The sequence below is a fragment of the Rhipicephalus microplus genome, chromosome 6, assembly GCF_043290135.1.
Source record: "Rhipicephalus microplus isolate Deutch F79 chromosome 6, USDA_Rmic, whole genome shotgun sequence".
In the NCBI taxonomy this organism is placed as follows: Eukaryota; Metazoa; Arthropoda; class Arachnida; order Ixodida; family Ixodidae; genus Rhipicephalus; species Rhipicephalus microplus.
The window spans coordinates 83275098-83345842 of NC_134705.1; the positions used below are offsets into that span (position 1 = coordinate 83275098).

General features: G+C 52.8%; 2 protein-coding genes, 4 non-coding genes and 1 pseudogene across 6 annotated transcripts; 1 reads left to right on the top strand and 6 right to left on the bottom strand.

Moving 5' to 3' along the window:
• Positions 1–8514: 8514 nt before the first annotated feature.
• Positions 8515–8705, bottom strand: LOC142766387 (U2 spliceosomal RNA). The gene has a single exon (XR_012884513.1). It is a non-coding gene; the product is annotated as a U2 spliceosomal RNA (small nuclear RNA).
• A 13652-nt stretch (positions 8706–22357) lies between these two features.
• On the bottom strand, positions 22358–22543 carry LOC142766521 (U2 spliceosomal RNA). Its single transcript, XR_012884565.1, has one exon. It is a non-coding gene; the product is annotated as a U2 spliceosomal RNA (small nuclear RNA).
• A 178-nt stretch (positions 22544–22721) lies between these two features.
• On the bottom strand, positions 22722–23933 carry LOC142765921 (uncharacterized). Its single transcript, XM_075867724.1, has one exon. The coding sequence runs from the start codon at positions 23931–23933 to the stop codon at positions 22722–22724; it is 1212 nt and encodes a 403-aa protein (XP_075723839.1).
• A 3577-nt stretch (positions 23934–27510) lies between these two features.
• Positions 27511–27684, bottom strand: LOC142766514 (U2 spliceosomal RNA; annotated as a pseudogene).
• An 8401-nt stretch (positions 27685–36085) lies between these two features.
• LOC142766391 (U2 spliceosomal RNA) lies at positions 36086–36268 on the bottom strand. Its single transcript, XR_012884516.1, has one exon. It is a non-coding gene; the product is annotated as a U2 spliceosomal RNA (small nuclear RNA).
• Positions 36269–36533: 265 nt separating this feature from the next.
• Positions 36534–38076, bottom strand: LOC142765922 (uncharacterized). The gene is made up of 2 exons (XM_075867726.1): positions 38022–38076; positions 36534–37753 (listed from the first exon to the last, which is right to left on the bottom strand). The coding sequence occupies exons 1-2, from the start codon at positions 38074–38076 to the stop codon at positions 36534–36536; spliced, it is 1275 nt and encodes a 424-aa protein (XP_075723841.1).
• Positions 38077–42557: 4481 nt separating this feature from the next.
• Positions 42558–42740, top strand: LOC119168815 (U2 spliceosomal RNA). The gene has a single exon (XR_005109497.2). It is a non-coding gene; the product is annotated as a U2 spliceosomal RNA (small nuclear RNA).
• Positions 42741–70745: the final 28005 nt, after the last annotated feature.

Below are 70745 nucleotides of genomic sequence, written 5' to 3' on the forward strand. Positions count from 1 at the left end.
CTGATGCTGGCGTTCAACACAATACTCAGCCGACAATTGGGCTGGTTACAGGGGTGACGTAAGGGGAACATAAATGAGCGGCGTTATAATCACAAAAGAAGGAAACGTACAACACTGAAGGACGTCATCAAAACAAGGGAGTGCTCAATTGCTTTTGTTAACAATTTGAAATTAAAGAAACAAAGACGGATATGAGCAGCTATATACATATGTACAATACATAGGGACTTCGAATATACATTGCTATATATATACAAACAACTATATACAAATATGTACAAGTCAAATTTGACCGCGCGGTCGCATTGGGTAAGACCGCGGTTAAGAACACGCCGTTAGGCACTGCGTATCGCGTAACATTACGACACGCCCGGAGTTACGTGTGATGCGCCTCTGCGGCGCCCCTACGCGCCGCGAAAGTTGTGCCTGTAGGCGCTAAACAACGGGTGCGAGAAGCGGCTTCATAATGCCGGGACGCAGAAAGGGGGGCGGGGGGGGGGGAGGGGCGAGTCGCGGCGCAAAAACACTAAAGAGGCACGGAGGGGCCCGTTAGTAAGCAATTATTGGGGCGACCAGTTTGCCATCCCTCAAGAAAAAAAACCGGGTGTGCCAACGGCGGAGGAACGTTTCTTCGCCGCTGGCTTCAAGTTCCTCGGAGAGGTGCGCCCACAGCAGCCTCCTGATTTTACTCATGGCGGGATACGCCGCCCTCACAGGCCTCTTCTTGGCTTCGGCCAATGATCGCCGTTGCCAGATCACGAAAAGGGTGATGGCGAAGACGAGTTTCGCGAAGCGGCCTTTATTGCGCCTGTGATGAGGAGGGGGGCGAATGCCGAAGGAGCGCGCGGTCATGCGCCACAAGGGCCGCGCGGCCACGCAGTCGAGCAGAGCATGGTTAAGGGTCTCTGGTTGCTGGCAGTTCGGGCAACGGGCGTCGGGGACGATGCCGAGGCGGTCTAGCCTCTGCCATGTGCGGAGGACGTCCCATGCCCGTTTCCAGGTGAAATCTTGCACTCCACGGGGCATAGCGGCCGAGTGCGTCAATTTCCCGTTTCGCTCGATTCGCGTGGCGCCTGTCTTCATCGTGCAGCTGGTTGGCGGTGAGGGTCTCGATCAGTCTGGCAGGCGGGTCTGAGTCTATCTCACAGCCTGGGGCTTCGCAGGTAAGCATACGCATTGTCGCCGCTGCCGCCCTGTAGAAGGGGGAGGGAGACTCAGCGAACTGACCGCGGTAACTGCCTGCGTACAGCCAGCTGTTACGCACGCTTGCCCAATAAAGGAGCAGGTTCCTGCCGGCATACGTGCTTGCCTTCACCAGGGTTTGGGCGGTCTTAAAAGCCAGGATTTTGCCCGTGGTCTGTGCGTGGGGAAGCCCGAGACCACCATCGCTGGGAGAGAGCTGCAGAAGGCGACGCTTGACGGGTGGGGGCTTGCCTTCCCACATGAACGCGGTGATGCCCTTGTTAAGGGCGCTGGCGATTCTTGAAGGCATGACAGCGATACGGGAAATGTGGGAGGCGAGGGCGCACACGCTCGTTTTAACCGCAATTGCCTTATCTCGCAAGGTGAGCTCGTGGAGTTTGGCTTGTTCGATGAGGAGCTGTGCCCTGCTCAACACTCTCGACCATGTGGATGCCGCCACTCCCTCGCAGGTGAATAAGAGCCCCAGCACCTTCACCGTCGAGATTGCCTCAATCGGCTCGACGACCTCGGCAGGAAAGGGGCCGAAGAGTAAGGCCTTGCTCAGTAAGGCCTTGCTCGTTCAGTGCTGCTCCAGATGCCGCGGCGTAGGCGCTAAACACCTGGTGGAATCGCGCGAGGCTGCGTGCGTCTCTCAGAAAGAGAGAGATATCGTATGCGAAGGCAAGGACTTTAAGCTCCTCCTGGCTTGTTAGAGGCAGGCCCTTAATGAGGCCGTCATGGGCGACCGAGGTGATCAGTGGCTCGATTGAGCAGCCGAATAGGGTTGGGCATAGGGGGCATCCTTGCCTAATCCCTCTAATGTAAGCAAAGGGGGTCGTCGTGGTGCCGTTAACCACTACGCAGCACTGCAGGTCGTTGTATATCAGCGCTATGACCGCGACGAAGTCCGGCGGGAGACCAAACTCGCGTAGCACTTCCAGCAGGTACGAGTGTCTCACCCTGTCAAAAGCCTTCGCCTGATCGAGGGACAGGAAGGCCCCCGCGATGCGTTTGCAGGAGGCGAACTCGAATACATCTCTTGTCAGGGTGAGATTGGCGTACATTGAGCACCCTGGGACGGCGCAGGACTGGTGCGGGGCGATCATGTCAGGCAGGAAGATCTTCAGCCTTGAGTTCAAGATGGACGCCACGATCTTGTAGTCCACGTTTAGCAGAGCGATCGGGCGCCATGATGACGGGTCGTTTGAGGGCGCGCCGTCTTTCAGGATCAGGACGATGCGCCCCGCACCGAAGGAGGCTGGCTTGGCACGCTTCCCAATTACCATGTTGACGACGTTGAGAAGAGGGTTGCCCAGGACATCAAAAAACGTCATATAGAACCCCGCCGTCAGGCCGTCTGTGCCCGGTGCCGCGTTTGGGGGCATCGAAGCGATTGCCCGGCGGACTTCGTCGAGCGAGGCCGGGGCGCACAGGGTCACACACTCGTCAGCTTCCAAACGTTGCAGGTTCCGGCATAGGTCTCTAATAAGGGCCGGGTCTGGGTGCAATTCCGCCGGTTCAGGTTCGCTGAAAGCTAGCCTGAAGTGGTCGAGAAACGCGGCCTCTATTTAAGCTGGGTCTGACGTAGTTGTGCCATCAGTGCGGAGCACTTCCGTGATGCGCAGGGACCCATTCCCGTTGATCTCGCGTAGGTCAACCTCCAGTAAGTCTCCCGAGGCGGCGCGTGTTGTACGGGCTTCCCGGGCGGTCGTTCAGAGAATTCGGTCGTGCTGGACCTGAAGCGAGTGAAGGTAGTCTCGGGTGCAAGCAGTAAGGGCGTCGGCGCTTTGAACGATGCGCATTCTTCGTAGAATTTCGTTCAAGCGGGCTGTGTTGCGTTTTTTCCTTGCGCTACTTTCCTGCTGCAGAAGGTCCCTCCACGTCGACTTCAGGTCGTCCCATGCCTCCGGGGGCTCGCAGGGGGAAGCTAAGATTGACGCCTCCAGACGGGCCTTCAAGTTGGTAACGCTTTCGTTATCTTCTAAGATCGCCGGGTCGAGGCGCCAAGCGGTGTCCCGCCGTCGAGGTCCCGGCTGCGCCCTCACTGTTATAACCACCGGGGCGTGGTCCGACAATTTTTCCAGGCTGGCCGGTAAAGCAATTACCTCGCACGAGGCAAGCGAAGGGAGCAATGCGTCGGGAAGGTAGATACGGTCCAGCCGGCTACCCGTGACTCTCGAGGTCCTCGTCGGAACGAAGGCGTCCCTGTGAAGGTGAACCCAGGCGTCCGACAGCTTGAGGTGGCGGAGGATCTTTAATATAAGCTCCCTAGCATGGTAAACTGAACCGCCGCGCCCCGGGCCCCTGATGTCCCTTGTAGTGTCGATGACGCAGTTGAAGTCACCGAGGACTACGTGGGGAAGGGGTTCGAGCAGGTATTCGTGCAATTCCCGGAAGAAGCGGTTTGTATCATTACGCATCACGGGTGCGTAGAGGTTGACAACGCGGAGCTTCCGTCCATCGATGAAAATGTCAACAAGGAGGATGCGTCCGTCCGCTCCGAAGGTGCAATGCGCCTTTTCCCGGCAACGGTCCGAAACGAAAACGACGCCGACGCCACACGCCTTTGCATTCGTTAAGGAAAATAACCCCTCCACCTGGCAAGTGCGGCGGAATCAGGTGACGTCAAGCGGGGTCCGAAAATTCGCTTCTTGGATAAACAGCAGGTCGATGCCATGAAATTTCGCGTACGTAATCGCCATGCTCTGCTTGACGCGGTCCCGAAAGCCGCGCACACCACGTGGCTATGCGGATGAGGGGCATCGGTTATCGCGGCAGGGCGCGAATGCAACTGCAATGGAGCGGGCGAGGGAGCGAGCGCCAGCAGCTGCTCTGGAGAGGGGAGCAATATCGAGGAGAGCCAAGAGGAGGAGGAGAGGCGCGCCGAAAGGGGAGGTGCAGGGAGGGCCAGACGGCTGGCGAGGGTGCGGCGCGGCGCAGCGCGTACTCAGAACTTGAAAGCGGTGGCTTAGGAGGCCGAAGCCCCTTTGCCCCCGCTGCTCGAGTCGAGTTTCTTTGTTTTTGCATGGGGCGGGGCGTCGCTGTCGCTGCTCCGTCCACCAGCCCCCCGGTCGGCGCTGCTTTAGCTCCTTGTTGGCCGTTCTCTCTCGCATAACCTCCTTATCATCTTCGCCATGCCGTCGGCGTGAACGTGAGCGAGCTCGTTGCTCGTGGCCCGCGGGCTGGCTTGCTGTCGCATCTCTCTCCCGCGCAGGGCGTGACGCTGTCAGCGCGGAGGAAAGTGCGTTGGAGTAGCTGGTGTCACGCTCGTCGGGAAGGAGGTAGAAGCCCCGGCTCACAATGGGCGCTTCTCCGCGGGCAGGGACTTGGGTTCCGTCCTCCAAGTCTTGGGTGGTTACGGGGGCGAGCACGTTGGCGGGAGTTGAGCGAGAGGAGGAGGAGTCCTCTCCTGTCTCAGTAGAAAGCTCCACCGCTGTCTGCTCGGGCATCGCAGGTTGGCTCTGGTCCCGCGCCGTCGGGGGGGGGGGGGGAGGCGAGGAAGGGGGGGGGGCGCAAGCACCGAATCTGTGGCGGAGTCACTCGACTCTGTTCCCGAAGACGCGGTGGAGACGTCTTCTGTCCTCCCAGTTTGCTCTCCCTCATTGGTGGATGAGGTCGGGGTGCTGCTACTCCCAGTGGGCGGGTCGGTGTCAGTGTCACGGTCGCTGGGGAGGGACTCCCTTGCCGCCGTGCTGGGCGTAGGCTTGGGTGACAACATTTGTAATCGCGACTTCAGTTCTCCGGGCCTGGGGGATGACGGGCCACTGCCCCGAGTCGGGTGTGACGCGAGGTCCGAGACCGCGGAGAGCCCCCGGGCAGCTGACGCGTATGAGCGCCTCCTAAAGCACTCCTTGGTCCCGTGGTTGCCGCCGCATCTCTGGCATTTGGCTTCGCACCCCTCTGTCTCGTGGCCAAAAGTGCCACAGCGCTTACAAAATGGGGTTTGGCACGCAGAGGCCATGTGTCCCGTCTCGCTACATCTCGCGCAAACCCGCCGCATGCCCCTGTACTCAAACATTACGTGGTGTCCGGCGACGGTCGCAAAGTTGGGGACTGGTTTTACCATTTCTATGCGTACAACTCGCACGCCATTCAGTTTGTTTTGGCGGTTTGCGACCGTCGCGAACGCCACGCTCTTCACCTTCCCGTACTGGGCTAGCGTATTAACCAAGGGGTCCTCGGGTAGATAGGCAGGGTAGCGGAACACATTGACAAACGTAATCGGGGGCCCCACTGCCTCCACTGCTTCTTTTCATTACGAACAATGAAACCTTCCTCTACCATTAATTTGGTGGCTTGAGCAGCAGTGCGCGTGCACACAAGAAATATCGCCCCTCCCATATGCTGGAGGACATGCACACTTTCTTCCCCCGCAGTACGCTCAACAGCATCAATTAGATCATCAATACAAAAATCGCCGTCAGGCACATAAAAGAAGAAACAATTCTCCCTCACCGGGAGGTTTGTTTGAGCAGCCTTGATGGGCACTGGTGGGCGCGCAAGGACGCGTGACTCGTGGGAACGCAGGAGTGTTGCGTACTAGTAGACGGGCTCAGCAGGCGCTGGGTCCGAGGTCCGGTAGTGAGGTGGTAGGCAACGGAATGGAGGGGGCCGGGCCAGCAGCGGGATCCGGGTCCGTGCGTTGCCAGGCATAGGGCGGTGGTCTCCGAGCAGGAGAGCCCGGGACCGGAGGCGGGGGCTGCAGGCTGGAACGGCAGCGCTCCGCGCGGCTAGATGACTCCTCGCAGGGAGGTCCGGGGGTCGCCGTCGGCTTGACGTGACCCCGGGTCCGACTTGCGACTCGTGCGAAGAAACAGCTGCCTCGACCTTTGATCTTAGCCAAAAGGCCGAGAAGCGATGCAATTCATTAGCACTTAATTAAAATCCATTCTTTCACACCTCGTACTTAGTCCTGGCCAAAAGCCAGGCAAACAGTAGCAAAGCAATTCCGACGTCCACCCATGCACAACCAGCATTGTGCACCGACCGCGGCGGCGCTGGCTTCACGGCATTGCTTTTATCCCTAGTCCGCTTGAAGTTTCTTGTTTCGCTTACAAACATGTTAAAACTGAAACCTTCTTTTTCCCAGAGGTCAAAGCCACGCGTGCTTGCTTGCATGCGTACTCTCCAATGTAACCATGACGTCACACCAAATGCTTGTCGGCGAACATTATCAGGCATGTCGCGAGGGATGCTACAGCACTTGTTTTAAAAACTGCTGCATAGTGTACATGTCCAACTCGAGCAACAAAGCCTGGAAGGAAAAAAGAAAAAAAATGACTGTGCAAAATGTGACTACGTCACCCCTCCAACATGGCTTCTACGCTGGCTGCCCAAGCAACGCCTCTGCAACGACGCCCACAATTATCGGCAAAAAGGTGTTGCCTTTGGCTGCTTCAGCGCGCTCAACGTATGCCTTGCAAGTTCCGACGTGGCGGAACACCGCACCGAGGTCGACGAAGGTCCTGCCGTAAAAGGCAGACCCGGGAATGCGTGCGAAACGTCTACCGCGTGCGTTGTGAAGCCGTTGAATGAAGGGTCATGTGGCAGAGGGTGACGGAACGTGAGTGTGCGACATGCCGCTGCGATGTCGTTCAAGCGTTCAACGGGCCGGCAGGCTCTGCCTGTCGTGGTCGAAAACGCTTGTCCAAGTTTTGCTGATTCCGAGGGGTAGGAGTGCTATGGTGGCGTGTACGAGGCGCTGGTGCGGCACTCCGTCGATCGTGCCAGACGGACATGAGGCGGTCGTCAGAAGGCGGTCGTCAAGTGGTCGCGGAAATCAGTGGAGAAGTACTCGCCTGCGCTTTTCGTCGAATTCCGCTGAGTAACGTGCGAGAATACTCGCGACAGACGGTCTTCGGGAGACGGGTGGTTGCACAAATGCGACCGTGCGTCAACGTGCAGCCATATTTGTGGATTATTTCGCCCCATTACGATAGCTTCGTCACTGCGCTCGCTGGTGTTGCTCGTTTTTGTAGGCCTTAACTTGCGGCTCACACCCACTGTGGGGGATTGGCCGGTTTGTTGTTCTGCTTCTTCGACTTCTACATACTCGGCTTAGTGAAGCTGTGAGGAGTGATGAGTGGGTACAGAGGCAAAGCACAGCAAAGCTTGCCCGGGGCGTGATCTCACGCGTCCTGGGTTCCACGGCGCTTCAGGTACATGCGTGGTGCGTCCGTACGTCTAGTGCGCAATTTTCTTGGAACTTCCAGCAACTGGCAATTCCATTGAGGTGAGCGTGCGAGGATGTTTGTTGTAATTAACGACAGCCAACGGTGGATGAGCTGGTATGAGATGGTGTTCAGAAATGTAGTGTGTGATCAACAAGGCGATGTCCGTCGTGGTGGTCTAGTGGCTGTAAGGTACTCGGCTGCTGAACCGCAGGTTGTGGGATCGAAACCCGGCTGCGGCGGCTGCATTTCTCTGTGGCCAGATTAGGGTGGACGTTAAAGAACTTCAGGTGGTCGAAATTTCCGGAGCCCTCCATTACGGCGTCTCTCATAATCATATGGTGGTTTTGGGACGTCATACCCCACTTATCATCATATCGTCATCAAGGTGATGGCTGAGGGCGCCAGCGAGGTAGCTGACCGCGTGGCAACGAATTACAGCCACCGCTGGCAGAAGCTGGGACCCAGGTCAGTGGACATAGAAAAAGCACATCGGGGCTTTGCCGCTCCACCGTACAGCTGGTGTGTGCGGGGTGGGTCCTGTGGCGTTCTTTGCGATTTTAATTTGTGATGGGGAATAGTGTAGATGCATAGACGCGGCGAGAGCACGCGTCTTCAGGTTAAGACGTCGCGTGAAGATGTGAAATAAAAATGCCTTCGTTTGTCACTGCAACTGTAAACAGAAACACCAACAACCATTTTCTAGAGGCTGTTTTATTTTTCGTTCCGAAACGGGTGAATTGGAAAAGCGGAATTAGCTTGGCACATACATACACACTTCTACACACATATGTACATACACATCGTATACACACTTCTAGCTTTCCTCCGAAACAGTAATAATAAATTACTCAATAGTTTTATTAATGTGTGTAGGGATGTTTAAAAAAATAAAAACTTGAGTATGTACGTGTGAACATAACCAAAAAAAGGTGGGGGGCCTCCAATTATGAAATTTCCACAGAAACATTTATTTTCCTACAGCAATCGTCAGTGTAAACACAGCTAGCGCACTCCCCGCACGCGAATACCGCGTCAGCCGGGGCGGCGTGACGCCACCGTCTCGGACACTCGCCGCACCCACACCGTTTACCCCGATATCCTTGGTAAATTCGAACACTCTTTCTGTCATTGAATTAATTGTCAAACTCACCCCCGCAGGGGTGAGTGGGCCGATCCCGGAGGTAGTGCAATACCGGGCCAACCCGTGGCGGAGGTGAAGCAAGCTTCAAGCACTCCGCCGTATTGCAAAAATAAGTTTAATATCTTGGATCCAAATAGGATGCGTATGAGATATTAAGCTGATAAAAACAGATACTACACAAAGAGAAGTTTATTGAACTTCAAACTGAAACGACAGGTACATTGACATGCGTTTTACAAAATAAACAAGCGGGAGAACATTGAATATATTCAAGTGTACGCTTACACAAGCAAATACAAAGGAGCTTGTTACAAAGATGGAGTTAAACTAATCAGGAAAAAAACACACACACAGTTGTGAACGGGATGCCATATACATATGTACAATAACCAGCGACGCCTTGGTGTCGACGGGCGGGGCCAGCGGCAACACTACAGTGTCAAACAAGTGTCTATATGTAATTCGGTGCTACAGAGGTGTATCTTGGGAGCGGGGAGGGGCGGGGTCACCTTCGTTTGGGACTAAACATGCGATTGCTCCTGAGTTGGGCACTCCTCGGGAACCGAGAGGGGTTAATAGTGCAAAATTGGGGCAGCGAACTTGCCCTCTCTCATGAACAAAAATTTCGTGTGCCAGCGGCGGAGGAACATCTCCTGTCCACTGGCCTCAAGTTCCCGTGAGAGGAGCTCCCACACCAGCCTTCTGATACGCGTAACGGCCGGTGGTGCTGCCCGAACTGGCCGTCGTCGCACTTCCGCGAGGGACCGGCGCTGCCACACAACAAAAAGGGTACAGGCGGTCACAATCCGCGCAAACGCGCCCTTGTTGCGTCTGTGACCTGGTGGGGGGCGTATCCCAAAGGTGTGCGTTACCATGCGCCAGACTCGCCGCACAGCTGAACACTCCAGCAAGGCGTGCTTCCGCGTTTCCGGTTCCCTGCAATTTGGGCAGCCGTCGTCGCGTACAATGCCTAGTTTCTTCAGGCGGCACCTAGTAGGGAGGACCTCCCACGCCCTCTTCCAGAGAAAATCCTGGATATCGCAGGGTAGCAGGCTATGAAGCAGGAAGAGGTCGCGCTTAGCTTGCTCTGCTCGTTGCTTGTCCTCGTCGGTGAGCTGGCTCGCCGTGAGTGCCTCCACTATGCGGGCCGGCTGCTCCGCGTCGGGATCACAATTCGCCGCTTCCTTGCGCAGCATGCGTGCCGTCGCCGCTGCTACCCTGTAAAAGGGCGAGGGCGATTCAGCGTGCGGGCCAGTGTGTCGACCGGCATCGAGCCAACTGTTCGACGGGCCGCTCCAATAGTGCAGCAAGCCTCTCCCGACATAGTTTTCTGCTTGCGCCATCTTGCGAGCCGTTTTCAAGGCGAGCAGTTTGCTCAAGGTGAGTGCGTGTGGGAGGCCCAGCCCCCCTCTTTAACTTCCAACTGGAGGAGGGTTCGTTTGACAGGGGGTGGTGTCCTGCCCCATAGTAGGTCGTTGGCTAACGTGCCGAGTCGTGTGGCCACCCGCGCCGGCATCGCTGTCACCCTGTTCACGTAGGAGGCCAAGGCAAGAACACTAGTCTTGATTGCGACGGCCTTTTCACGCAGGGCAAGTTGAGCAGTGCAGCGCGCTCGGTGAGCTGTGCAGCCCTGTCGATGACCCTTGTCCATGCGGAAACGTCGACGCCTTCTCGGTTAAAGTAGACGCCGAGGACCTTAACCGTGCAGACCGGTTCTATGTCGCTATTGCTTCAGAAGGGAACGGACCGAAGAGCAGTGCTCGGCTCTTTCTCTCGTTCAGTTGGGCTCCTGACACCTTAGCGTATAGTTCAAATACGCTGCGGAAGCGGTCGAGACTTCGTGCATCCTTGAGGAACAGGGATATGTCGTCGGCAAACGCCAGGACTCTAATCTCTTCGGCACCGGTCATTGGCAGGCCTCGAATGCGTTCGTCGCCAGCCAGATATGTGAGCAGAGGCTCTATCGAGAGGACAAACAGGGTTGGGCCTAAGGGGCACCCTTGCCTAATGCCTCTCGTGTACCGGAACAAAGCAGTGGTCGTGCCGTTCACCGCGACGCAACTACGCAGGTTGGTGTACAGAAGCTCGATGGCAGCGACAAACTCCTGCGGGAGCCCGAACTAACAGAGCACTTCAAAGAGGTACGTGTGCCTCACCCTGTCAAACGCCTTGGCTTGGTCGAGAGACAGGAAGGCACCGGTGACTCTTTTCTGGGTCGCGTATTCAAAAACATCTCTTGTGGCGGTGAGGTTGGCAAACATTGACCGGCCAGGCACGGCGCAGACTTGGTGGGGAGCTATCAAGTCCGGCAAGAAGGTCCTCAGCCTGGTGTTCAATATGGACGCCACGATCTTATAGTCTACATTGAGTAGAGAGATCGGGCGCCATGACGACAGTTCGCGCGGGGATGCGCCGTCTTTGAGAATGAGGGTGATGCGCCCTTCGCTGAATGAATCCGGTTTCACGTGCTTCTGGAGGACCAGGTTGATCATGGCCAGTAGCGAGGCTCGCAAATCTTCAAAGAAGGTCGCGTAAAAGCCGGCTGTCAGGCCATCAGTGCCTGGAGCCGAGTTAGGCGGCATGGCTCGGATGGCAGCGCGAAGTTCCTCTTCCGTTGCTGCGCCGCACAGAACTGTGCCCTCATCTTCGGCGAGTCGGGGCAGGCGCGAACACAGACTCGTCATGAGAGCCGCTTCCGGGAGTGGGCCACAAGGGTCCGGCGCATGAAAAAAGGCCTCGAAGTAGTTATGGAACTCCGCTTCGATCTCGGTGGGGTCAGTGATCAGGCTGCCGTCGGGCCTTTGCACCTCCGAGATTCGAAGGTGACCGGTACCTCGCACCTCATTCATGTCCAGGTCTGGCACGTCCCCCGCAGCGACTCGGGATTCACGTGCGTTGCGCGCGATTTCCTGGAAGAGGCGATCGTGCTGAACTTGAAGCGAGTGGAGATAGTAGCGTGTACAAGTCGTGAGGTGGTCTGCACTCTGTACAATCCGCATCCGGCGGAGTAGCTCATTCATCTCTTTTGTGATGCGCTTCTTCCTCACGCTGCCTTCTTCTTGCAGAAACGCTCTCCATCTCGCCTTCAAGTCGTCCCATTCTGCGGGGCTGGTACAGGGGGAGGCCTCAATCGTCTCCTCCAGGAACGCGGATATTCTGGGGGCGCTCTTGCGGTCTTTTATGAGCGCCGGGTCGAGGCGCCAAGCTTCGTTTCTTGGATGAGGGCCGGGCGTCCCCCTCACCGTTGTGACCAGCGGGAGGTGGTCGGTTCTGTCCGCCAGCCCGTCGTGGAGGATGAGGACTTCGCACGCCGCAATAGAACCGACGAGGCGCTCGGGGACGTAGGCTCGGTCCAGCCTGCTGGCCGTTGTCCGCGAGGTTCGGGTGGGGGCGAACTCGTTTCCATGTACGTGTACCCAGGCGTCCGTGAGCCGCAGGTGCCGGAGGATCTTGACCAGCTCTTTGGCGTGGTAAGCTGAGCCGCCTTGACCCGGGCCCCGGACGTCTCTTGTAGAGTCCACGACGCAATTGAAGTCCCCGAGAACCACGTGGGGAATGGACTCCACCAGGTAGCCATGTGTCACACCGGTCCCGTTAATTAGGGAGGCGATCGCCGGGCTAATTCCAAGGGTCGAAGTATCGGCCCCCCGAACCGCACCACGAAAGCGTGGACAATTTAGAAGTGGTCCTTTTTGGCGCGCCAGCGGACGCCGGGTGTGGTCCAAAGAACAAGTCAGAGCCGAGAGTTGTGAAGCAAACAAAATTATATTCTCATTAACGACAGATCAAAAACAATACACACGTATGCACACTCCACAATAGTTACATACAATACGTCACCAAGCAAACAACGTACTACACAGTACAATCAGCCACACTCAAAACAACGGACATAGACAACGAACGATACGCTCTACAATGCAGTCGCATGCATTGAACAACCAAGACACTTAAAGACTAAAGAGATAGAAACCTATCCAGTCCAAAGTTCTTGGAACAAAAGTCTGGATGATACTCTTCCGAGAATCACTCACTCAAAGTCCAGCGTTGTTGTCGTTCCGCGCCCTCGAAGTTTCTCTTCCAGGAAACCTCGCGCCTTCAGTTGGCCACTCTCCAAGCTTCAAACTTCTTCGCCGGAAACACGTCGGCTTCCCACACGCAGCTGTTGCCACGCGTCTTCGCTCGATAGCGGTAAACACACGCTCTTGCTTGTAGCGCGAGCTTTCACCCCTCAGGTGGAAATCCTCTTCATCTCCTGCTTTGTCCCTACGGACAAACTTTCGCCGACTACACGGCGGAATCCCTTCGCACTCTGGCGTTAACTTCCGTCTTCTCCTGATCTCTCATCTCGGCTGCTCGGTTAAATACCTTGCGCGCGACATTCCAGACGGTTCTCGTCATTTCGTCGGCGCCATACGCAGCGAAGGCTGGGAAGAGGGCGAGGCGGTTGGAATGCCCTCCACGGCCGATGACTCAACTCGGTATGACCACGCCCCTTTCGTTCTAGAACTTTCGCAGGCTATCTCGGCCACCGATGTGGGGTGAGGAGGTTCGTCGGCGAAGCCACGCTTCCGAGGGGAGAGCGCGCGCCCCCGGGGAGCGTTTAGATGTTTGTTTTCTTTTTCTTTTGACCTCGCGGCGCCACTCCGGCGTTTCGTCGCGACAATTTGGCGGCGCGCCCATTTTAAGCGCTCGTTCTGTGACACTGCCCCCCACTTTAAGAATATTATCTCATAATATTCAGAACCACACAAACGAGCACGAACAGTCCCCACACACTCAAAGACTGTAACATAGTACGTCGCTCCTGACACGTCACATTCGCAATAGTTCACTCAATACAATTGTACATTGTAATTCACTTCCACAACACATGAAATATAGCCACAGGTACATGACTACAACGCTTCATCACACATTCCAAACAATACAAACGTACAAAGTTCACTCATTACCACAATTATACAACACTATACATCACATCACAGCACAGACACCTCGACACTTGTGACACAGGATAACACAACATTAACACAACATATGGCACTCAGCACTGCCAAACACATTCTGATTCGACCTCAGCACCTATCCTGTGTATTTCGAGGTGCGCTTGCGTCCTTTCTTGTGGTGCTCGCTCGATCTCTTCATGTTTTTTTTGTTCTTTTTCGGCGAGCCTTTTCCAACGACGGTATCTGAGGCAGCGTCTCAGCCATCGTTGTCACTTCGGACACTGTTAACGGGTGATAACACTCAACCGATCCTGCCACCCGCTTGTTCACGTCCCCACATTTGGCCTGGCTGGCCAACTCCGTCTCCTTTGTACTGTCGGTCGGTTGAGGTCGTGCCGACGTAAGTCCAGTTGCCCGGCCCGTGAACTCGTTCAACACGATCATCTTATCATTCATAGTCCCTTGCACCGCGGCTTCACCTTGGGCTCGAGTGGGATCCGTCAAGGGTTGCTCCTCCACTGTATCTCGCGGTCGTTGGGTTGGCGAGGGCTCTATCTTAAGGTCTTCTCCCAAACATTCCGGATCATTCGGTCCTCGCGCCCCGTCGATGTTTCCGATGACAAGGTCGTAAAGGGGGGTCGTCATACATAGAGCCGTAACCTTCCCGCTGAAGTATGGGGTTTCAACCTCAATCTCTGCTTCGGGAAGCATCCGAACTGTACGGTCAATTAAGCAAACCGGTTTCGTTTTGCCGGTCAACTCACTTTCCCGTACCAAGTTTCTCAACACGATAACAGTGGAGCTGTCGGTATCTCTTAACACCGTAATCTTTTTGTCCGCAACTTTTCCTGGCAGCGTCGGCATCCCTTTCGTAACACCGGTTGGCTGTTTTGACATTACAGCACCCACAATAGGAATTTTCTCCCTATTCTTCAACTCTACAAATCCGTCGGTGACAGCATTATCATTGGATTTCGGTGCTGCTAGCACACAGGATACCTGGTGAGTTTGACTCGCTCCGTTTCGACATGCGTCTGCTTTGTGCCCAGTCTGACCACACTTGAAACATTTTACTACCGTAGGGCTCGTAAAGATTGTTCGACCGTTTTTCGCGCGATGACCCACTCGGTTAACAGAAAACAACGCGGAGTGCTCTCCGGTGCACGCTTTTTTTCTTCGGGAGCCGATTTCTTCGAATCATCGGGACAATCCTTCTTGACTTTGGCCAAATTAGTTCCACCTTGCGCTTCCAAGAATTGATCAGCCAATTCAAGCATTCCTTCAAGTGACTCAGCCTTCCCCTCTTTCAAATACAGCGACAGGCTTGGGTTGCAACTAGTAAGAAATTGTTCTCTAATTAGGAGCTCTCTAAGTTCATCGTACTCCTGCGCTGTCCCGAAAGTTCAATCCATCTGTCGAAATAATGACAAAGTCGGGCGGCATACTGCGTAGCCGTCTCACCATCAGCTGGCTTACCTGTCCGAAATCTGTGCCGGAAACCTTCTACAGTAAATCTAAATCGCTTCAGCAAAGCAGCTTTCACCTTGGCATAGTTGGCTGCATCGGTCGGCGTCAGCCTACCGTACACACTGAGCGCTTCACCATTCAAGCAAGTACTCAAAGCAGTTGCCCATTGATGTTCCGGCCAATTCTGGCTCCTCGCAATCGCCTCAAACCGGTGAAGGTACGCGTCAAGGTCGTCCTTCCTTTCATCAAACGCTACAAGAAGCTTGCTTGGGTTCAAGCGGAAACCATGATCTTCCCGTTCGCTGCTTTAAACTCTAGCTTGGACGGGAGTTTCACTTCGCTGTTGCAACCGGAGCCGCTCGAGTTCCATCTGTGCTGCCGCTGCCGTTCCCTTTCAGCCATCTCCGCTTCTCTTTCTTCTTTCAGCTGTCGCTCCTTTGCTTCTCTTTCTTCTCTCGCCCTCTCAGCGGCCAGCTTTTCTCTCTCCAGCTCCAACTTCAACTGCTGCTCTCTTTCTTCTTTCAGCTGTCGCTCCTTTGCCTTTCTTTCTTCTCTCGCCCTCTCAGCGGCCAGCTTTTCTCTCTCCAGCTCCAACTTCAACTGCTGCTCTCTTCTTTCGCTCTCTCAGCTGCCAACCTCTCTCGCTCCAACTCAGCTGCCTTTTCTTCCTTAGCACTCTCAGCTGCTAACCTCTCTCTCTCCAACTCAGCTGCTTTTTCTTCCTTGGCTCTCTCTTTTTCTTCTTTTTCCTTCTGGGTGACCCACTTCCGTAGTTCGGCGCCAGAAAGACCCATCTTCTCACCAAGAGCTACTAACTTTTCGAGATCCATGGTGTCTCGCAAATAAAGTCTTGCCGCGTGTAAAAAGTATCTGCCTAATCAGTCTATCGGAACACTCCACTGCACTCGTTAACAAGAACACTGCACAACACACAAAATTGTTCCGATAGCACTATCAACACTCGAGGCTCTTTCTCACTACTTTGGACACAATGTGTACCAAAAGGTCCTGTCGCGGATGCCAGATTAATTGTCAGACATGTCCCGTTTATTAGGGAGGCGATCGCCTGGCTAATACCAAGGGTTGAAGTATCGGCCCCCCGAACCGCACCACGAAAGCGTGGACAATTTAGAAGTGGTCCTTTTTGGCGCGCCAGCGGACGCCGGCTGTGGTCCAAAGAACAAGTCAGAGCCGAGAGTTGTGAAACAAACAAAATTATATTCTCATTAACGACAGATCAAAAACAATACACACGTATGCACACTCCACAATAGTTACATACAATACGCCACCAATCAAACAACGTACTACACAGTACAATCAGCCACACTCAAAACAACGGACATAGACAACGAACGATACGCTCTACAATGCAGTCGCATGCATTGAACAACCAAGACACGTAAAGACTAAAGAGATAGAAACCTATCCAGTCCAAAGTTCTTGGAACAAAAGTCTGGATGATACTCTTCCGAGAATCACTCACTCAAAGTCCAGCGTTGTTGTCGTTCCGCGCCCTCGAAATTTCTCTTCCAGGAAACCTCGCGCCTTCAGTTGGCCACCCTCCAAGCTTCAAACTTCTTCGCCGGAAACACGTCGGCTTCCCACACGCAGCTGTTGCCACGCGTCTTCGCTCGATAGTGGTAAACACACGGTCTTGCCTGTAGCGCGAGCCTTCACCCCTCAGGTGGAAATCCTCTTCATCTCCTGCTTCGTCCCTACGGACAAACTTTCGCCGACTACACGGCGGAATCGTTTCGCACTCTGGCGTTAACTTCCGTCTTCTCCTGATCTCTCATCTCGGCTGCTCGGTTAAATACCTAGCGCGCGACATTCCAGACGGTTCTCGTCATTTCGTCGGCGCGATACGCAGCGAAGGCTGGGAAGAGGGCGAGACGGTTGGAATGCCTTCCGCGGCCGATGACTCAACTCGGTATGACCACGCCCCTTTCAATCTAGAACTTTCGCGGGCTATCTCGGCCGCCGATATGGGGTGAGGAGGTTCGTCGGCGAAGCCACGCTTCCGAGGGGAGAGCGCGCGCCCCGGGGTGCCTTTAGATGTTTGTTTTCTTTTTCTTTTGACCTCGCGGCGCCACTCCGGCGTTTCGTCGCGACAATTTGGCGGCGCGCCCATTTTTAGTGCTCGTTCTGTGACACCATGCAGCTCCTTAAAATAATTGTTGGTGTCCGACCTCGTCACCGGTGCGTAAACGTTAACGAAGCGCACCTTCGACCCGTCAACGAAGACGTCGAGCACAAGTATACGCCCGTTTGCACCGAAGACACAATGGGACTTCTGTCGGAACCTGCCCGTCACAAATACGACCCCGACGCCACAAGCCCTCGCACATGTTAGAGAAAAAAAACCTTCAGCTTGGCAGTTGCGCTTAAAGATAATTACGTCGAGCGGGGAGCAAAAGTTTGTCTCCTGGAGAAAGAGGAGATCAATGCCTTTGGAACGGGCAAACGACAATACGGCTGCTTGTTTGCCCCTATCGCGAAAGCCGCGAATATTTAGCGTGGCGAACCGCAGCGCAGTCATGTTCCGTCAGTCGGAGCGCGGTGCCTCTCTTGGGGGGAGAAGGAACGATGAAAGGCGCGATAACTAGGAGAGTTGGGCATCAGTGGAGCGCGGGCGAAGGGGGGCGAGAAGAATGCTGCACTAAAGAGTGGAAGGGGCCCAGCCAGGTGAGCGAGACAGCAGAGGGTGAAAGAAAGCGGGAGAGCAGAATGCCGCGAGGCCATCGGAGCAGGCGCGCCGCTTCGTTTTTCAGGTAGCTTTTTTAGCAAATATGAGACGCGACATGAGAAACCGCGCTTGGAGCACGGGACGCGACCAGCGTTCGTACACTTCAGGCACAAAGGCGCGGCAACGCACAAAAAAACGGACTCGGACGTGTCCAACACAACCGAGTAAATCCCCCCCTCCCCGGCACCACACTGCGCCGCAACGCCACCGCCTACTCGGTTGTTTCACCGCCATCCGCGGGGGGGGGGGGGTCCCCCTTGGACGCGGTGGTCTTTCCCAACCTCGGGGTCTTCGCCTTCGGCGGGGCGTCGCTGTCGCTGCTGCTCACTTCCAGCCCGGTCCGCCGCTGCCTCGCCTCGCGAGTGGGGGAACCCTCACGGGAGTGATGCTGCGGCTCGTCTCCTTGACGACGACGCGAGCGAGACCTCGGCCCACGGCCCGCGTCGCGACTTGAGGCCCGCGCGCCCGAATCGCGACCAGCCCCGTCCCCGCGGCGACGACGCGAACGCGAACCAGATTGCCGCTCGCGGCCAGGCGCCGGGTGAACCACGGGCGGGTCCGGTCGCCGGCCCTTGTGGGGCACAGCCCGCTCCGGGGAAGGGTCCGACGACGCATGGTCGTCGACCTCAGGCAGGGCATAGTGCCCGCGGCTGACGATGGGCCTGTCCTCCCGGGCTGGGGCTTGCGGAAGCCCTCCTAAATCATGTGCTGTAACAGGGGCCAGCAAGTTGGTCGGCGCGTTGGAGGCTGAGTGGTCTGTCTCCTCTTGCTCAGGAGGCGCCGCGGACGCGTCATCCAAGGTAGCCAAAGGCGGCCAGTCCTCGGCACCCGATGGGCTTGCGGGTGTCGTAGGGGACGCCGATCGCGTCGGGCCCGTCTCGGTATCGGCTGTATCTGCGCCAGAAGACGCCGACGCCGAAGCAACGGAGGCAGACGCTCCGCGCGTCTCTTCCTTGACGCATGATGACTCCGCACTGCTACCGGAGCTCGAGTATGATTCCCCGTCACGACGCCAAGAGAGGGGGCCCTTCGCAGTCGTGCGGGACGCGGTCTTAGGCGCAAGAACCTGAAGGCGCGAAGAGGACTCACTCGACCTCGGCGAAGGGGCGCCGGATGACTGGCTAGGTGCTCCGTTGGTGACTGTCAGCACCGATGAACCGCGGGCTGCGGCCGCGTAGGAGCGCCTGCAGAAACAATCGCGCGTCTCGTGACGGCCCCCGCAACGCGTGCACTTGGCTGTACAGCCCTCTGTGTCGTGGCCGAAGACGCCACAACGCTTGCAAAACGCGGCCGTGCACGCGGTCGCCATGTGCCCGACCTCGCCGCAGCGCGCGCATACCCGACGAATGCCTCTGTATTCGCACATTACTTTGTGCCTCGCAATCGTTATAAAGTTGGGGACAGGGCGATGCATCTCAATTTTAACGAGACGCACCCAGTTCAGCTTGGTCTGGCGAGTGGCTAAGGTGGCAAACGAAATGCCCTTCACCTTACCAAACTGAGCAAGGCATTACTGAGGGTCTCGTCCGACAGAAAGCCGGGGTAGCGGTAGACGTTTACATACGTTACCGGCGGCCCAACGGCCTCTACCGGCACGTTCCCTCCGCTAACTCTAAAACCCTCTGCGACCATCAGCTTCGTCGCCTGACCAGCGTTGCGGGTGCAAACCAGAAATTTTGCTCCCCCCATGTTCTGCAACAACAAAACGCTATCGTCACCGGCTGTTTCCTCTATAGCATCTATTAAATCGCCCACAGAAACGTCGCCGTCGGGCGCTCAGAACATAAAACAATTTTCCCTCACCGGGAGTTCAAATGGCGTGGCCATACTCGTAGGTGGATTCCGCAAGTCGCCGGGTCGGGCGAGGCTTGAGGGTGACTGGTTACGTGCACGCGAGCTGCACACTGGTAGAACGCGGCTCAGTCGAGGCGAGGTCCGCGCAGGACTAGGTGGAGCCCGGTGTACCGCAGGAGGGCTCCGGGACGGCAGGCGTGGGCCGGGGACCTTGCACCACCAGGCATGGGGCGAGCGGGCACCAGGCAGGAGCCGGAACCCCGAGGCAGCAGGCGTGCGCGCGGAGCGGCGCAGCCACAGGAACGACCGCTGGGACGGACTTCACAGGAACCGGGGGCCGACGCCAACGTGACGTGACCCCAGGTCTCGCAGGGAGGCTTGAAACAACGGCCACCCGAATTACTTGATCCTAGCCAAAAGGCCGAGAAGCGATGCAATTCATTAGCACTTAATTAAAATCCATTCTTTCACACCTCGTACTTAGTCCTGGCCAAAAGCCAGGCAAACAGTAGCAAAGCAATTCCGACGTCCACCCATGCACAACCAGCATTGTGCACCGACAGCGGCGGCGCTGGCTTCACGGCATTGCTTTTATCCCTAGTCCGCTTGAAGTTTCTTGTTTCGCTTACAAACATGTCAAAACTGAAACCTTCTTTTTCCCAGAGGTCAAAGCCACGCGTGCTTGCTTGCATGCGTACTCTCAAATGTAACCATGACGTCACACCGAATGCTTGCCGGCGAACATTATCAGGCATGTCGCGAGGGATGCTACAGCACTTGTTTTAAAAACTGATGCATAGTGTACATGTCCAACTCGAGCACCAAAGCATGGAAGGGAAAAAAATGACTGTGCAAAATGTGACTACGTCACCCATCCAACATGGCTTCTACGCTGGCTGCCCAAGCAACGCCTCTGCAACGACGCCCACAATCATCGGCAAAAACGTGTTGCCTTTGGCTGCTTCAACGCGCTCAACGTACGCCTTGCAAGTTCCGACGTGGCGGAACACCGCACCGAGGTCGACGAAGGTCCTGCCGTAAAAGGCAGACCCGGGAATGCGTGCGAAACGTCTACCGCGTGCGTTGTAAAGCCGTTGAATGAAGGGTCATGTGGCAGAGGGTGACGGAACGTGAGTGTGCGACATGCCGCTGCGATGTCGTTCAAGCGTTCAATGGGCCGGCAGGCTCTGCCTGTCGTGGTCGAAAACGCTTGTCCAAGTTTTGCTGATTCCGAGGGGTAGGAGTGCTATGATGGCGTGTACGAGGCGCTGGTGCGGCGCTCCGTCGATCGTGCCAGACGGACATGAGGCGGTCGTCAGAAGGCGGTCGTCAAGTGGTCGCGGAAATCAGTGGAGAAGTACTCGCCTGCGCTTTTCGTCGAATTCCAATGAGTAACGTGCGAGAAGACTCGCGACAGACGGTCTTCGGGAGACGGGTGGTTGCACAAATGCGACCGTGCGTCAACGTGCAGCCATATTCGTGGATTATTTCGCCCCATTACGATAGCTTCGTCACTGCGCTCGCTGGTGTTGCTTGTTTTTGTTGGCCTTCACTTGTGGCTCACACCCACTGTGGGGGATTGGCCGGTTTGTTGTTCTGCTTCTTCGACTTCTACATACTCGGCTTAGTGAAGCTGTGAGGAGTGATGAGTGGGTACAGAGGCAAAGCACAGCAAAGCTCACCCGGGGCGTGATCTCACGCGTCCTGGGTTCCACGGCGCTTCAGGTACGTGCGTGGTGCGTCCGTACGTCTAGTGCGCAATGTCCAAGTTGGAACTTCCAGCAACTGGCAATTCCATTCAGGTGAGCGTGCGAGGATGTTTGTTGTAATTAACGAGAGCCAACGGTGGATGAGCTGGTATGAGATGGTGTTCAGAAATGTAGTGTGTGATCAACAAGGCGATGTCCGTCGTGATGGTCTAGTGGCTGTAAGGTACTCGGCTGCTGACCCGCAGGTTGTGGGATCGAAACCCGGACGCGACGGCTGCATTTCCCTGTGGTCAGATTAGGGTGCTCGTTAAAGAATGTCAGGTGGTCGAAATTTCCGGGCCCTCCATTACGGCGTCTCTCATAATCATATGGTGGTTTTGGGACGTCATACCCCACATATCATCATATCGTCATCAAGGTGATGGCTGAGGGTGCCAGCGAGGTAGCTGACCGCGTGGCAACTAATTACAGCCACCGCTGGCAGAAGCTGGGACCCAGGTCAGAGGACATAGAAAAAGCACATCGGGGCTTTGCCGCTCCACCGTACAGCAGGTGTGTGCAGGGGGGGTCCTGTGGCGTTCTTTGCGATTTTAATTTGTGATGGGGAATAGTGTAGATGCATAGACGCGGCGAGAGCACGCGTCTTCAGGTTAAGACGTCGCGTGAAGATGTGAAATAAAAATGCCTTCGTTTGTCACTGCAACTGTAAACAGAAACACCAACAACCATTTTCTAGAGGCTGTTTTATTTTTCGTTCCGAAATAGGGTGAATTGGAAAAGCGGAATTAGCTTGGCACATACATACACACTTCTACACACATATGTACATACACATCGTATACACACTTCTAGCTTTCCTCTGAAACAGTAATAATAAATTACTCAATAGTTTTATTATTATGTGTAGGGATGTTTAAAAAAAATAAAAACTTGAGTTTGTACGTGTGAACATAACCAAAAAAAGGGGGGGCCCTCCAATTATGAAATTTCCACAGAAACATTTATTTTCCCACAGCAATCGTAAGTGTAAACACAGCTAGCGCACTCCCCGCACGCGAATACCGCGTCAGCCGGGGCGGCGTGACGCCACCGTCTCGGACACTCGCCGCACCCACGCCGTTTACCCCGATATCCTTGGTAAATTCTAACACTCTTTCTGTCATTGAATTTATTGTCGAACTCACCCCCGCAGGGGTGAGTGGGCCGATCCCGGAGGTAGTGCAATACAGGGCCAACCCGTGGCGGAGGTGAAGCAAGCTTCAAGCACTCCGCCGCATTGCGAAAATAAGTTTAATATCTTGGATCCAAATAGGATCCGTATCAGATAATAAGCTGATAAGAACAGACTTTTTTATTCAATATTACATACACAATAACATCATAATGGTTAGAAAAAACTCAATAGAAAACTTGGTATAAGTGTAAAAGTTAAAGTCCGGTAACGAAAGGGTTAAAAACGGTTAGTACACATAAGTTAAAAACGGTAAAACTGTAAAGGTGTATAAGTCTAAAAACATGGAAAAATCGCAACTCTAAAAACTTTGGCTCTATACAATGTCACTGTACACCGATGTGGCGGCGGTAAATGTCATTGGAAGCCGCGATCGTGTCACTGACGCACAAGCGTTTCATTGTTCGCAGATAGTTCTTAGAACACAGTCTGCGCGTGACACGATCGTTCGCCGGGTCCCACGACCCCAGGCAGCCGACGACGATGGCTTCGATGGAGACGCGCTGGAACCGTCGGAGGAGATGTCGCTGTAAGGGGGCGTACTTCTCCTCCTTAAGCCTCCGGGCTTCCTGGAACGCCTGCAGTCTGTTGTCGAAAGGGCAGCAGACGTCCAGGATCAAGGCTTCCTCGCCTCGTGCCAGGACCAGGTCAGGTCGCAGGCCGGGAAGTCCGACCTGTTGGTTCTCCCAGATGACGGTGAACCTTCCCAGGGCAGCCTTCTTGATACGTGCGACGATGGCGTTGTGGCGCCCCGTCATTGCCCGGCTCTGCCGCATACAATGGCAGAGTACGTGTGGCAGCGTCTCCTCCCTGTACCCGCAGCGTCGGCACCGTTTATCTGCTGCAGGTACCCAGGTACGTGTGCCGTTGAGGGGGAGGAGATTACGCCGGACTCGATGAATGAAGCGCCACTCCTTGAACGTGGTGTAGCCGCCGGTCCGCATGAAGTGGGAGTTAGCGGGGTCCGCCGCTACACACGCCATCGCCTTGCCCTGGTTTGGCTTCGCCTCGAGGGAACGGTCCCGGTTCTGGCTGAGGATGGCCCGGAGAGTTTTCGCCAGCTTGTTCCGGTTCCGCGCGGACACCGTGGCCTCCCCGCACGTGATGCGGGCGCCCTGGTCTTGTAGCTCCCAGGCGACAGTTAGGCGACGGGAGGCTTTGCGGGCCTCCGTCCAGACAGACTGAAGTTGAGTTGGGGTCTGTCTGAAGTCGCCTTCCGTGTCGCCCGAGAGGTAGGCCTCGATGTCCTCGTCGTCAGCATCGCGTCGGAGCCGCCTGGAGACCACCTGGTGCAGCGCCTCCCTTGCCCGCTCCCGAACCTCCGAGTCCGTCGACGTCAGGAGCTTGAAGGCCCCGTCCACCCGGCAGATGTCACTCAGCTCCGCCGCCAAAGGGATCCCTGCAGTGCCGACCCGTGCGCTCCCGTACACGTAGTCGTTAGATGCCCTGGCCGGAACGTACAGGGTCTTCTTGATGAGGGGGCAGAGCTCGTCATCCAGACGCTGCCACTCTCCCTTGCTGGTGAGGCCCACCCGCATGGCGAAGTTCAGGGCTGGATATAAAAAATTTCAATCGCATCCAGCCTCTGCCACGGGGTGAGCATTGAGGAGAGAAGCTTCCTGCCCAGGTAGATGGCCTCGTCGACGGTTGTTTGGTCCGGGAGCACCCGAAAGCCCACAGGTCGCCCCAGGAAACGGTGCCCCTCGTAGTCCGCCAGTGCCGGAACCGGGACGCCTCCAATGGTGAAAGTGCTGGGCCGTGTGCCCACCGGATAGCGCCCGGATAGGTGGAGGGTGCGGCACTTGGCGGGCTTGAGTCGCAGTCCCAGCCGGTCCGAGAGGGTTGTCACGACATTGAGACGGCGCTGCAAGGTGGTGGGGTCCACAGCGAGCAGAGTCAGATCATCGGCGTAAGCAAGAATGTTGTGCTGCTTATCGCCTCCCTGCACTGCCCTGATGACTGGATCCAACACCAAGTTGAATAGCAGGCCGCTCAGTGGACATCGCTGCCTCAGGCCAGCTCTGATGGGGATAGGCTCCGTGGTGCCAGCTGCTGCCACGACGCAGGTGGTATTGGCGCGGTCGAGCTCCTCCACGATCTCCGCGAAGGTCTCCTCTGCGCCGGCGCCGCGGGCAGCCTCAACGAGGGCCTGATGGGCGACCGAGCCAAAGGCATTGGCGTAGTCGAGGAAACCTACGCACAGCTCCCCACCTTTTGTCCTGGCGTCATCCAGGCGTCCCTGCAGCACGAAGTTGAGTTCAAACACCCCATCGTACGGCAGCAAGCCCTTTTGACACCTGGACAGACCGCATGGTCGCCCAACCACCGCTGCAGCCGGGTAGTGAGACACCCGGCATACAGTTTAGCGATTGTCCGACAAAGGGCAATGGGTCGCCAGTTTGTAGGATCCTCGCGGTCGCCCTTCTTGTAGATCAGGATCGTCCTCGATGATTTCCAGCTCTTGGGTGTGCGGCGGTGTAAGAGACAGATGTTGAACACCGCCGCCAGGAACCGCCCGTCAGGATCCACCTGCCTCCAGTGGTGGTAGGTCAGACGTTCCTCCCCAGGAGCTGTGCTTTCGCACCTTCGGAGCTTGGCTGCGACTTCGTCTGGCAGGAAGGGGCACGTGTCCATCTCCTCTGTTGTGGGGGCTCGTGACCTGAGGAGCGTAGTGTCCACGGCTACCGGGGCCCAGAGTTCAGTGAAGTGGCCTTGAAGGGTGCCTGGGTTGATGGGGCAGAGCTCGGACGGGCCTTCCGCAATAAGGCGGACGGCCCGGCGCCGGTTTCTCCTGTAAGGTCCCTGTATGAGAGAAGCATTGTCGGGGTTTATCTCACGCCGAGGTGGTGTTTGGCGTGAGCCCCGACAGGGCAGCCGAAGATGGTCAACGATGGCTGCCTCGGCGCGGTCCAGGATCGGCTCGAACCGCGCCCATTGCTCCTCCGACACAGGGCTCCGGCCAAGGTCACGTAGCTCTGCCGTCACCTCCGCCAGGAACCAGGCACTCTCGGGCCCCAGGGTGTCAGCTGCCTCATCCTGTGTTGCGTACTGGCTGCCGGTGACGTCGCCATGGGGCGCTGGCGGATCGGCGGGTTCTCGCCCCGTTTCGCCAGGGTTGTTGTTTGCGAGTGTCGTCGCCTGCTGAGTAGGCGCCGAGAACTCGACGATGCGCCCCATCTGCTGGCCAGCTGGCTCCTCGGTGTCGTCTGCAGCTTGGCTGACGTATTCCTCCGAGGAGCTGACGTCATCGCCTGCGGGTACTGCCTGGTTGGAGTCACCACCCGGCTGGTCGTTGCCCGCATTGTCCGCCTGGTGTACAAGCGCGCTCTCCGTGCCGTCGTCGTCTGGAGAGTCACGGAAAAGCTGACTCGTCGAGCCAACGGGCGTCGCTCCGAGTGCAAGCTCCCCCAGGGCCCCATCTCCGTCCATAGGAGCAGGTGTGACCTCCTGGGAGGGAGGCCCGGTCACGGTGCTTGGGGCAGGGGGGCATTGGTCCGCCGTCAGCTCGCCTTCAGCCTGCGTGGGTGAAACCGCCGACAAAAGGGGGGGATGTGGGGGTGTAGCCGGTCCAGGTGGAGGCTGATGAGGTGCCGTCCTGGTGTCCCCTGCACGGCGGGACTCTCCTGAAGGACCGGCTACAGCGGCTGCTGGTGGTGGACCGGCGGTAGCATTCTGCCGGGCCAGGAGTGCCTCCTCCCTTCGGTGCCGTTGCTCATGATTGTAGAGCCCCTTCTAGGACGTGAAGGAGCTCGAGCAGGTCGGGCACTGGTGCCGGTGAGGGGGGGAGGGGCAGCAGCTGGAAGGTTCACCAGGCAGCCATGCGTTGTCGGCCGTTTCCCCAGCGTAGCGCCGCAAATTGTACAGTGGTAGATCGTCCGGGTTATCAGCACGCCATGCTCCCCCTCGAGGTGCCGCTGCGGCGACTGGCGGCGCGACGTCCACACTTCGGAGTTGTAGGCGGTCGCGCAGCCCTCCTCGCAGCATAGAAACGTCGCCGGGAGTGGAAAGAAGAGCGTGAGGGTGGCACCCTCCCGCTCAGACTGGCGCTCCTGGACGGGAGGGTCGCCATCGTCCTCACTATCGTCGGGAGCAGAGTTGCCCCCGGAGGCCATGTTCCAGCGGCCCCGCTAGGCGGGATGGCCAGCAGGTATGGATGGCCTCATGGGACGCGGCGACCACCGCTGGTCAGTGAGAGTCTCCGGGAGCAGCGGCAGGGAGGCCAGCCGAGCGACCACATGGCTGGCGGGGCGCCGGAGCAGCAGGCGGGAGCAGAGGGCAAGCAGGCGGCCCCGGGCGGTAGCGGCGAGCAAGCGCCGCTGGGCAGGCGGCGAGCGGGCAGGCGGCGAGCAGGCAGGCGGCGGGACCAAGCTGCGGAGCGGGCGGCTAGGCCAGCGACGAGCGAGCGAGCGCTGCCGGGCAGGCGGCGAGAAGGAGAGCGGACGCAGGCAGCAGGCGGCGAAGCGAGCGGCGAGACCAGGCGAGCAGGACCGGGCGGTGACGGCAGCAGAGCACCAGGCAGGCAGGCAGGCAGGCAGGCAGCGATCCAGGCAACAGCAGGCAGCAGACACCCAAGAGCAGTGGTAGCCGTGGATAGGGCTGGGTGAGGGAAGGGAGAAAAGACGCCGCTGTAACCGGGCGGGTTCCGGTAGCTTCCACGAAGATCAAAAGTGCAGGGCGGTCAAGCCACACGACTACACTTTGGTCTTAGCCAAAAGGCCGAGAAGCGATCTACACACATATGTACATACACATCGTATACACACTTCTAGCTTTCCTCCGAAACAGTAATAATAAATTACTCAATAGTTTTATTAATATGTGTAGGGATGTTTAAAAAAAATAAAAACTTGAGTATGTACGTGTGAACATAACCAAAAAAAAAGGGGGGGGGCCCCTCCAATTATGAAATTTCCACAGAAACATTTATCTTCCCACAGCAATCGTAAGTGTAAACACAGCTAGCGCTTTCCCCGCACGCGAATACCGCATCAGCTGGGGCGGCGTGACGCCACCGTCTAGGACACTCGCCGCAACCACGCCGTTTACCCCGATATCCTTGGTAAATTCGAACGCTCTTTCTGTCATTGAATTTATTGTCGAACTCACCCCCGCAGGGGTGAGTGGGCCGATCCCGGAGGTAGTGCAATACCGGGCCAACCCGTGGCGGAGGTGAAGCAAGCTTCAAGCACTCCGCCGCATTGCAAAAATAAGTTTAATATCTTGGATCCAAATAGGATCCGTATCAGATATTAAGCTGATAAGAACAGATACTACACAAAGAGAATTTATTTGTCTTTCGCCTCATAGAACATTGTGCTGCAGTGTGAACATAATACACAGCCGACAGTTCGGCCGGTTACATGGCTGGTACAGGAAAACATATTAGGACTTGGTTTTATAAACGAATTACAGTAAGTTGCATCTTGCAAGGGCGCCAAAATACGCGAAGAAATACACTCTTTTTCCATTTAACAAAGTTTTGTTTTTCTTTCGAAACACACACATATATATAAAAGCATCTATTTACATATGTACAAAGATACATGAAGTGTGCATAACTATATAAAGGCGAAAAATCGGCGCACCCTGCGCTAAATGCTACGCACCGCTCAGACGCGTGTCCACGCCACGTAAGTTTGGCACCGTTAGCACTGAAACGGGAAAGGGAGACGAGGCCTCATGTAGGTATAAAGTAGAGGCCGGAATAGAGCGGGAGGGGGGGGCGCAAGTTGTGGCACAAAGGATAGAGAAAGGCGGGGAGGGGGGCCAGTTAATAAGGGAATATGGGGGCGACCAGCTTGCCATCCCTCAAGAAAAAAAATCTGGTGTGCCAGCGGCGGAGGAACGTTTCCTCGCCGCTGGCTTCAAGTTCCTCGGAAAGGTGTGCCCACAGCAGCCTTCTGATTTTACTCATGGCAGGATACGCCGCCCTCACAGGCCTCTTCTTCGCTTCGGCCAGTGATCGCCGTTGCCAGATCACGAAAAGGGTGATGGCGAAGACGAGTTTCGCGAAGCGGCCTTTATTGCGCCTGTGATGAGGAGGGGGGCGAATGCCGAAGGAGCGCGCGGTTATGCGCCACACGGGTCGCGCGGCCACGCAGTCGAACAGAGCGTGTTTGAGGGTCTCTTGATGCTGGCAGTTCGGGCAACGGGCGTCGGGGACGATGCCGAGGCGGTGTAGCCTGTGCCGTGTGGGGAGGACTTCCCATGCCCGTTTCCAAATGAAATCTTGCACTCCACGGGGGGCATAGCGGCCAAGCACGGCAATTTCCCTCTTCGCTCGTTTCGCGCGGCACCTGTCGTCATCGTGGAGCTGGTTGGCTGTGAGTGTCTCGACCAGTCTGGCTGGCGGGTCTGACTCTATCTCGCAGCCAGGGGCTTCTCGGGTGAGCATGCGCATAATCACCGCCGCCGCCCTGTAAAAGGGGGAGGGCGACTCGGCGAACGGACCGCGGTGACTGCCTGCATCAAGCCAGCTATTACGCACACTTGCCCAATAGAGGAGCAGGTTCCTGCCGACGTAAGCGCTCGCCTTCGCCAGAGTTCGGGCGGTCTTTAGAGCGAGGATTTTGCCAGTCGTCTGAACATGCGGTAGGGCGAGTCCGCCATCGCTTGCTGGAAGTTGCAGGAGGTGACGCCTGATGAGTGGGGGCTTGCCATCCCACAAGTATGCCGAAATGAGCTTGCTAAGCTGGCTGGCGATTCTGGAAGGCATGATGGCGACTCGGCAAACGTGGGAGGCGAGGGCACAAACGCTCGTCTTGACCACAACAGCTTTGTCCCGCAAGGTGAGCTCGGTGAGTTTGGCTCGCTCTATGAGGATCTGTGCCCTGCTCAGCACTCTCGACCACGTGGATGCCGCCACGCCCTCACAGGTGAAAAAGACCCCCAGCACCTTCACTGTCGATACTAACTCAATCAGTGCGATGACCTCGGGAGGAAAGGGGCCGAAGAGTAAGGCCTTGCTCTTCGCTTCGTTTAGCGCCGCTCCAGATGCAGCGGCGTAGGCGCTAAATACCTGGCGGAATTGTGCGAGGCTGCGCGTATCTCTCAGGAACAGGGAGATGTCGTCTGCAAAGGCAAGGCTTTTCAGCTCTTCCTGGCCTGTTAAAGGCAGGCCCTTGATGAGGCCGTCACAGGCGACTGATGTGATTAATGGCTCGATAGAGCAAACAAATAAGGTTGGGCCTAGGGGGCACCCTTGCCTAATTCCTCTGGTGTATGCGAAGGGGGTCGTCGTGGTGCCGTTAACGACTACGCAGCACTGCAGGTACAGTTGCGCTATGACCGTGACGAAGTCCGGCGGGAGACCAAACTCGCGTAGCACTTCCAGCATGTACGAGTGTCTCACCCTGTCAAACGCCTTCGCCTGATCGAGGGACAGGAAGGCCCCCGCGATGTATTTGTTGGAGGCGAACTCGAATACATCTCTCGTCAGGGTGAAGTTAGCGTTCATTGAGCGCCCTGGGACGGTGCAGGACTGGTGCGGGGCGATCATATCCGGCAGAAAAATCTTAAGTCTGGTGTTCAAGATGGACGCCACGATCTTGTAATCTACGTTTAGTAGAGTGATCGGGCGCCATGATGACGGGTCGTTTGAGGGCGCACCGTCTTTCAGGATCAGGACGATACGCCCCACACCAAAGGAGGCTGGCTTGGCTCGCTTCCCAATTACCGCGTTGACGATGTTGAGAAGAGGGTCGCCCAGGACCTAAAAACACGTCATGTAAAACCCCGCTGTCCGACCGTCTGCGCCCGGCGCTGCGTTTGGGGGCATCGATGCGATTGCCCGGCGGACTTCATCGAGCGAGGCCGGGGCGCACAGGGTCACACACTCGTCAGCTTCCAAACGATGCAGGTTCCGGCATAGGTCTCTAACAAGGGCCGGGTCTCGATGCGATTCCGCCAGGTCAGGTTCGCTGAACGTACGCCTGAAGTGGTCGAGAAACGCGGCCTCTACTTCAGCTGGGTCTGACGTAGTTGTGCCATTGGGGCGGAGCGCTTCCGTGATGCGCAAGGACCCGTTCCCGTTAATCTCATGCAGGTCAACCTCCTGTAGGTCTCCCGAGGTGGCCCTTACTGTGCGAGCTTCCCGTACGTTCGTTCTGAGGGTTCTTTCATACTGGACCTGAAGCGAGTGAAGATAGTCTCGGGTGCAAGCAGTTAGGGCGTCGGCACTTTTAACGTTACGCATTCTTCGTAGGATTTCGTTCAATCGCGCTGTGTTGCGTTTTTTTCCTTGCCCTGCCTTCCTGCTGCAGGAGGTCCCTCCACGTCGACTTCAGGTCATCCCATGCCTTCGGGGACTGGCAGGGGGAAGCTAGAATTGTCTCCTCCAGGCGGGCCTTCAAGCTAATTACGCTTTCCTTGTCCTCAAGGATCGCCGAGTCGAGGCGCCAGGCGGTGTCCCGCCGTCGAGGTCCCGGCTGCGCCCTCAGTGTTATGACCACCGGGGCGTGGTCCGACAATCCCTCGAGGCCGGCCGGTACAGCAATCACCTCGCACGAGGCAAGCGAAGGGAGCAATGCGTCGGGAAGGTAGATACGGTCCAGCCAGCTACCCGTGACTCTCGAGGTCCTCGTCGGCATGAAGGCGTCCCCGTGAAGGTGAACCCAGGCGTCCGACAGCTTGAGGTGGCGGAGGATCTTTAATAACTCCCTAGCACGGTAAGCTGAACCGCCGCGCCCCGGGCCCCTGATATCCCTCGTAGAGTCGATGACGCAGTTGAAGTCACCGAGGACTACGTGGGGAAGGGGTTCGAGCAGGTATTCGTGCAATTCCCGGAAGAAGCGGTTTGTATCATTGCGCGTCACGGGCGCGTAGAGGTTGACAACGCGGAGCTTCCGTCCATCGATAAAAATGTCAAGAAGGAGGATGCGTCCGTCAGCTCCGAAGGTGCAATGCGCCTTTTCCCGGCAACGGTCCGAAACGAAAACGACGCCGACGCCACACGCCTTTGCATTCGTTAAGGAAAGCAACCCCTCCACCTGGCAAGTGCGGCGGAATCGGGTGACGTCAAGCGGGGTCCGAAAGTTCGCTTCTTGGATAAACAGCAGGTCGATTCCCTGGGATTTCGCGTACGTAATCACCATGCTCTGCTTGACGCGGTCCCGAAAGCCGCGCACGTTCCTTGTGGCTATGCGGAGGGGGGGCATCGGTTATCGCGGCAGGGCGCGAATCCAACAGCAACGGAACGGGCGAGGGAGGGAGCGCCAGCAGCTGCTCTGGAGAGGGGGGGCATTATCGACGAGAGCCAAGAGGAGGAGGAGAGGCGCGCCGCGAGGGGAGGTGGGGGAGGGCCAGACCGCTGGCGAGGGTGCGGCGCGGCGCAGCGCGTACTCAGAACTTGAAACCGGCGGCTTACGGGGCCCTTGCCCCTTTGCCCCCGCTGCTTGCTTCGAGTTTCTTTGCTTTAGCTTGGGGCGGGGCGTCAATGTCGCTGCTCCGCCCCTCAGCCCTCGGTCGGCGCTGCCTTTGCTCCTTGCTGGCAGTTCGCTCTCGCCCGGCCTTCTTATTGTCATCGCCATGCCGTCTGCGTGAACGTGAGCGAGCGCGTTGCTCGCGGCCTGTGGGCTGGCTTGCCATCGTATCTCTCTCCCGGGCAGGGCGTAACACTGTCGGGGCGGAGGAAGGTGCGTTGGTGTGGCTCTTGTCACGTTCGTCAGGGAGGAAGTAGTAGCACCGGCTCACAATGGGCGCTTCTTCGCAGGCGAGGTCATTGGTACCGTCCTCCAAGTCTCGGGTGGTTACAGGGGCGAGCACATTGGCGGGTGTTGGCCGGGATGAGAAGGGAACCTCTCCTGTCTCAATGGAAGGCTCGGCCGCTGTCCGTTCGGGCGTCACAGATTGGCTGTGGTCCCGCGCCGTCAGGGGGGGACGAACGCGCCAGATGCGTGGCTAAGTCACTCGACTCAGTTCCTGAAGAGAAGGTGGACGCATCTTCAGTCCTTTCAGTTCGCTCTCCCTCATTGGCGGATGAAGTCGCAGTGCTGCTACCCCCAGTGGGCGAGTCGGTGTCTGTGTCTTGGTCGCTGGGGAGGGTCTTCCTTGCGGTCGTATGGACTGCAGGCTTAGGTGCCATTACTTGGAGGCGCGACTTCAGTTCTCCGGGCCGAGGGGAAGACGGGCCATTGGGCCGAGTCGTGTTTGACGCGAGGTCCGAGACCGAGGAGAGCCCCCGAGCGGCTGACGCGTATGAGCGCCTCCTGAAGCACTCCCTGGTCCCGTGGTGGCCGCCGCATCTCTGGCATTCGGCTTCGCAGCCCTCCGTCTCGTGGCCAAAGGTGCCACAGCGCTTGCAGTATGGGTTCTGGCACGCAGAGGCCATGTGTCTCGTCTCGCTACATCTCGCGCAAACACGCCGCATGCCCCTGTACTCAAACATTACGCGGTGCCCCGCGACGGTCGCAAAGTTTGGCACTGGTTTTACCATTTCGATGCGTACAACACGCACGCCATTGAGTTTGTTTTGCCGGTTTGCGACCGTCGCGAAAGCCACGCTCGTCACCTTCCCATACTGGCCCAGCAAGTTAACCAGGGGGTCCTCGGGGAGGTAGGCGGGGTAACGAAACACGTTGACAAACGTAATCGGAGGCCCCACTGCCTCCACTGCTACTTCTCGTTATGAATAACAAAACCTTCTTCCACCATTAATTTGGTGGCTTGAGCCGCGGTGCGCGTGCACACAAGAAATCTCGCGCCTCACATATGCTGGAGGACATGCACACTATCGTCCCCCGCAGTACGCTCTACAGCGTCAATTAAATCATCGATACACAAATCGCCATCAGGCACATTAAAGAAAAACAATTCTCCCTCACCGGGAGGTTTGTTTGAGCAGCCATGATGGGCACTGGTGGGCGCACCTCCGAAGAGAAGAGGGGCGTGACTGGTGGGAACGCAGGCGTGCTGCGTGCTAGTAGACGGGCTCAGCAGGCACGGGGTCCGGGGTCTGGTAGCGAGGCGGTAGGCAACGGGACTGGCCGGTCCGGCGCAGTAGGCGGGGTCCAGATCCGTGCATCGCCAGGCATAGGGCGGGGGTCGCCGAGCAGGAGGGACCGGGACCGCAGGCCGGGGCTGCAGGCTGGAACGGCAGCGCTCCGGGAGGCTCGGTGACTTCTTTGCTGGCAGGCCCAGGGGTCGACGTCAGCTGACGTGAGCCCAGGTCCGACTTGTGACTCGCGCGAGGAAGCAGCTAACTCGTCAATTGGACTAGCCAAACGGCCGAGAAGCGATGCAATTCATTAGCACTTAATTAAAATCCATTCTTTCACACCTCGTACTTAGTCCTGGCCAAAAGCCAGGCAAACAGTAGCAAAGCAATTCCGAGGTCCACCCATGCACAACCAGCAATGTGCACCCACAGCGGCGGCGCTGGCTTGACGGCATTGCTTTTATCCGTAGTCCGCTTGAAGTTTCTTGTTTCGCTTACAAACATGTTAAATCTGAAACCTTCTTTTTCCCAGAGGTCAAAGCCACGCGTGCTTGCTTGCATGCGTACTCTCGAATGTAACCATGACGTCACACCAAATGCTCGCCGGCGAACATTATCAGGCATGTCGTGAGGGATGCTACAGCACTTGTTTTAAAAACTGATGCATAGTGTACATGTCCAACTCGAGCACCAAAGCCTGGAAGGAAAAAAGAAAAAAAATGACTGTGCAAAATGTGACTACGTCACCCATCCAACATGGCTTCTACGCTGGCTGCCCAAGCAACGCCTCTGCAACGACGCCCACAATCATCGGCAAAAAGGTGTTGCCTTTGGCTGCTTCAGCGCGCTCAACGTATGCCTTGCAAGTTCCGACGTGGCGGAACACCGCACCGAGGTCGACGAAGGTCCTGCCGTAAAAGGCAGACCCGGGAATGCGTGCGAAACGTCTACCGCGTGCGTTGTGAAGCCGTTGAATGAAGGGTCATGTGGCAGAGGGTGACGGAACGTGAGTGTGCGACATGCCGCTGCGATGTCGTTCAAGCGTTCAATGGGGCGGCAGGCTCTGCCTTCGTGGTCGAAAACGCTTCTCCAAGTTTTGCTGATTCCGAGGGGTAGGAGTGCTATGGTGGCGTGTACGAGGCGCTGGTGCGGCGCTCCGTCGATCGTGCCAGACGGACATGAGGCCGTCGTCAAGTGGTCGCGGAAATCAGTGGAGAAGTACTCGCCTGCGCTTTTCGTCGAATTCCGCTGAGTAACGTGCGAGAAGACTCGCGACAGACGGTCTTCGGGAGACGGGTGGTTGCACAAATGCGACCGTGCGTCAACGTGCAGCCATATTCGTGGATTATTTCGCCCCATTACGATAGCTTCGTCACTGCGCTCGCTGGTGTTGCTCGTTTTTGTTGGCCTCCACTTGTGGCTCACACCCACTGTGGGGGATTGGCCGGTTTGTTGTTCTGCTTCTTCGACTTCTACATACTCGGCTTAGTGAAGCTGTGAGGAGTGATGAGTGGGTACAGAGGCAAAGCACAGCAAAGCTCGCCCGGGGCGTGATCTCACGCGTCCTGGGTTCCACGGCGCTTCAGGTACGTGCGTGGTGCGTCCGTACGTCTAGTGCGCAATTTTCTTGGAACTTCCAGCAACTGGCAATTCCATTGACGTTAGCGTGCGAGGATGTTTGTTGTAATTAACGAGAGCCAACGGTGGATGAGCTGGTATGAGATGGTGTTCAGAAATGTAGTGTGTGATCAACAAGGCGATGTCCGTCGTGGTGGTCTAGTGGCTGTAAGGTACTCAGCTGCTGACCCGCAGGTTGTGGGATCGAAACCCGGCCGCGGCGGCTGCATTTCCCTGTGGTCAGATTAGGGTGCACGTTAAAGAACTTCAGGTGGTCGAAATTTCCAGAGCCCTCCATTACGGCGTCTCTCATAATCATATGGTGGTTTCGGGACGTCATACCCCACATATCATCATATCGTCATCAAGGTTATGGCTGAGGGCGCCAGCGAGGTAGCTGACCGCGTGCAACAAATTACAGCCACCGCTGGCAGAAGCTGGGACCCAGGTCAGTGGACATAGAAAAAGCACATCGTGGCTTTGCCGCTCCACCGTACAGCAGGTGTGTGCGGGGTGGGTCCTGTGGCGTTCTTTGTGATTTTAATTTGTGATGGGGAATAGTGTAGATGCATAGACGCGGCGAGAGCACGCGTCTTCAGGTTAAGACGTCGCGTGAAGATGTGAAATAAAAATGCCTTCGTTTGTCACTTCAACTGTAAACAGAAACACCAACAACCATTTTCTAGAGGCTGTTTTATTTTTCGTTCCGAAACGGGTAAATTGGAAAAGCGGAATTAGATTGGCACATACATACACACTTCTACACACATATGTACATACACATCGTATACACACTTCTAGCTTTCCTCCGAAACAGTAATAATAAATTACTCAATAGTTTTATTAATATGTGTAGGGATGTTTAAAAAAATAAAAAATTGAGTATGTACGTGTGAACATAACCAAAAGAAGGGGGGGCCTCTAATTATGAAATTTCCACAGAAACATTTATTTTCCCACAGCAATCGTAAGTGTAAACACAGCTAGCGCACTCCCCGCACGCGAATACCGCGTCAGCCGGGGCGGCGTGACGCCACTGTCTCGGACACTCGCCGCACCCACGCCGTTTGCCCCGAGATCCTTGGTAAATTCGAACACTCCTTCTATCATTGAATTTATTGTCGAACTCACCCCGCAGGGGGTGAGTGGGCCGATCCCGGAGGTAGTGCAATACCGGGCCAACCCGTGGCGGAGGTGAAGCAAGCTTCAAGCACTCCGCCGCATTGCAAAAATAAGTTTAATATCTTGGATCCAAATAGGATCCGTATCAGATATTAAGCTGACAAGAACAGAGTGCGTTTATTGATGTTCAATACAAGTCTTCTAGTGACTGTAGACGCACTAGTTTGTGATTTCGATGAGACCAGGACCGACGGCTGGAAAGTGCCCCAGAACAGTGATGCCAGAAGTTGAACCCTGTGAGACGTAGTCCAGGATCGAAAAAAGCGCCAGGTAGGCTCCGGATGTGGTGTTTTCAGGAACACTGTGACCAGGGAACTTGTGCCGGACAGGAACCCGTGTGTGGTGATTTGATGGTGGTGATCAGTTGATCAAGGAGGGGACCAGTCTTCGTAGTGGTAGATTACCGTTAGTTGCGGCCGTGGCCGACGTGAGTGTGGTAAACGGACCGAGACGCCGTCACCACTTCGCTGACGCAAAGTTTCTTCATCAGCCGCAGATAAGATTTGGAGCACAGTCGCCTCAGGACTTGGTCGTTAGCCGCATCCCTGGCGCCAAGTGTTCCAACGATGACCGCGGCCACCGTCACTCTCTGGTAGCGTCGGCGGAGGTAGGCAGCGACGGGTTCGTACTTGGCGAGCTTGTCGTTGCGGGCGTTCGAGAAGGCCTCTGGTGTGTTTTCGAATGGGCAAGCCACGTCAATCACCAAGGCCTCCTCGCCGCGCACAACGACCAGGTCAGGGCGTAGGCCAGTGTCGCCGACGAACCGGTTCTCGTAAGCCACCGTGAATTGACGGGTTGCTGCTGTACGTAAGCGTTTGACCACCGCGTTGTGCCGCGCCTGATACATGGCACTGTGCGTTATGCAGTGGCGCAACACATGCGCTAAAGTCTCACGTTGGTATCCACAGACCCGGCAACGCTGATCGCGGTTGGCGGGACCCCACATGACCGAACCGTTGAGAGGTAGTAGGTTCAGACGCGCTCGGTGCATGAAGCGCCGGTCCGCGAAGTGTGTGAACGCTCCACTCCGCATGAAATGAGAACTGGCCCGATCCGCCCAGACGCAAGCCATGACCTTGCCTTGGTTGGGTTGTGCATGTAGGGCGTTGTCGCGATCTGTGGCGAGTACATCTCGCAGAGACCGCATGACGCGGTTGCGATGTGAAGGCGTTAACGTGACGTCGCCGCACGTGATGGTGACGTGGTCGGGGCTCAACGACCACGAGACGTGTAACCGCCGGGACGCCTTGCGGTCCTCCGTCCACACTGAACGAAGCTGTGTGGCAGGTGTGGACTGAACTGCTGGGAGGTCGCCGGAGAGATAAGCCTCGAGTTCGAATCGGGTCGCCTCCCATCCGAGTCGGGTCGAGGCGATGTCACAGGCGTCGGAGAGTGCCAACTCGCGCAAGCACCGATCAGACGTCGTGAGGAGTTTGAATGCCGAGGCGACGCGGCAGATGTCGCTTAACTCGGCAGCTACAGGAATGGCAACTGCCCCGCCAGCAGAGCTCCCGTAGACGTAATGGGTGGACGCGTTGGTCGGCACGTAGAGGGTTCGTTTGACAAGTGGCCGTATAGCGTCGTCGAGACGGTGCCAAACTACACTTTCGCTTCTCGGCCTTTTGGCTAAGATCAAAGTGGGTGGACGTCAGAATTGCTTTGCTACTGTTAGCCTGGCTTTTGGCCAGGACTAAGTACGAGGTGTGAAAGAATGAATTTTAATTAAGTGCTAATGAATTGCATAGCTTCTCGGCCTTTTGGCTAAGATCAAAGTGTAGATACGTGGATCTCCCACTTTCGATCTTTGCAGCCAAAAGACGAGAACGGTCCTTCCCGGGGAGTCGGCTGCCCTGGAAGGTCCCCCTCCCCCTGGTCGCACGGAGCTACGCTGTACCTGGGTCCACCTGGTTCCCCGGCCCTGCTGTACCATCGAAGGAGTCTCCGGCCATCTACTGACGCGGCGGGCCCACCAACAGGAGCAGACGCCCTCCGGGAGTGGTAAGAGTCTACAAGCCTTTTCTTGCCTGCCACTCCCGGCCCGGTCGTCAATGCCTGCTGACGACACTCACGGGCCCTGGTCCTCGTGACCACCTCGCGGCCTTCGTCCGAGTCTACTGACCCAGACATCAAGCCACGGGGACGTGGAAATCAACTGACGAGGCGTTCCAGTCCAGCCAGCGGGAGAAGACGCCCTCCGGGAGTGGTGAGAGTCTACTAGCCTTTTCTTGCCTGCCACTCCCGGTCCGGTCGCCAATGCCCGCTGGTGACACCAACGGACCCTGGTCATTGTGACCACTTCGCCGCCGCCGTCGTCGCCCGGCCTTTCTGCCCGGACGTCCGTCCACGAGGTCCTGGAGAAGTCCCTGCCTGGCAATGCCTACCCCCCGCCGGCCACCTGCTGTGTCCATTGAGCCGCTCGTCCCGGGTTCCGGTAGCCGTCGGCGGCGTCCCGCTCCCCCTTCAGGGTTGAGCATCCCGGCGCCGCCACCGGCCCAACGGCCTCGTCCTGGCACCCCCGCGTCTACTGGCGTTTCAGCGGCAGCGTCGGGCCCCACTCGCTCTCGACCGCCCGTCATTCACCAGGGCATCATGACGATGTACCTGCCGGTGCCTGGGATCCTTCGTTGTCCTTATTCCTGTTGCGCGGGCTGCCAAGCCCGCACATCAGTCTCGCTCCGACTGTCCGCGTGGCGGTCCCACATGGAGCAGAAACACGGGGTTCGGCCAACGAGGCGTCTCTACCGGTGCGTCGCCTGTGATGCCCGATTGAATTCGCTGTCCGCCCGCCACGACTGCCCGGGTCCTGCCTCGAACCAGCCCTTTCACCCCTGCCGATATTGCCCGAGATACTTCACCTGCGAGCGATCCCTGGCCCGGCATACTATGGCACGGCATGCGCAAGAGGAATCCACTCCTTACGTACCTCTTCGCACCCCACGGCAGCCTACGGTGACTTCCTCCAGTTCTTCTGCTACAGAGAACTCACCAACCCCAGGCCCAGCTTCTTCAGGTACAGCTCATCGAGTCCAGCAGGAACTACAGACCCGAGCAACCGTTTCCTGGTCTCGAAGACGTCGTGGAGGCCAGTCTTCCACATCGACGCCATCCTCGAGTACCAGGTCGGCCTCCAGCAATACGGCTACCGGTTCTCCGTCGGCTTCACGGTCTACAGCGTCCTCCACACCGGACAACTCAGCAACCACTTCTTATTCCGGTTATGCAACGCCTCGACCACTACCTTCGGATCCCGGACCGCCAACGCCCGTGCCCCCCCGGCCAATCCACATCTGGCGAGACAACTGTTACGCCTGCTACGTCAGCTTATCCGACTGTCTCTCCAGATTCATCGACCTCTCATTCGGGTTCCCCCTCATCTCCACTCCCAGAACATATCGATGAACCTGGCGAAGCGGTCAACGATGACGACGCCCCTGACGTACCAGTGGATGACCCGGCAATGGACATGCCACCAGACAACACGGCTCTGCTTGCACAGCAAGTACAATCACTGCGTGCCACACTGCGTAATCCACCAACGCAGGATTCCTGGGCATTATGTGACCAGGCGTGGACACAAGCCGTTACCATAGCTACGGAGGCTGTTCGTCTCCCTCCCGTAGTACCTGCTCGGTCCCCACGCTCGATCAACCCCGAGAATGCTACGGACATCCAGCGATTATACCGCCGGAATCGTCGTCGTGCTGTGCGACTGATACTCGAGGGTCCTCCCCGGTCCTGCGACATACCACTTCAGGAACTCCAGGATCATTGGGGCTCTACCTGGTCTCACCGCACAGCTGACACGACAACCCTCTTTCAACGACCTGTGCCCCCGAACCTGTGAATATGGCGTCTTTCTCGGCAGACGAGGTCCTTCTCCGGCTTCGCAAATCAGAGAATACATCTCCTGGCTCCGACAGGCTCACCTATCGTCACTGGAAGTCCGTCGACCCAGAAGCTAAATTCCTGTCTGCCCTGTTTAACGCCTGTATTCACCACCGTCTAACACCCGACCCATGGCGGACCTCAAGGACAATATTAATTCACAAGAGAGGGGACCCTTCGATTCCTGGTAATTGGCGACCGATAGCACTTGGAAGTACAGCCTCAAAACTATACGCCAAGTGCTTGGCAGCCCGACTACAAAAATGGATTACGGACCATCAAGTTCTTTCCCATTGCCAAAAGGGCTTTTTACCGCACGATGGGGTATTCGAGCTCAATTATGTGTTCCAGCACAAGTGCGACGTGGCAAGAGCTGGTGGCCCGGACTTCTGTGCAGCACTATTGGATTTCACCAATGCTTAAGGGTCCGTGCCCCATCAAGCCCTCTTCGACGCCCTACGGGGAGCTGGTTCTGGAGACACATTCACTGAGATAATCGCAGGCCTCTACCGCGATAACAATACCCTCATCTTCGCAGCTGAAGGAGTGACAGAGCTGGTACCTATACGATCAGGTCTCCGCCAAGGTTTCCCCCTATCGGGGTTGCTTTTTAACCTCGTCGTGGACGCGGTCATTCGTGGCGTACAGGGCGATGACGAAGACCATAAAATTCTCGCATACGCAGATGACCTCACGCCGCTGGCCGACTCCCCTTCCCTCCTACAGCAGCGAATTGACACGGTGGAGTCCCTAGCTGGTCCTCTTGGACTAGCTTTAAATCCATCAAAGTGCTCTACTGTGCATATGAGTGGCATGACCCCCGTCGGAATGCGTCCTACCGTATTCCAGATGTCGGGCGTCCCTGTCTCAGCACTCGAGAACTCCGAGCCACTGCATTTCTTGGGACGCCCGGTGGGTTTCCGCCTTCCAGCTAGGACCGGTTCTTCACCTGTGGACGACGCCATCTGCCAAGCGAGGGCCCTTTTCTCCTCTCTACTTGCCCCCTTGCAGCGCATCGATGCACTGAAGTCTTTCGTGTACCCGGCCCTAAACTTCGCCATGCGATGCGGGGTACTTGGCAAGTCCGACTGGCGCCGTCTCGACGACGCTATACAGCCACTTGTCAAACGAACCCTCTACGTGCCGACCAACGCGTCCACCCATTACGTCTACGGGAGCTCTGCTGGCGGGGCAGTTGCCATTCCTGTGGCTGCCGAGTTAAGCGACATCTGCCGCGTCGACTCGGCATTCAAACTCCTCACGACGTCTGATCGGTGCTTGCGCGAGTTGGCACTCTCCAACGCCTATGACATCGCCTCGACCCGACTCGGATGGGAGGCGACCCGATTCGAACTCGAGGCTTGTCTGTCCGGCGACCTCCCAGGAGTTCAGTCCACACCTGCCACACAGCTTCGTTCCGTGTGGACGGAGGCCCGCAAGGCGTCCCGGCGGTTACACGTCTCGTGGTCGTTGAGCCCAGACCACGTCACCATCACGTGCGGAGACGTCACCTTAACGCCTTCACATCGCAACCGCGTCATGCAGTCTCTGCGAGATGTACTCGCCACAGATCGCGACAACGCCCTACATGCACAACCCAACCAAGGCAAGGTCATGGCTTGCGTCTCGGCGGATCGGGCCAGTTCTCATTTCATGCGGAGTGGAGCGTTCACACACTTCGCGGACTGGCGCTTCATCCACCGAGCGCGTCTGAACCTACTACCTATCAACGGTTCGGTCATGTGGGGTCCCGCCGACCGCGATCAGCGTTGCCGGGTCTGCGGATACCAACGTGAGACTTTACCGCATGTGTTGTGCCACTGCATGACGCACAGTGCCATGTATCAGGCGCGGCACAACGCGGTGGTCAAACGCCTACGTACAACAGCAACCCGTCAATTCACGGTGGCTTACGAGAACCGGTTCGTCGGCGACACTGGCCTACGCCCTGACCTGGTCGTTGTGCGCGGTGAGGAGGCCTTGGTGATTGACGTGGCTTGCCCATTCGAAAACACACCAGAGGCCTTCTCGAACGCCCACAACGACAAGCTCGCCAAGTACGAACCCGTCGCTGCCTACCTCCGCCGACGCTACCAGAGAGTGACGGTGGCCGCAGTCATCGTTGAAACACTTGGCGCCTGGGATCCGGCCAACGACCAAGTCCTGAGGCGACTGTGCTCCAAATCTTATCTGCGGCTGATGAAGAAACTTTGCGTCAGCGAGGTGGTGGCGGCGTCTCGGTCCGTTTACCACACTCATGTCGGCCACGGCCGCAACTAACGGTAATCTACCACTACGAAGCCTGGTCCCCTCCTTGATCAACTGATTGCCACCATCAAATCACCACACACGCGTTCCTGTCCGGCACAAGTTCCCTGGTCGCAGTGTTTCTGAAAACACCACATCCGGAGCCTACCTGGTGCTTTTCTCGATCCTGGACTACGTCTCGCAGGGTTCAACTTCTGGCACCACTGTTCTGGGGCACTTTCCAGCCGTCGGTCCTGGTCTCATCAAAATCACAAACGAGTGCATTTACAGTCACTAGAAGACTTGTATTGAACATCAATAAACGCACTCTGTTCTTATCAGCTTAATATCTGATACGGATCCTATTTGGATCCAAGATAATAAACTTATTTTTGCAATGCGGCGGAGTGCTTGAAGCTTGCTTCACCTCCGCCACGGGTTGGCCCGGTATTGCACTACCTCCGGGATCGGCCCACTCACCCCTGCGGGGGAGAGTTCGACAATAGATTCAATGACAGAAACAGTGTTCGAATTTACCAAGGATATCGGGGTAAACGGCGTGGGTGTGGCGAGTGTCCGAGACGGTGGCGTCACGCCGCCCCGGCTGACGCGGTATTCGCGTGCGGGGAGTGCGCTAGCTGTGTTTACACTTACGATTGCTGTGGGAAAATAAATGTTTCTGTGGAAATTTCATAATTGGGGCCCCCCCTTTTTTTTGGTTATGTTCACACGTACATACTCAAGTTTTTATTTTTTTTAAACATCCCTACACATTAATAAAACTATTGAGTAATTTATTACTACTGTTTCGGAGGAAAGCTAGAAGTGTGTATACGATGTGTATGTACATATGTGTGTAGAAGTGTGTATGTATGTGCCAAGCTAATTCCGCTTTTTCAATTCACCCGTTTCAGAACGAAAAATAAAACAGCCTCTAGAAAATGGTTGTTGGTGTTTCTGTTTACAGTTGCAGTGACAAACGAAGGCATTTTTATTTCACATCTTCACGCGACGTCTTGACCTGAAGACGCGTGCTCTCGCCGCGTCTATGAATCTACACTATTCCCTATCACAAATTAAAATCGCAAAGAATGCCACAGGACCCACCCCGCACACACCTGCTGTACGGTGGAGCGGCAAAGCCCCGATGTGCTTTTTCTATGTCCACTGACCTGGGTCCCAGCTTCTGCCAGCGGTGGCTGTAATTCGTTGCCACGCGGTCAGCTACCTCGCTGGTGCCCTCAGCCATCACCTTGATGACGATATGAAGATATGTGGGGTATGACATCCCAAAACCACCATATGATTATGAGAGACGCCGTAATGAAGGGCTCCGGAAATTTCGACCACCTGAAGTTCTTTAACGTGCACCCTAATCTGACCACAGGGAAATGCAGCCGCCGCGGCCGGGTTTCGATCCCACAACGTGCGGGTCAGCAGCCGAGTACCTTACAGCCACTAGACCACCACGACGGACATCGCCTTGTTGATCACACACTACATTTCTGAACACCATCTCATACCAGCTCATCCACCGTTGGCTCTCGTTAATTACAACAAACATCCTCGCACGCTCACCTCAATGGAATTGCCAGTTGCTGGAAGTTCGAAGAAAATTGCGCACTAGACGTACGGACGCACCACGCACGTACCTGAAGCGCCGTGGAACCCAGGACGCGTGAGATCACGCCCCGGGCGCGCTTTGCTGTGCTTTGCCTCCGTACCCACTCATCACTCCTCACAGCTTCACTAAGCCGAGTATGTAGAAGTCGAAGAAGCAGAACAACAAACCGGCCAATCCCCCACAGTGGGTGTGAGCCACAAGTGAAGGTCAACAAAAACAAGCAACACCAGCGAGCGCAGTGACGAAGCTATCGTAATGGGACGAAATAATCCACGAATATGGCTGCACGTTGACGCACGGTCGCATTTGTGCAACCACCCGTCTCCCGAAGACCGCCTGTCGCGAGTCTTCTCGCACCTTACCCAGCGGAATCCGACGAAAAGTGCAGGCGAGTACTTCTCCACTGATTTCCGCGACCACTTGACGACCGCCTTCTTGCCGCCTGATGTCCGTCTGGCGCGATCGACGGAGCGCCGCACCAGCGCCTCGTACACGCCACCATAGCACTCCTACCCCTCGGAATCAGCAAAACTTGGACAAGCGCTTTCGACCACGACAGGCAGAGCCTGCCGGCCCGTTGAACGCTTGAACGACATCGCAGCGGCATGTCGCACACTCACGTTCCGTCACCCTCTGCCACATGACCCTTCATTCACCGGCTTGACAACGCACGCGGTAGACGTTTCGCACGCATTTCCGGGTCTGCCTTTTACGGCAGGACCTTCGTCGACCTCGGTGCGGTGTTCCGCCACGTCGGAACTTGCAAGGCATACGTTGAGCGCGCTGAAGCAGCCAAAGGCAACACTTTTTTGCCGATGATTGTGGGCGTCGTTGCAGAGGCGTTGCTTGGGCAGCCAGCGTAGAAGCCATGTTGGATGGGTGACGTAGTCACATTTTGCACAGTCATTTTTTTTTTCTTTTTTCCTCCCAGGCTTTGGTGCTCGAGTTGAACATGTACACTATGCATCAGTTTTTAAAACAAGTGCTGTAGCATCCCTCGCGACATGCCTGATAATGTTCGCCGGCAAGCATTTGGTGTGACGTCATGGTTACATTCGAGAGTACGCATGCAAGCAAGCACGCGTGGCTTTGACCTCCGGGAAAAAGAAGGTTTCAGTTTTAACATGTTTGTAAGCGAAACAAGAAACTTCAAGCGGACTAGGGATAAAAGCAATGCCGTGAAGCCAGCGCCGCCGCTGTCGGTGCACAATGCTGGTTGTGCATGGGTGGACGTCGGAATTGCTTTGCTACTGTTTGCCTGGCTTTTGGCCAGGACTAAGTACGAGGTGTGAAAGATTGGATTTTAATTAAGTGCTGATGAATTGCATCGCTTCTCGGCCTTTTGGCTAAGATCAAAGTGTCGAGCTAGCTGTTTTCTACGAGTCACTCGGCGAGACCTGGGGTCACGTCACGCTGACGTCGGCCCCCGGCCCCTCTGAAGACCGAAGAAAGAAGACGCCCCGTGGCAGCGCTGCTCCGTTCCGCGCGCGGCTACCGCTCCTGGGTTCCCGGCTCCCGCCTGGTGCCCCCTGATGCCTGCAGCCGCTTGGACCCGGACAACGCCTGCTGCCCTGGAGTCCCCCTGCCGTCTCCGCGGCGCCTACCTCTACTGAGCGGTCCTCGCCTCCGCTGAGCCACACACTCTACTAAAGTGCAGCCCGTCTGCACATTACAAGTTTCCACAAGTCTCGCCCTCCTGGGACCAGCGTCCTTCAGTATGGCGACCCCAATGGAGCTCCCAGCCCGGGAGAACTGTTTCTTGTTCACCGTGCCGGAAGGCGACGTAAGCATAGATAATTTGATTGACGCTGTTGAATTGACTGCAGGTGACGATAGTGTTTATGTGTTGCAGCATATGGGCGGTGCCAAGTTTCTCCTTTGCACCCGCAACGCTAGCCAGGCGACGAAATTAATGGTTGCGGAAGGTTTCCGCGTGAACGACCAGCACGTGCCGGTTGAGGCCGTCGGGCCACCGGTCACGTTTGTTAACGTTTACCGGTACCCTGTGTACATGTCCGACGAGACGCTTGGCAACGCCCTTGCGCAGTACGGCAAAATTAAGGGCATTTCTTTTGCCCCTGTAACAACGAGGTTTAACAAGCTTGGTGGCGTTCGAGTTGTAAAAATTGAAATGAGTCGACCGGTGCCCAACTTCATCACCATCGCGGGCCACCGAGTAATGTTTGAGTACCGTGGGATGCGCCGTGTGTGCGCGCGCTGCGGCGAGGTCGGGCACATGGCGACCGCGTGCACGGCCACGTTTTGCAAGCGTTGTGGCATCTTCGGCCACGACACAGAGGGCTGCACAGCCGAGTGTACGCGTTGCGGGGGCCGTCACGGGACGCGCGAGTGTTTCCGCAGGCGCTCCTATGCGGCCGCTGCCCGCGGTGTGTCAGTGCTGACAGTCACCAATGCAGCACTTAGCCAGTCATCCGGTGCCCCTTCGCCGAGATCGGGTGAGACCACTTCGCGTCTACAGGTCCTCACGCCGAAGATCACGCCCCGCACGACCGCAAGGGGCCCTCTCTCTTGGCGTCACGACGGGGAATCAGACTCAAGCGCAAGCGGCAGTGCGGCGTCTTCGGGTGTCAAGGAGGAGACGCGCGGAGCGTCTGCCTCCGTTAGTTCGGCGTCGGCGTCCTCTGGCGCAGACACAACTGATACCGAGACGGGCCCGACGCGATCGGCGTCCCTTACAACACCCGCAAGCCTATCGGGCGCCGAGGACTGGCCGCCTTTGGCTACCTTAGAGGACGCGTCCCCGGCGCCTCCTGAGCAAGAGGAGACGAGCCACCCCGTCTCCGACGCGCTAGCCAACGTCCTAGCCCCTGTCTCGGCACAGGATTTGGGAGTGCTTCAGCAAGCCCCGGCCAGGGATGACAGGCCCATTGTGAGCCGCGGGCACTATGCCCTGCCTGAGGACGACGACCGCGCGCCGTCAGACCCTTCCCCCGAGCAGGTTGTGCCCCACAAGAGCCGGCGGCCGGACGCGCCCGCGGTTCACCCGGCGTCTGGCCGCGAGCGGAGATCTCGCTCGCGCTCGCGTCGTCGCCGCGGAGACGAGGCTGGTCGCGATTCGGGCGCGCGGGCCTCAAGTCGCGACACCCGCCGCGAGCCGAGGTCTCGCTCGCGTCGCTGTCAAGGAGACGAGCCGCAGCGCGACTCCCGTGAGGGTTCCCCCACTCGGGAGGCGAGGCAGCGGCGGACCGGGCCGGAAGTTAGAAGCAGCGACAGTGACGCCCCGCCGAAGGCGAAGACCTCGAGGTTGCTTAATAACGCCGCGTCCAAGGGGGACCCCCCCGCGGGTGGCGGCGAAACAATCGAGCAGGCGGTGGCGTCGCGGCGCTGTGTGGTGCCGGGGGGGGGGGGGCGATTTGCTCAGTTGTCTCGGACGTGTCCGAGTCCGTTTTTTGTGCGTGGCCGCGCCTTAGCGCCAGAGGTGTTCGAACGCTGGTCGCGTCCCGTGCTCCCAGCGTATTTTCTCATGTCGCGTCTCATGTTAGCTAAATCAACGATTGTTGCCACCCTCCTTTTTTAAATAGCTACACGAATATGAACTTTATGAAGATTGCCACATGGAACGTAAGAGGATTTAGAGATAAGAATAAACAGAGAGAAGTCGTAGCCTTCGCCAAACATGAAGGGGTAGACGTCCTGTTTATACAGGAAGCGAACTTCAGAACCCCTCTCGATGTCTGTAATTTCCGGAGCGAATTCCATACTGACGCGTTTTTCACGCTTTCAAACACAAGATCCTGCGGAGTAGGAGTCATTTTTGTATCGGGGCGCTTTCGCCAGCACGCGCACTGCACTTTTGGAGCAAACGACCGCTCGATCTTTGCTGATATATACATTGATGGAAGGAGAGTACGCTTTGTGAATGTATACGGTCCAGTCACGCGCTCAGACACCAACAGCTTTTATCGAGAACTGCACCAACTTCTGCTCGAGCCGCTCCCACACGTATTGATGGGAGATTTCAACTGCGTCTTGGATTCCCACAGGGATATTAGGGGCCCGGGCCAAGGCAGATCCACGTACCACACCAGAGAATTGATTAAAATACTGCGCCATCTCCGTCTCACCGATGCGTGGATTCGCATACACGATGACCATTTTGAACCCACCCGCATGACGAAGACGACGGCAAGCAGGATCGACCGCATCTACCTTCCGGAATTTTTGGTGCCCCAAATAGAAACCTTCGTCATCTCTCAACTACCCAACCACCTGGAAAAGAAGACAGACCACCTACCAGTAATTGTAACACTCAGAGGGCAGGAAGGCCCCCGCCCCAGTAATCGCAACTGGAGACTGGACCAGACCCTGCTGCTGGATGACGATAGCGTAGACAGGCTCGAAGAACGGCTCCGCTCAGTGATGCACGACAAGTCGGAGGTGGGTCCTGAAGAATGGGACGACTTGAAAACAATGTGGCAAGCCATCCTGCAAGAGGAAGGGAAAGCAAGACAGAGACGTTACACGGCCGCAATAAATGACGTCCTACGAAGGATGCGGATCATCGAACGTGCGGACACACTGACCTCCTGCATGAATGATTACGTAGAAACCTTACGCACGAAGCACAACCGACTGCTACAGAAAAGAGCATGTCTGCCCTCGAGTAAGCTTGACCCAGAGAGCAATGCCAAAATACGCGATACTTACTCTATACAGGGGAATGGTTCGATCCAGATAGCCGAAGCCATGCGCCCGGATGGTACGATAAGCAAGGATCCAAAGGAGGTTGAAGCTATCTTCCGAGATCACTTCAAAGCACAGTTTGAGGCAGACGGCGCTTCTAATGACGACACGGACGCAGAAAGTGACGCAGGCAGCCTAAAAAAGATATGCCAGGACCTAAAAAGACTAGAGGCAGACGAGGTGGCTGATATAGGCGGTGACGTCACAATGGAAGAGCTTCAGAATGCCATCGCAGGCATGAGCCACAACACAGCCCCAGGCAGTGACGGCTTAACAACGGCTTTCTATGCGAAGTTTTTGGATGTGCTGGGTGATGCATTGCTCTCCATGATAAACGGAATACTGCACACAGAAACGAAGCCATGCTCCTTTGCTGAAGGGCGGATTGTTCTAATTCTCAAAGACGGAGCCCCGCCGAGAGAACCTGCGTCTTGGCGCCCCATTACACTTTTAAACTCTGATTATAAGATAGTCGCCACCATAATGAATAACTGGATGAAGACAGTGCTACCCCAGATCATTTCTCCGTACCAGGCGTGCGCAGTCCCGGGCAGGTCAATCTTCGCCAACTTGACTGCTACCAGAGACGTATTCGAGTACGTCACCAGGAAACAGCTCAACGGCGTTTTCTTAACCCTGGATCAGGCCAAAGCCTTTGATAGAGTGCGCCACAAGTACCTGCAGGATATCATGAGAGAGTTTAACTTCCCACCGGCGTTTGTACGGCTAGTTACCGTCCTGTATAGCACCTTGACCTGCAGGGTGGTGATCAATGGCACCGTAACCGCAGGGTTCAGGTACGGAAGAGGTATAAGGCAAGGCTGCCCACTGGGACCGACCTTCTTCATAATGACACTCGAGCCACTGCTCACCTGTTTGGTCGCGAATACAAACATCAGAAGCTTCCCGATGGCGGGACAGGAAGAGCTGAAGGTCCTGGCAGACGCCGACGACGTGTCCTTGTTTCTGAGGGATGAGAGAAGCCTAAGAGAGTTTCACGAGACTTTCGCAACATATGCCAGAGTGTCAGGAGCGGCCCTAAACGAGGATAAGTGCAAGGCACTCCTCTTCGGCTCTTTTCCTGCGGATTCCATCGGAGGCATCGAGGTTGTGTCAGCAGTGAAAGTGCTCGGAGTGCACTTCTCGGGAGAGGGGGTTGCCCCGCAAACATGGCAGAAAGCGATCGAGAGGGCGAACCGGGCAGTAACGCACCTCAAACAGCAGGACCTCACGCTGCGCGGAAAGGCGGTGGCAGCAAGGACCACCGTGTATGCGTTCGCCAGCTACGTGGGCAGAGTCGCGGTCATCCCGAACAAGACTGCCGCGAGGTTGAGCAGCATAGTTAATGCCTTTCTCTGGGAAGGTAAACCCGCCCCTGTCAGGAGAACACTGTTACAACTTCCCGTAACAAGTGGAGGCCTGGGTCTGCCCCACGTCGCAACATCGTGCAAAATCCTGGCCCTCAAGACGGTAAGAGTCCTATACGGGTCAACGGAGTTTGTAGGAAAGAGTCTCCTGAGGTACTGGTGCAGCTCCAATACACCCAAGGCAGCACAGAAGGTTGGCCCAATATTGGGGATAGATCGGCATTGCCTGGCCCATGAACGGCCCAGTTTTCACAACGTACCGCCAAGATTGGCTATGCCAGCCAAATAGAACGGCGACGTTGGACCAGCGTTGACAACGTACCCCCAATATTGGTTCTGCCAGCCGAATAGAACGGCTATGTTGGACCAGCATTAACAACATTCCGCCAATGATGGCTGTGCCAGTCTATTAGATTGGTTATATTGGGCCAGCTTTCAGAACTTTCCGCCCATATAGGCTGTGCCGGCCTATTAAAACGGACACATCGGGCCAGGTTGTACAAGTAGCAGCCAATATGGGCGGAGCCATCCAATAAGACCGGCATTATTGGCCCGCCGTTTGAACGTTATTGCCGGCGTCAGCTGAAAAGTCAACATCACGATGTCATAAAATTAGATCATGGGCCAATTTCTGCGTGTGCTGCTTTTTGGCGCTGTTCTGGCCCCAATTCACGCGCCGATTTTTCAAGTTAGAGAGAGAGTATAATATATGTGCCGGGCACAATATTAGAACTATCTTTTCGTCATTAACTCATGCCCCACCGCGGCAGTCTAGTAGCTAAGGTACTCGGCTGCTGACCCGCAGGTCGCAAGTTTGAATCCCGGCTGCGGCGGCTGCATTTCCGATGGAGGCGGAAATGTTGTAGGCCCGTGTGCTCAGATTTGGGTGCACGTTAAAGAACCCCAGGTGGTCGAAATTTCCGGAGCCCTCCACTACGGCGTCTCTCATAATAATATGGTGGTTTTGGGACGTTAAACCCCACATATCAATCAATCATTAAACCATGCACAGCTCGTTGAAATGCATAATCGTTGGGTGAAGTTGTGCAAGGTAGACTTTTTAAGTGAGAAAAAATTACCGATCAAGTTTCTCTGTCAGACGTGACGTCCGATGCGGTGCTATCCGTACGTATGACGAAGCTGCTGCGGATACCGCTGTCTTACGCGTGCATGTAGACGTCGAATATCTGACGCAAATCTTATCGTATCATGTGTCGGGCTAGCTATCTACGCGACCTATTCGAATCTGTTTTGCGTTCACAGCACAGTACGGTTAACGGCACTTGCTGCTGCTTGACGTGTGGGAAGAGCGGGGGTCGTCAGTTGCGTTATGGTGACTGAATCATACAACATATGCAGTTGCCGTGATCTAACACACAGACGCGCGTGCGCACGCACGCACGCGCTATATTCATGCAACGACCACACGAATTCCCAACAACATCGCAGCGAACGGTTGGTAAGGTGTTGCGGAGTGTATGGGCGTCGTAGGGCACCCTGTCGGTGCCCAGCTCGTTGCGAAGGCGAATTTCGGCGTGGAACGCATCTTTTTGATGTACTTTTTTACGTGTGCCCAAAACGGTAGGCTGCGCGATACGAGAAGTACGACCCACAAAAAAAGAAGAAACGTGAATGCGTAGGGCAAATCGCTAATAACAAAAAAAAACACGCACGCTCACGCCACTGCAGTGGCGTGAGCGTGCGTGTATTTTTGTTATTAACGAAGCACAGGTGCTTCCATAAAACATGACAGCCAAGAATGATGAAGTATTCATTTACATACAAATTACTATGAGTTGCTGAAACTCACGCAAAAGAACACAATTTTCTTCCTTGGATATTGATCGAGTTCCTTGGAATTATGCTATGTGAATTTGACACATCAACAGTGCATTATGATTCCCACCATAAGGGGCCACAATCTTGGCAAGTAATAGAAGTACTCTTCCCACCTGATGAGCACCTAACGTAAAGAGGCCTTGTTTCTGAAGTTAGCAATATATATATATATATATATATATATAACCACTGGAAAAATATACCAGGTGTAACCAGAAAAAGGTGCACCTGCAGTTTTAAAGTTTAAAAGAAGCAATGACATGCCAACCATCCAAAATAGAACGCCCGAGAAAGGAGCATCAATCAGTATTACAGCAGCTAAAAGCCTGCTAACAGCTGAAGGTAGTCATGCTGCTCTTCCATTCAAGTATAGTGTACACTGAGAAAAGATACTGAAGATACATCATCAGCAAATGACAAAAGCAATACAGACAGAGCTTTCTCTTATAATACAAAAAGTCTTTAGCTGAGGAGGCAACTAAGTCATTGGCACCCAATAAGTGCACAAAAAAAAAGCTGTCACACGAGGCTGTCAGCGCTTAGACAACACAGGCAAAAATACAGTAGACTGAAGAAGGGAAAACCCATAGCAAAAGTTACCATACTCCTGAGTTCTTGCTTTCCGTGCAAATAATGCTAGCGTGAAGTTGAACACTAGATTAAAGCACCACAATCAAAATCTGGAAGTCAATGCTTTAGGAATAATACAAAGTACTGAAGAAGCATGCAAAGAGCATTCCTGTGAAGGCAAATATAAAAAAAGACTGAAAGCTCTGTGGCCCTGAACAAGACAACACCACAACCAATCGAAGAGCCGTTCGGACACACCAGCAGTTCTGGCAAACACTAAAAAGTCACAAAAACATACCTTTAATGCCTTTTTTACAAGAGAACTTCAAAAGAAATGTGCATACACCAATGCCAGAAGTATCGATGGGAGCTATTACTCATATTCAGCTCTTCATTGAAACACTGACAGAAGATACTTGTACCTGGATGCTTAATTACTTTGGTACAACTCAAGAGCGTCGACGCCAAGTGGCAAAAAAATTATGATGGAAGACTACAATGTGATCAAATGCACACGTCAACCACCAACCAAGGTCCTATGCTAGAGTGAATATCGCAAAAAGTCTTGAACGCCTAATGTCACTGGCTCATACTCAGCGTTCTCAATCAAATCTTGACCTCCCACACAGCATATTATTTGAACAACCTGCCACCTCTCACCATGTCATGAAACAAGCTCGAGTATACACAAACCCTCCTCACCGTTAGGTAGTTAGATAGCTCCACTAGTGCTTCACTCTCGGAACACATAGACCAGGGCCGTAACTAGACGGGTAGTGAGGAGGTTCTGAGCCCCTGAAGTATTTTCATGCTCTGACTTTTCGTCAACAATAGCTTAATCTGGGCAAGTTGGTTCATCGTGGTTGTGTTCTAGTAACAGTGAGAGAAGTTCAGGAAGAGACAAAAAGGACAGGAAAGAGCGCTGACTGCCAACTAAATTTTATTGAAGGTACTACGCCCACTTTTTTACAGAGTACAAGAACAGTGCTCATGCACAACGACACATGTGAGACCATGATAATATAATCTTAACTGAGAAAAGAATACTCTCTCTCCGAATGGATGAGTGAAGGTATACTGATGCACTGATCCATGGCCTTTCTGACAAGAAAATGCTTTCACAGTCTCTCTTTCATTTCTTGTTCTTGCTTTTTTCAAAAACAGTGTTTTATGAAACATAGAACTGCACTTACATTCTTTACAGTGTATGGCCATGCGACTACCATAGCCATTCTTAACATTTTAAGCATGCTGTCTTGCTCAAACATTGGGGCATTGTCCAGTTTGTCTTATGTTTACGTTTCCACGTGTCAATAGTATCTCATACACAACATTATATTAGCATTCAGTATACCTATTCTCGTGACGAATGGTGAAATAATGGCTATTCCTGTTGCTTTTTAGTACACACACTTTTGAAAACTTGCAAGGGATGGCAAATAACAAGATAAAATCATATCGGCTCGCTATTTTCTTTATATTGTGAAACACCTTATGTACGTACGGTATAGAATGCAAAGATCTTTGGTCATTCTGTTTTTATTTTGGTCCTGTTTTGTTTAACTTGACTTTCTGCAGGAGGGTTTAGCACACGGGTGTGATGGTGCTGTTGGGATATCCAGCATCCTTTAGTCTTTTAACCTGGTTTTTAAGGCTTACCTCATCCTTGTGCTCACATGACTTCTGAAGGGTGGCCTCAATGCACGTGGTGGCAATTCCTCTGTGTAAATTGTGTAAATGTGTAATTATGTGTTATGATGTACTAAAAAAGATGTCCCAAGAATCAGAATAAGTGACAGTAGTCAAAGTTTTTGTCACTGCCTTTATACAAATACCAGTTTATTTGTTGCCTCCTGCAGTATTTTAGGGCCTCTTATATAGATAGGATGTTTTCTCACTTTTATTACATTTTTGTATTGATGATGCCATATGCTCAGGAGGTAGAATGTCGTTATGTTCTTTCTGATAACTTCTAGCTTCTGAGCAAAGATATTGTTTCAGAAAAATGAAAAAAGGCTAGCATAATATTAAGACATGGGAAGAAAGCAGAGTTTATCAAAAATGAATGCATTAGTTGGGAATGAGATAAAAAGATGGATGACAGGTCAGTAATGTCAAATAATTTATATTAGGACACATGAAATGTAGCAGAGGGTGGCAGGTGATTAGTTCCAATGAGATCAAGAAATTATCAACCATAATATGAAATTGGCTCATACAGGACACAGAACATTGATTGGGCTTCCACCCTGCAGTGGACATAATATAGGCTTAATGCTAACAATGAGCAAAGCCTGTGAAATTAATGCTCCATGAAATGAGCAGTACTGCACAGATTGCTGTGCTAGACTTCCCATTTTGCATGTTTTTACCAGCTTATCCCGCTCGCTGTTCAGACACAAAGCTTAACCAGAAAAACAATGTTATACTTGGTGAGGATAATGCCAGTGAATCCAGTGTTTTATCTACACCTTTCCTAGCTTAAGTCCTCCTCCAAACTATACGATTTTTCTTGGAAATGTTCTGCTTACAGCACACCAACCGATCAAGTGAAACAACTTTATTGGGGTCCTGCAAGACGTGCCCTAGTATGCAACCACCATTTCACTTCACGTTACTACATACTGGTGGTAAAAATATTCTCTGGCAGGGTACAGAAGTGCATGCACTGAGCTAGCTTGTGCAGCACGGTAAATCCCAGAAAGCTGAACCTATGTTTGGTACAGAATTTTGTAACCACACGATGCTTGCACAGATTAAATGTGGTCACACATAGCAACTTCTTAGCTTTTTTATGAAATGATCTCGCAGTATCTGAAAACATTTGTTTTTTTGTTTACTTCATAGTTCCCAGTGAAATATTTCTCTTGTTCCTCTCATTGAATAATGGCATTTGGTGTGACTAAGGTGTTCCTAATGCCTCACTATGAGATAAAAAAAAAAACAATTCTCCTTGAAATTGCTTCACAAGCATTTCCTAAGATATTGAATGACACTGCTTGCACAAGTACAAACATTTGCTAGTTTTATTGAGGGTTGATGATAAAGGGAATCAGTTGGTGCATCCAAGCCAGACAGAGATTGACTGGCCCTGAAAAGGGCCGTTTAGTTATATATCTTGCAGCTTGTTCCAGGTAGACAGGGCTTCATTCTGTAGAAATGGTAACTCATCACACTGGTTCCCCAGCATGAAGAACATAACTTGATGCTAACACTGAGTCAGATGTTCTGAAATGTCATAGAGGGTACATGAAGGTTGGGTACATGAAGGTTGCAGTTATACTAACTGTACAGTCAGCATGCTTGTGTGATATGTGCATAGCTGCATCAAAGCCACGTGTGAGAATTGCGTGAACAGCTGAAAATCTCAATGGCAGCATAGCTTAAGAAGTCTGTCATCCCTTTTTTGCCAGTTTCCAATATCATCCTTCCCTTTTCTTGCATCTTCTTTCAATATATCTGGGGTTTTAATTCCCAAAACCACGATATATTAATGAGAAGCAAATTTTGAACATCTGGTGTTCTTTAACATCTTCACTTGTTTGCAGCGCAACACCAGAAACACAGGACAGGGAAGGAGCAAAAGAGAAAGAAAAGACGGCGCCGACTCTGAAAAAGACGACACTGACATCATGACATGCACATGTCGTGATGTAAGCTGCCCAAAGAGTGGCCTCCCGTGAGAATAGTGAAGAATTGGGAATAAGATCTACCAGTAAGGGCTTTGTGTGCAATTCACAAACAGTGAAAAAGATCCACCAGGGGTGAACCACAGGTACATGGTGCACTCTGGTTGAGAAAGAGCAGAGTAAAACAGATGTACCAGACAGGAGATTATAAATGGTTTTGTCTGGAGCTGGTGCCAGACCGAGCTCTGATTAAGCGTAAGGGAGTATTGAGCGCCAGGCCAATCTGATCCCATTCCTGTGATGGGGTGCAATATGATGACAGGTGCGAATTCCATTTTCTCTTTTTTCCATGGGTTTAGGGAAATAATTTTTCAGGTATCAGATGAAAATACCTCCGACATACATAATAACATGCTTATTCTTGGGCGTAGTCATGCCTAGCCACCAGATTGGGAGAAAAAGGAATGTTTCCCGAAATGTGCGATAAAGTGTTTGGTGCTACGCCTTGACGGAAGTATTGTTAGGTGCTTTGGGAATCGGTACGCCATTTCTGTAATCGTTAAATATGCAACTGCATGTGCCACTGCTAGGGATAGCGTGACACTCCCAGCCATTTCGGGTTAAGCCGTTTTAATCTACATGAAGATGTTAATGAGCCCGTTCTCCATCACAGCAGTAGCTGTGGCCATTCCTTCAACTAGGCCTACTGCGGCGCCAACTAAACGTCTGCATGAATTTAGCGCTAGTACCGTACATAATAATCAGCACGTGCCTTGGGTTCACTTCGATGGTGTTGTGAATTCATCTTGCGTGACAATGGTTTAAGTTGCATGCGTGCCTTAATCATTATTGCAATAGGAGACCATGATTTATCGTCACGCATGGTGTTGCTTATCTCAGTCCTCAGTGTTCGAAGCAGGTTCTGCCTTGTGAGTGCATGAGAGAGGCACAAGAGTTGATTTCTGCTCTGTGTTCTATAATTCCCTAGCCTGTATTATACACGAAGCGGATAGTGCTGGTGTGCGTCAGCTGCCTCGGTGCGCTCTCAACCGCCTGCCTGGTAAGACTGATAGCTCATTCTATCAGCGCCTTGTCGTACTCCCTCCTCACACTGCGACATGTCCTCCACTTGGAGGACATGATGACGGAACAAGATGATACGAAGCCCAAAACCGCAATGTTTGCAAGCCACAACCCGAGCAAACAATTCAACGGTGAGGCCAGAAAATCTACCTGACTAGGCCTGGAGCAACAAGCCAGAGAGCATATTCTTGGCTGGATAGATGGATGGATGTGGCTGTACCCTTTAGATCGGGCGGCGGCTAACGTCACCTAGCCGTAATGCTTAGTGAACTAACCACTAGATTTTTTTCCCCTTTAAATAGTAAAGTTGGACGGGTACTTTAAAGTGAAGGGTTTAATTTTCAATCGTGCCTTGACTTTAGCCACCAATCAGATAACCTACTTCTAGTTAAGTCTACCCGCTTAAAGTCTATTTTGCCCTCCCTGTCCTAAACACCAGTGCTTTAAAAAACTCTGCGCCATCATCTTGAACTATAAGGTGAAGCCCTTTACAGAGCATTGTCAAGTGTTGGGCAGTTTTTTCTTTCTCTTCGCACGCACTGCATATTGTGTCTACCTCTTCATATTTGGCCCGATATGTCTTGGTTCGCAATACTCCCGTCCTGGCCTCAAACAGTAGAGAACTACCCTGAGTATTATCACAGATTCTTTCTTTGGCAATTTCCTGCTTAAAAGTTCGATAGATCTCTAGTGCGGACTTCTTAATCATGCCAATTCTCCACATATCAGTCTCCGTTTCCTGCAGTTCCTTTTTAACCGATAGTTCTTTCTGGTTTGGCCACCTGCTGTTTTCTAAGTATTTACCAGTCCATTTCCTGGTTCGCTTCCTCCATTTTGTATTGACATTCTTCATGTACAAGTAGCTGAAAACCTTCATAGCCCAACGCTCCTCCCCCATTTCTCTCAATTGCTTCTCAAATTTTATCTTGCTGCTAGCTTCCCTGCCATCAAATGATGTCCATCCCATATCACCTTGTACTCCCTGGTTTGGTGTATTCCCGTGAGCTCCTAAAGCAAGCCTACATATTTCACGTTGTCTGATTTCTAATCTTGCTTAAACTTCTGACCTCATGCACAAGACCGCGTTCTCGAACGTCAGCCCAGGAACCATGACCCCTTTCCATATTCCTCTCACAACATTATACCTATTGTAATTCCACAGTGCCCTATTTTTCATCACTGCTGCATTCCTGTTATCTTTAGTCGTCACGCATATTTCGTGTTCCCTCAGGTACTCGGTCCCATTGCTTATCCATACGCCCAGTTATTTGTATTTATCTGTTATCTCTAGCGTGACTTCCTGTATTCTAAGCTCACTACCTTTGTTATCATTAAAAATCATGACTACTGATTTTTCCTAACTGAATCTAAAATCTAACCTATCTCCCTCATTACCGCAGATGTCCATCAACCTCTGCAAATCTTCCTTGTTGTCGGCCATTAGCACTATATCATCTGCGTAGATTAATGCTGGTAGTGCCTGATCAATGAGTTTTCCTTGTTTGACTAAAGAGAGGTTGAAGCCAAGTCCCCTTGCCTCTAATTTGGGCTCTAATCCTTGTAGGTACATCATGAATAAGAAGGGTGACGGTGGGCACGCCTGCTTAAGTCCACGTTTCACCACTGTGGGCTTGGATACCTGTTTTTCCCACTTTTTAACTACCTTGTTAGTTTTATAGATTTCCGTTAAACGATTAGTGACTCCATCTTCCACACCCAGTGTGTCAAGTATTCCCCACAAGTCCTCTTGGACCACGCTATTGTACGCGCCCTTGAATTTCTGCAGGCCGGTAGGAAGCTTCACAGCGCAGCGCCTGATCTTGTGAAACGGCGCAGCGATGCAGGCAGGGCATTCAATTCCCTCCCTATTTTTTGTATACTACTGTCCTTGTGTACATCGTAGAACACATAACATTAATGATAGCAAACAGATCATTGATTCGGGTAGGCCTGGTGTTTTTATTTAAAATGGAACAACGAGGAAGCTGCTGAAGCTCGTGCCTGTATACAGCTGCTTTATATGGAGATGAAACTTTAACGAAAAAAAAATGCAATGATAAACAGTAGGCTCATAACAAACAACATTTCTCTGAGGGTGCATGGAATATATGTCCCATGCAAGGCTATGCATTGCAGTCCTTACTGCATTAATTATGTACACGTACTGCAGGGCATGCAAGTGTATGCAGACACACGCTGACGAAATGACATTTTTTGCTACATACAAACGTGCACCGCACCAAATAACACGCACGTGTTTGTATAGTCAGGGAACACTCGTGAATATTGATGAAATCATACAGCTCGCTTACAGTATAAAATAAACACAATTACGAACAATAAAATGCGACGCTGTTTAAAGAGACGGACCCAGGTTCCAGGAGAATTATCAGTATGGCATACACACCACGTGTCAAGCTTTTGCAACATCTAAAGAGACTAAATATGGAAAGTTGCCTTTGTAAGTTAACATGACAGTACCAAATGGAGAAGCCACACGAGAGAACAATTCATCGTGGGCTAAAGAATGTGTTTTAAATATTATACACAGCTTTGCAAGATAATATCGACGAGTTTTACTCGTCTAGGTGTGGGAGGTGTAGGCCTGATAAAATGCGATGTTGCTTCAGAGCCTTTCTTTCGTAATATTGCAATTTTATTCAACTCTTTCAAACGCGGCACCGTAAATTTCTACTGGGTGCTCGAACACGGCAAGCAGGTCACGGGGCAAAATCTTTGTAACATTTTATTACCGAAACAGCGATACTAGCAATGCTTGAGCTGCACTTGCTGTTTTCTAAATTGTAACCTCCTCAATCTCATCACTGTGATCAGGAAACAGAGAGGAAAAGCACAGCAGTAGTACGTAGAGAAATATTTAATTTCAAGCCCTTAAGCAATATGATCTAAACAAATTGCCAGTTCACTGTTGAATTCTCGATGGAAACAAACAGCTGATCAGGGACGCAAGCTTGGCTTGGCACTGGCTCGGCCGTTCATACAGAGCCAAAAGCCGCTGCAGGAAACTGGATTGCGGATCGTATTGAGACAAAATATTTTATACATTTTTGTTTTCTTTGTTTCATTTCTCTAATTGCTCTTGTGATGGCGTGGACCGCGCTTCGTCATCTCATGTACCGGCGCACTGTTTTTAAGTTTAGTATGGCGCACGATAATACATGATTGCGTGCTTTAATTTAAAAAGGTTCGCGAGTATGGCAGCAACACTGCAATGTCGGGAAGAGGCACGGGGAAGAGGATAGTAGTAGAACCAGTAGCAGCTGCATGCCCGGGTGGAGCGACGGATGCCCAGATGGAGGAATGTGAACCCGATGCCTTTTGTGTTGGCCGTTCTGGCAGTTCCGCCGACTTTATAGAAAGAGACGACCCCGTCGCTTGTCCTCTTCTCTTTTCCTTCGGGTATCAGCGACAACATTGACGGACGACGTGTTCGACTTCACCGTGGACGTGAGTATAGGTTGGTTTTTCATTCGAGTGAATTCTTGTTCAGATTTGCAACTTGTCGACTTCATCCTGATCACCTGTCACCGGCAATAAGTCACATACGTGTGATATTTAGGTGAAATAAATTATAATGCACATTTTCTGCTCCATTTGCGTGACTTAGCTACACCAGGACATGAGGTAAAGCCTTTGTCGCCTAGCCACTAGCAGGCAAGATCGATCACTCGCATCCTTCAGTTCACGAATCAACGCGCCTGCCTTAAAATTAGTAAGCTGCTCGCAAAGAATTCTTACCGAGGCAATTTTGTTTTCTGTGAACAATGCACCGTAGATCTGTCTTGAATAACAAAAAAAAAACTTGAAAAATAAATGTCGCGACCTTTTAGAAAACGCCGTGTCTAAGAGCTAGACGCGGCATTTTGTAAAAGGCTCATTAAATTCAGTATGTTTTCGTAGTTTCTGCTTCAAATTATTATTGTCTATGAATTTCATGGCCCAATCTTTTGCTTTGGCTGAAAATCTCGGCGGCAAAAACTTTGTTCAGTGTCCCTTTAAGGGCAGGTGTAGATGCCATCATTTCAGTCGCAAATCTTTTTGCTAGTCGGTCGGCTGGTTAACAATAAGAGTACTAACTAGAGTTCCAGATTTCATCAGCAACACATCATCATGGCTTCATCAGATGCTGCATTATATACATTCTATCCTCGTTTTTAAATAGGTGTACCGTATGGTCCACTGTTACAGGAAACAAGCGAGCTCATGGACAGTGAGCCATGTTGTGCTAACTGGCAGCGAGGCTTGTGAATGGGACGCATGCGCATAGAATTGGGGTGCGCCCAGTTTTGTCTGCCATTTCTCCGCCTGTACGCATGACAGCATTGGAAAGCGCATCCGTATTTTAGCTGCGCAATTTATCTAGCCCAGTGCCTCCTGCTTCAGGGATTTCCTGTGAGCACAAAAAATGCATGATTTTAATCGTTGCTGCAGTTTTTTACAAGTTGTCACCGTAAAGCACATCATATTTTTCGCATAATGCTCGCTGCAACTAGCAAGTTTCGATGACTCAAAATGCTGTTCAGGTCTGATGTAGCAAACATTTTAAGCTCGCCCTCGTGACCATGAAATATTGGTTTATTAAATAATGGAAGGCAGAGTTGGTATCAGTTGATTTACTGTGTGAAAATGAAAAGTGTGAAGGACCGTGCCTCGCAAGTAAGCCCCGAGAGCATGAGCAGAGAAGTAGCAGATGAGGATGCTCATGCGCTGCATTCCCAAATCTCACCAGCACTAATGCTTGACGGACTGCTGGCCACGCACTAGCGTGTTCTTTCTGAAACAGGACTTTGGCCCTGTAAGCAAGTTCTTGAAGGGCATAAGTAAAACGTAGAATGGGCCCCCTAAATGCACCCATCCTTGAACCATTGGGCTTATAAATTAGTGCTCTTTTCAAAATACAACTATTCTGAGCTATAAATTGTGACAGAACAGTGCACGAAGTTTAAAAATGGGAGAAAGGTCTTTAAATGTCCCCTTTATACATAGTGTTCTTGTGATGTCACTTCTGCCGTTGTCGCCCTCTCCCGCCATGCCCGGGTAACTCCCTGGGTACCTACGGCAGTTCACGTGCTGCAGTGCGGTTTGTTGGGGGCTCGTCATCTGTTGCTGTGAACGACATGGAAGCATTGTGGTTTTTTGTTGTCTTACTTTAACGAGCTCATTGGATTAGGAAGGCCTCGCTCGTTCACTCGATACAAGACCAGATAATCAAGATGTGCGACACATATACCAGCCACGGCGTACACCGGCTGCCCGCCACAACCTATGAGGGTTTATTATCTTGCTTTTACTACAAATTGCCTGGCCCAAAAACAAGTGAAAGCTCAAAATCTCTCGAGCCGCAATTTTAAGAGTGGATGTGCGAAGCGCAGCTGCTCCCATCGAAAACTAGTCGTGCAGAGCTAGGCAAGTTTACAAGAGATATAATATTACGAATATATTGTCACGGCCTACGTCACCAAAGTAGCAATGCCCCCCCCCCCCCCAAGTGTTTTAAACAGTGCTGATGTTGAGTTTGAGCCTCTTTGATTGCAATTTGTGGAAATAGTCGAGGAAAATATTATACAAGGCAGATAGCGACTTTGCGTGGTGTGTGCCGCGGTAATGCCAGTCATCACTTTATTTTTCGCGTATGCTTTAACACACTTTTCACTTTGTATTTTGCTTTTGTTGTACGCTAATGTACAGTGGAGTCACTGAACATGATAGAGATCGTGTATAGAATTAATTGACTAATAAAAAAAAATCCTGACGCCCAACTTGAACCGATCGGCTATACTTCAAAATGAACTAATATTGTTTCCCATTCTTTATAGTTTGTTTCAGTGCAATACCAAATCTCCGCGATCGCCATCACGATTTTAACCGCCTTCCTCGCCATCATGATTTTAACTGCGGACAAGTTTGTATGTACAGTATCTTGGTAAGCTATATCTGTTTGCAGGTAAATACTTGGCTATGGCACTTACCCGTAATGAAGTTGCACCTGAAGATGCAAATATTGCAAAGTTTCTTCAAGTAGCTTTTGTTAATCTGCACCAGCCAAATACGCTGGTACTTTTAGGAAAATCGCAATGTGCGTTCTCAATTTCAGGTTATAAGTTTCAGCGAAGAAACACCCTAAGCTCTGCTCCCTCTGCGTGGACTACTAAACCAACTTGCCTCACTAGCAGCTCATAATTTCTCAAACTTGCATCGTGAGGCAAAACTAAATGGGTGCAAGCACGAGGAGACAACATGGCAGTTGTAGGCGATAGATTCGGTTGGTGCCCGGGCATGTTGGTGGCGCATTTCGGAAGTGACGAAAAGGCGCTGGGAGATGCACGTGCACACTTTGTATAGTTGCTGTATTGGACAGCAAACTTTTTTTCTTATCTGAGCAGTTTTACCAAAGGAAGCTTCATCATATGGTGTGATAAATGAAGCGAATCCACAGGTTGAACCACATCATAGCCTCGCTGTGCTTTTGTACTTTTTTTAGCTCGCAAAATTTATTGATGGATAAGGCAGCACTTGTTTCTTTACCATATGATCATCTCCGGTGTGCTGCTGCCTCAACTGCCTCAATATTTCAAATTCTGAGCATTTACACCATTGTATGCTAAATTTTCCTTCAAAGTGAGACAAGCCACATGTGTATCGTAGATCAAGAAGCATGCCAGTTTTACGTACTTGCAAGGTAAACATCAGAAATGCACAGTTGATCAAAAATACTAGTTTAATGGTGCATCTACATAGCAGAGCACCTGTGGCACCTCGGGAACAAGATAATGCCACATATGTTACAAGAGATAATTAAAAAAGACAGGGGACGTTCCGTGAACAAATAGAAACAAAAATAAAATGGCACGTGGCAGCGAGCGAAGGCGGCAAGGGGGGGGGGGGGGAGCCCGTGGGACTTCAGCGGATGAACGTAAGGTGTGTGTAATATGTGGGAGAAAAAAAAATTCAAAATTTTGGCGACTGAAATGAGGGTGACTTAGTGAGTGCGCTCATGACGAGAGTAAACACGGTAATTATTATTTTTTTTTTCAAATCTCTTTTGAAAGCCACAAAAAATCTGTATGTGGTGCAGCCTAACAGAAGGTCCGTGAAGGCAAATATGCATTCGTCGTTGTACAAAGGCCTATTTTTTTTTTTTCATGCGCACCATCCCCGCCGCGGTGGTCTAGTGGCTAAGGTACTCGGCTGCTGACCCGCAGGGCGCGGGTTCGAATCCCTGCTGCGGCGGCTGCATTTCCGATGGAGGCGGGAATGTTGTAGGCCCGTGTGCTCAGATTTAGTTGCACGTTAAAGAACCCCAGGTGGTCTAAATTTCCGGAGCCCTCCACTACGGCGTCTATCATAATCATATAGTGGTTTTGGGACGTTAAACCCCACATATCAATCAATCATGCGCACCATAAATAGTGCTCAAAATTTAATTGCATATGTTGTTTTCATCCTCGCTGTATTCCGTGCTGTTTATGATGTAAAAAAAAAAGTAGCACGCTGAAGTGGTGCTGCTTTTGGGCAACAGTTGAAAATGGCGGGGTGCATGAATGCGGAATACTGCCGCTTACACTCAAATCATTCTTGTGGTCACCTCCCACTGTTTGCAGCGTGTGTTGTGTATACACAGCTGCATATTTCCTAGCTAGAAAAATTTGATTTTAGGTGTTTCTCGCCATTTTCCATGTAACTATTCCACAATTGCACACACTGATCAGCAGGCTTTCAATTGCGCTGAAGGACACAGGTGCCATAAAATTCATAGTCGATTCTTTCGAGAAACCGTATGTAAAGGCTGAAGCTTCATGCGTACATACACACACACATACCATATTGTTTTTTGTACTTTATGAAAGCTGCGAAGGTCTCATGTGCCTCCAAGCGTAACCTGTCTTATTTAATCTCCATCACCACAAAAGTTTTGTGAGTTTCAAATAAAAGTACTTTGTGCATGGCCACTTTTGTGTAATTTTTTTGTGTAGGTGTTATTTGAGCAGCCTACAGTGTTTACTTTATAAGCCTGTATGTATATGTTGCATTATAAGGATGCAGAATGTGTGTAGCTGTACAATATAGATGAAGTGTAAAAATTAAGTGTGTCTATTGTAGTGTTCTTGCAACCAATCTTACCCCCGTATTCTAGAACGTCCCTCCACTCAACGCTTCACCTTCACTTGAGATGGCTGATGGGAGCGCCGTCTCTAAGCAGAGAAAATTGCTGCATGTCAGCAATAATCTGCTGTGATTCTCGAGTAGCGCAGCGTCGCTTTCAAACGAGCAGCGGCACAGGGCTCAACTCTGTCAAGTGAAGGGTGAAAGTCGAGTCGGGGAGGGTTTATGAATATGGGGGTTAGTTTTGTTGTCTTGTTAACCTGCCATTAACACTGGATTGATGCTACTTTGCTCTAGCTGTACAGTGCTCTCCAAGGCTCAAGGAGGCACCGCACGGGGAAGGCTCGGAGCAAACCATGCGTGAGCTTCCTTTCATTGTTACACTATGCACGTATTAAGTGATAGACTTTAATGTATGCTATTTGTATTGTGCATGTTTTTGGGGACATACAACTTCCAACACTTATATGTTCTGACGAAAATCACGCAAGAATGAGAGAAGCTTGTGCAAAAATTATGCAAGAGTGTAAGAAGCTTTTGCAGAAGTCTGTGAAATGAAGTTTTGAAATTTTGTGGCAATGTGTCATTGTACAGTGGTCAACAGTCTTGCTCAGCATGCTTGACTGCAGGGCTCCCGGCTGCACAGGCGCATCTACGGAGTGCCTGATGCATGATGGGCCAAATGTCAGCCTGCACACTGGTGCCTCTTATCCCCGTTTGTCTGTTACATCAGTGTCTCTTGTAAAGGGGATCAACTGTGCTACCTTTTTTTTTCGAATGTAATGAGTTCTTTTTCCAGATTATTGTTGTTTTAAGGTATAGCCTCACATTTCTATCAAATACTGAAGATTCTATTTTTCCTTCTAGATGCTATGAAGTCACTTCTTGTGTTACAATAGAGTGAACACTGTTATGAGAAAAGCTACTTTATGGAGTTAACTCACTCCATATTGACTTAACACACAGAATTGGTGAAAACTACACTCCATTCCAGCTGCATTAGGAATAATATTCATTTGCATACTTCTGTTTCTTTTGTTTGTTTGTTGGCTGGAGGTTTGGAGTATAGGGTGGCCAGAGGGCACTGTGTAGTCTTTCTTCATCTTCCCAATTTTGTGAACATCAATTGATAGCCGTATGGGAAGCAGCCAGCATGCTGAAACAGCGGTGCAAGCATGCAAGGTGTTCACCATTGCATGCAGTCAGTCGCTGTGAGCAACCTACTGCATACAATTAACTGCGAGTGGTGCTGCACTATGTGTGCCTCCTGGAAAGCTGCAATGGTAAAGTGCCACAATCGTATAGTAACATGGATAACATCGTAATTTGTTTGTTGAATAATTTTGCAACAGAATCAATGGAGTTTTGGATAAATTTGTGTATCTGCCTGGTTCATCAAAGCTACAGAGTCAAATGCGGTATATACTCGCGCATTATGTGTACTTTTTTTGTCAATCCGGTCATGTGCGAAGCTAGTAGGAATCGCTGGCCTAAAAGCTCAACTGGGAATATATGTTGCAGGCGCTGTCACAGCTGTCTCAAAGCGGATTGTCATTTGTTTGCTAAGCCTGTTCAAATGCCCCCATTTTCTTGAAGTTCTTCCGAACAGTGCTCACAAAAACCAGTTCCCATGACAGGGTTATACCATAGAACATAAGTACTCTCCAATAATTGTCGGGAACCCAACGTAAAGTAAGATGCAGACAAGGAAGCGCGATGCCAACACAGTGCTGTGTGTGTCGCCCTTCATGTGTGTGTGTGTCCATTCCTTCTCCCAGTCTTCTATTGCATTGTGTTCCCTCCGATATCTAACCAACACATCCAAGCTTCTATGCTAAGTCTTATTCAACGCACTCTTCTGCTGGCTCCCATACTGAATATTGCATGTCGAAGAACTCCACGCTGATGTGCTTAGCGGTAGCACGGTTTCAGTTTTCTCCGGTAAGCTTTATAACAGCAATCTGCCTCGTATATAATTATTGTAGCCTATCATAAGGAACGGTAAAAACGCAATGGCCAGATGGCGAAACCGAAAAAAAAATAGTGCGAAAACCTGCCTCATCTAGTTGATGTGACAGGTCCTTGCACGCGTTCAACATCTGTGCTGTGTCTCAGGAATACATTCTTGCCGTGGAAGAGGTGGGAAGATAGGAGGCAAACCTTTAGGCATTTCGGACTACTCATAAACAGGTTTCGGTTTTCAAGTTCGATATTCTAGGGAAAGCATAAAAGTTCATGGAAGAAGGTACCTTGCACTCAGTCCATTTTGTGTAAGACCGCACTCGCCTGCTCGACAAGAGATGTGCCTGAGCAGAGCATCATGAAGTCAAATGTGTCTGTGTGTGTGCTGGCAAGGTGGCTCGGGCTGGTTGGGGAGGGCAAAGTATGCGAGCAAAAAGTTTCTTGTAGTAAAGCAGGCTGGCTAATTATACTGGTGAGCAAATTATGTGAGGATGCAAATTGTGCGAGTAAATATGGTATGTATGTACTCTTGTATGTTTCAGCTCTATTGCTACGGATCCTGCGGATCCAACTTGGCATCCGGCAGCAACAAAGAGAGGTTCTGCAGGAGGTGCGACAGCTGAAGCACGAGGTACGGCTCTTGTCCGTGCCTCAGCACGCCCAGCCAGCACAGCGCCCCTCTGATCTTCCCCGGCTGCCTGCTGGTACAATTGGAGAAGTGGAGGCAGCAGAGGCAGCTGTGCAGAGTAAAGCTGTGGCTGTGGCTTTGGTGTATATTTCTTGATTTTTAATATGCCTATGTAACATGCAGAAATTTAGTACTGCTTTAAGATACTGTGTTTTGGGAAACAAACTAGTCAGGTTATCTCATGAGCCACTGTACTACAGTCGAATATGAATAATTCGTACTCAAAGAGGCCAGAAAATTTGTTCAAATTAAAAGAAGTTCAAAATAATGAAAGTTACCGTAATTACTTGAATCTAACACGCACCGTTTTTCCGATTAAGAGAGTTCATAAATCGCATGTGCGTTAGAATCGAGTACGAAAAAAAAATGAATATGGTCATTCTATTGCCATCGCCACTTACAAAATGGCCGCCCCCTACGTGCGTCGGCATGGCGCGTCGGTCATTTCTTCCTATGTGTTTCCCATGCGCGGCACTTCATACGTGTGCTGAGGAGTTCGTCATCTTGTAGTACATTAGCATCGACGGCATGGTAGGGCCGACTCCAAAAACTCGACGAGTGCACCACAATGCTGCTTCTAAAAGAAAAGTCGTCGCGTGTGCCGGAACGGACAGAAATCGGGCCGCATCGCGGTCATTCGAAGTTCCCGAAACGTGCGTGCGGGACTGGCGGAAACAAAAGCAGAATATTGTCGACAGCAAAGATTCACGCAAAGGCTTCAGTGGACCACAGCAGGGTCGGTTTCCACAAATTGAAGAGCTGCTCGGCGAGTATGTGATCAAGCAGTGAGCGGCACAGCGGCCCGTGACGACAGAACTGCTCCAAGTGCAGGCTATGCTGTTAGCCTTAGAAAAAGGGCTAATGCAGAGCCATTTTAAAGCGAGCAGGTGCTGGCTAACGAACTTTATGAAGAGAAAAGGCTTTTCCCTCCGAAGGCCAACGGGCATATGCTGTAAGTTGCCGGAGGAGTACGAAGAAAAGCTTCAGAGTCTTCAGAGGTTCCTCCTAAACTTGCGGCACAACAACGGCTACCTGCTTGGGCAAATCGGGAATGCCGATCACACGCCTCTTTACTTCGACATGCCTGGCACCACAACCGTCTAGGAGAAGCAAGTTTGTGTACTGACATCGGGCCACGGTAAAACTACAGTGACAGCAATGCTCTGTTGCACGTCAGATAGGCATAAGTTTCCCCCGTACTTCACATTTAAACGGAAGACGCTGTCAAAAAGTCGTTTTCGCGAGTGGTGTGATCAAGCGGGCCAACGAGAAAAAAGGGTGCGCGTTGCAACCGATGTCTTAGGTTTTTTTTTTTTGTCGTGGAAATCGGGGGCGCGTTACAATCGAGGGCGCGGTAGAATTGAGTAAATACGGTAAACGAGCGGAGGGCTCACCATGCAGTGATGCATGTGCATGGAGTTTTATTCACAAATTACAGGACATCCGTCATTAATTAAAGTAGTCAATACATGTCTGTACACGTTGGCCTTACAACGAGTCAACAAGTTTTGCGTGCAGTTTGCAAAGCATTTGTACTTCGGCTTCAGTGTTCTCCTGGCAAAAGAAGTTGCGCGTGGCAATGTCCAGTGCTGACACTCTTCGAAGACAACTGTGTTTCCGCTGTTACCATCTGCGCTGCAGCCGGAGCGTGGCCAGCACATGATGAGAATGGAGGAGCGTCTCCACCTGGAGAAAAGCAGATCGGCATTCGAGAGAGAAACACTCCGCGACAGCTTTTTTTTTTCTCTCTTCATGCGCGGTGTTGAAAGGAGAAGAGTCTCTACATAGCAGGAACGAAAAACAGGGAAGCGTGACACCGGCGTGTTGCAGATCGGCATGAGAGAGCCAACTCTCTGCGACAGCTTTTTTTCCCCTCTTTCTCTTCATGCGCAGTGTTAAGTGGAGAAGGGTCTCTACGTGGCAGGGACGGAAAAAGCCGAAGCGTGGCACAGGAATGTCGCAGATTGGCATTTGGCAAACATTCCACCGCAGTCCTTTCTTTCCTTTTCTTCATTTTCTTCTTCAAGCACAGCGATGAGGTGTCTGAAGTGCCACCGCAGGATTGGGCGGGGTGCTGAGAGCATTTTCGGAGCGCGGTATAGCTTTGATAGGACCACAGTGTCAGTTCAAATTAAGTGTGTTGGAATTAATGAGATTCGACTGTATTTACTATAGTCTGTGAAGTCCGAGTGAACTGTCCTAAGCTAGCAGACGATGTAGGCGGCATGGTGTGTTTGATGGGCAGTGACTAGCAATAGCCTGCTTAAAACAGACATTCAGTAATTTTGTTCATTTATCACCCTATTTCCTGTCCGCTGCGGCTCTCTCTACTTTGAGCTACAGTTCACCCTGCCTTGTGTTAGCCGATTTCTTACTTTTTTAAAAATCTAACATGCACCCAATTTCGCAGTGTGAAGAAAAATGCACCTTTGTGTATTGTGATGAGATTTCTATAGCGACATGCCTCTTTGTTGGCTATCACAGAAAAATATAAACAGCAAATGGTGCGACCATCTAGTGCGACTTTTATTTTTCTATCAGTTTCATCTATGACCAAGATTTGGTCGCTCTAAGGTTGCCTCTTAGTACGCCTTGATCATGTTCATTTATCTTGTTGTGCTCTGCTTACAATGCATTGATTGAAAACATGTCCAAGCTTCTTTTTGAATTCCACATATTTTATCGTTTTTCACCTGTAGAAGCTACTCCTGGTCAACATTCAGGCAAAGACATTGTAACCTCGAAGAAACGTGTATTGGAATTTGAGCACTGTACAAAGTAATTATACTATTTCATAGCTAGAATCAATATTTATTAAGGGTTATAACAGTGTTGTATTTGATTTCATAACAGCGAAACTGCATTCAGGGAAGGACTCTGAAAGGTTCTCACACTG

Coding starts and splice junctions, on each gene's coding strand:
- LOC142765921 (XM_075867724.1), bottom strand. CDS start 23,933: ATGCGGGTGGGCCTCACCAGCAAGGGAGAGTGGCAGCGTCTGGATGAC.
- LOC142765922 (XM_075867726.1), bottom strand. CDS start 38,076: ATGGCCGGAGACTCCTTCGATGGTACAGCAGGGCCGGGGAACCAGGTG. Junction 37,754..38,021: donor GGGGAACCAGGTGGACCCAG/GTACAGCGTAGC, acceptor CTTTGATCTTAG/CCAAAAGGCCGAGAAGCGAA.